We start from the raw sequence: 70,787 nt of genomic DNA on the forward strand, positions 1-70,787 counted from the left end.
CTTTTATAACTCCCTACTCTTAGCTACACAGAGAGAAAATATTAAGTAGGTGATTTGGAACAGACTTCTGATGCTAAAGTAGTTTCCTTTGGCCACATGGTTTGAAGGTGTCCAAAGGATCATTCTTCGGTCCAAACCCAGGTCTCTCGACAGGCGCATGGGCTGCTGCGGCAGAGAGTCCTGGATGGCTTTCTCCACCAGGATCTGATTTCTGTGGCTGCAAACTGCTCCACAAACTGAAACTATGCATGGCAAGTGAGGGTGATGAGGAGGCTGCCTTCAAAACTGCACTGCTCTGAGCTAAAATGCTAATGTGCATTCAGCCTTTCTAGGCATGCTTATCTTAGCACTAAAGATGATAGTTTCCTTGTACCCTGCCCCAAATACACGCTCTAAGAGACAAAATCTTTATTCCTGCCTGTTGTCGGCATGTTCTCCAAGTTCAGGATCCTTTTTCCATGAGTGTTTTGTTTCATACTTGCTTTAAAGATTTAAGGATGGGGTCATGATGATCAAATTCACCCCAAATGACAGACAGATTTTCCTGATTAAGCATCTTTAAGGGCTGAGATCCAGTCAGTAGGACACCTACACACAAGGATATGGAAATTAGGTAATTAGAACTTGGTCTTCACAGTCTAAACAAACTCTTACAGAAATACCACGTGTGCAAAAATATACCACAACATCATTAGAAATGAATGAATGACCTCTGTATTTCTGTTGCTACAATTTACATTTCTTTTTAAGCCTTCTGCATTTTAATAGTACTGATTCACAAAATTATGACCTCCAATTATCTGCATCTGAGGATAACGTTTGCAAAACCAGAGGCAGAGGCAGAAATGTTTGTGAGGTGCCACGTGAAGCTCTGGGGATAAGAGTCGGGGGGACTACAAGGGAAAGGAAGATGGTGGGGTCCATTCTTGTTTCACACTCAGATCATTTTGAGTGTATCAGAGTGAGTGCGCATTTCTTCAGCCAAGTGCTTGAGGAATGGCCATGCTTTGTGTGAACTTTTTTATGGCAGTACATTTCAGTGGTCATAATGAGCACAGATATAGTCATTAGCACTCTGAGCAAAAGATGTGAAAAATAGTGTTACTTAAACGTGTGTTTAAAGTTTGGCATGAGCTGAAAGGCTTTGCTGATTCAGCACCTTCTTCTCTAATTAAAGCCTGTCCTCTAGCTCATGATGTGCACGGGCTGCACTGTGAGCTTGGAAACGAGGAAAGAGTTTATCACTCTTAGAAATTAACCAGACAGCTTTAATAATAGCCATTCTCCTTTCATATTCTATGTTTGTTAAAATACATGTCCAGGTGATGTTTCTGTACATCTCTTTAAACAAATACTCATTGACCTGCAGAATTTTGCTCCAGAATGTACCTGTAGCAGTTTGGTCTCCCCCCGAGATCACTGTAACCTCTTCTTACTTCCTCAAATAAAGTGTATTTCTTTTGCACTAAAAGCTTGGTATGTTCACGATAATCCTGTTTGCAGTAGTATGAAGTGATAAATACACTGTTCAGCTGCTTGGAAATATATAATAGCCTAAGCTAATTTACACCATGATCTAAAGAAAAGAGTGCATACAGTTATTATATAAATTACTTTATAGTCTTGGGTGAAAATCAAAAGCAGTGCTTTGAAAGGTTGTGGCAGTCAGGTGAAGTGCCTGGTGGCTGGAAGCAGGGAAACATTGCGCCCATTTTTAAAAAGAGTAGGAAGAAGGACCCTGGGAACTACCGACATGTCAGCCTCACCTCTATGCCTGGAAAGATCATCGAGCAAATCCTCCTAGAAGCTATGCTAAGGCACATGGAGGACAGGCAGGTGATTCGAGACAGCCAGCATGGCTTCACCAAGCACAAGTCCTGCCTGAACAACCCAGTGACTTTCTATGATGGTGTGACTAGATCAGTGGACAAGGGAAGAGGTATGGATGTGATCTATCTAGATTTCTGTAAAGCCTTCGACACAGTTCCTCACAAAATCCTTCTCTCTAAATTGGAGAAATATGTATTTGATGTGTCGACTGTTTGGTGGCAAAGGAATTGGTTGGAAGGTCGCAGCCAGAGGGTAGTGGTCAATGGCTCGATGTTCAAATGGACGCCAGTGACAAGTTGTGTCCCTCAGAGTTCCAGAGTAGGACTGGTGCTGTTTAACATTTTCATTGATGACTTAGTGAGATCATTCGCATCCTCAGCAAGGTTGCAGATGAAACCAATCTGAGTGGTGCAGTTGGCACACCAGAAGGACGCGATGGCATCCGGAGAGACCTGGACAAGCTCAAGAAGTGGGCATGTGTGAACCTCATGAGGTTCAACGAGGCCAAGTGCAAGGTCCTGCACATGGGTCGGGGCAACCCCCACTATCAATACAGGCTGAGGGATGAGCGGATTAGGAGCAGCCCTGCCAAGAAGTACTTGGGGGTACTGGTGGATGAAAAGCTGGACATGAGCCACCAATGTGCACTCGGAGCCCTGAAGGCCAACCATATCCTTGGCTGCACCAAATGCAGCATGGCCAGCAGGTCAAGGGAGAGCATTCTGCCCCTCTACTCTGCTCTGGTGACACCCCACCTGGAGTCCTGCATCCAGCTCTAGAGCCCTCAGCATAGGAAAGACATGGAGCTGTTGGAGTGGGTCCAGAGGAGGGCCACAAAGATGATCTGAGGGCTGGAGCACCTCTGCTGTGAGGAAAGGCTGAGAGAGTTGGGGTTGTTCAACCTGGAGAAGAGAAGGCTGCCGGGACACCTTCTAGCAGCCTTTCAGTACCTGAAGGGGCCTACAGGAAAGATGGAAAAAATGTTTTCAGCACGGCTTGCTGCGATAGGACGAGGAGCAATGGCTTTACACTAAGCGAGGGTAGATTTAGACTGGATATAAAGAAGACATTATTTACGATAAGGGCAGTGAAACACTGGAACATATTGCCCAGAGGGGCAGTGAAGGCCCCATCCCTGGAAACATTCAAGGCCAGGATGGACAGGGCTCTGAGCAACCTGGTCTAGTTGAAGATGTCCCTGCTCACTGCAAGGGGATTGGGCTAGATGCCCTCTAATGGTCCCTTCCAACCCAAAGCATTCTGTGATTCTGTGATTCTATAAAAGTAATAATAGTTTGAAACATAGCTAGAGGTAGGTATGCATATATATTTATGTTAAATATATATGCACACATTTGAAAAATGTATTCCAATGCTTTTTGTAAATTGTACGTTTTCTGTCTGTATTACCAAGTTCTTCTGTTTAATAATGACATATACCATACATCTGTAACCTTTTTTTTTTGAAAACACCTTCATTTTTAAATATTAATGTTTCACCTTAACCAGTGAAACCTTCTCAGTCTAGAGTAAAACACCTTTTATCAATTCCCATAAGAGTGGCTGACAGTTTAAGTGGACTCTATCCTTCAGGACATAGTTTCTAGTACTGTGTCATCGTTTTTCTGCATGTTTTCTCTTTGATGATTTTGAATCACCAGCAATATGGTAAAGACACCTCTAAGTTTATTTAATTTAAGTTATGCTATTAATAGATTTGACAAAGCATTTATAATTTTCAAATCTAAGTGCTCCCCCTTGCATATATTTCTCTCTTTAAAATACTTTAATGCAAACTATTGTTTTGAAAATTGTGAGCTGAGTAACCACACAATCAAAATGAAGCATCTGAGTTGGGAGCTAACCGGAGCAGATGCTGGGGCAGCTGTGACCCCTGGGTGACAGCTGTGTCCCTCCGCTCCCAGCCTGGGGACCCCAATGCGCAGGGTGGTGGGGAGCTCCGGCTGGTCTCTGCAGGCTGTAACTGTGGGATGCGCACGCTGCGCTCTGCAATGTAAGGCACATAATTCCATCCTCACGCAAGAATCAGCATTTTCTCTGACGGCCTGTGCTAATCTGCTGTTTCCTCAGCAACTGCTCCAAAAGTAAACACTGCCCTCATCAGTCCGAGGTCAGATATACACCCCACAGCCACGTAAGGTATCAAAAGCCTGAGTTACACACCCTGTACCTCGTCTCTAAGAGCTCATGTTGGCTTTTTATCTTATGGTTTAAAACCCTGTGTTGCTCAGTTATGTGGAGGCTCTATTGCCCTCCATCCTACAAGGAGCGTTAGTTTGTCAGATGCGCAAAAGGTGTGCCCATGCAGGTGGTGAGATCCCCTACTCCTTTAGCCCCCGCAGGCCTGCAGAGCCCCGCGGAGGCTGCACAGACCCACGTGCCCCCGTGGGCAAGGCTCTTTCATGGGAGCACACAAGCACGCGTACACACACATCTGTGTCTATCCACTTGCTGAAAGGCAGCAAGACACGGTGCTTACACATCATAAAAACACACGAAGTGTGGTGCATGAGGAAAAACCCCAACAGACAACCCTGCTCCCCCCAAAGCTGATCTAATTAATGGATGCAGGCTGATCACAAAAAACTCTGATCCACCGCCAGAAGCACAGAACCCACATCTCAAACCTCTAGGTCCTGTCTGCTAAATATGCGTACAGGGCGCACTCGGTAATGTAACTGATGTGTCTGTCATTCCGCGTGTTCACCCTGCAAGGGTCTCTGCCTGTGCTTGTAGCCCTCAGAGAAGCACTCTCCTCTGTTTTAGCCAGGCCCATTGCCACCTGATCTGTCTTTCTTGCCGGCGTCCTGTCTCGGTACCTGCAGTAGCTGTACTGAGTTTCAGTACTCTGCCCTGGGAACTTTTCTGGCATACCTCAAGGTTCACCGTTCAAAAAGGGTCAATCTTTGTAAGCTGTTCAAAGAGTCTGTTGCTGTCAATGCTTAAACACCAGCCTTGCAGCTTCCTTTTCTGTTATCAGGATTTGGGCAATTAGCAGCAAGAGGCATGAAGTTATGATCGAGTGCAGGGAAGAGCGGTTGTATGCATCCACGTAATGACAAGTTCTTTCTCCATACACAAGCTCTGATGTTTCTTTTTTTCTCTTATTTTAAGGTTCCAAATCCTTAGAATGATTCAGTATAAGTTTTCTCAAGGCTTTTGGGGTACCTCTCTGTCACCCAAGAGCACAGGTTGCTCACCTGAAAGGGTAAGGGGAAGAGGCGGGTTTGAAGCCCTGCTCTAGCAAGTGTCTGACTACACAGCTCCTGTCCCTCTCTGGTAGCTAAAGAACTCCCATGCCAGTGCTGGGAGACCGGGTTGTTGCAGGCAGAGAAGTAAGCAGGACTTTTCAGGACAACATACAAGGGGTGCTGTACTTTGTGTGTCTTAGCAACACATTACATTAGCATGCATAATTTCCTCATTTCCTAATCCAGTCCAATCATCACGATCTTATGATCCATTTGGAAAACAGGTGATAAAAAACATTAATGGGCCAAGAAAAAATGACCATTTTTTCCTTTGTGATACGAAACAACTGGAAAGAAGAGTGTGGATTATCTTTCTACTAGTTTTTATACGTCTTTTCTGCCTTGCTTTGCCTGTCCTTCCAAACTCCTCTGATCCACAGTAGGGGGAACATGACATTACTAAACCAAATGTAAAAGTACAGTGGAAAACAAGAGGGATGTTTACAAAAGCTAAAAATTATTTTAGCTTGACCACGTGGGATCTTGTTTTCTGTGTACCTGTTTGTATGTCCATCATTTGGTCTCACAGTAACCGTTGAAGGTACTGGTCAACTTCAGCCAAGTTGAACCAAGACACTGTAGTTCCTACAGATTTTGTGGAAAACAGCAACTGGCTAGAGGAGTAAAAACCCTGTTAGTGGGAAGATGGTTAATTCATCCATTAGCTGGGCTATGGGGCCAGAAGCTGGTCAGCCCACAGATAACCATGGAGAAGCATTACCCAGCTCGTAACCTAAACGCAGGATCGGGATACACATTAAGAGGAGCTATAGGTAGCATAACAGCGTGCTGGTTAGGCAGTATTGGGAGGTCTCTAGGGCTGTGGGAGAGCGAGAGGGTAGGGTGAAGTGCAAGACATAATCCCATGTTAGCCAGGCTTCTGGCAGAGACGGACAGGAAAGGACCACCACTAAGCACTCATCACTTACTGGATTTCTGCTGTGACACTCTTACTCTGGTTCCTATTCCTCCAAAGAAATGGCAAGTGAAGAGGGAAAACTGAGTGACCAAGCTGTTATCACTAATCAAAAGTCAAGTCTTTCCATGCTGGGAGTGACTTCAGGCCTTCTTTGCAAATACGGGAAAAGCAGGACTCCTTGCTTCATTTATTTTTGCAGGTGACCTGTGAGCACACACCCTACACTGATTTAGTAGACTGCCAAAGCTGCTAGTCAGAAAACTCTATTAACCACATCTCGCTGTTAAAGATTAACTTTTCTCAAGACAAGGGATTTATATAAGCAGTGAAACAATGTTTCACCTGAGAAAAGAAGGAGCACAGAGTAGCTATGATGTTTGTTTACGTGTTACAAAGAACTGAATAATCTCCTTGATGACTCCTTGATGATTAAATGTTTTTTTGCAGCTAAAATTACAATTGTATTAATACTGAGCAGAGTGTGTGTGAAAGAGTAATCTTGCCTCTGACTATAAACACTTGGGTGTAACTTGGCAGTTTCTGTGATTGTGCTGTAAACTGTGCTTTCTACACAGCCGCCAGTTAAATTGAATACTGGAGAGGAGTTTCAGGAGGCTGGAAATGCAGAAATAGGTAAGGAGCTGTCTCCATCCCATGTGCCTCCAGTGTATTCTGCTCTTGTCTTGTGGAATATCATGGTCACTCCACAGGCAGTGTCAGTCCAAACAGATGCCTTCAGACAACTTTATCATTGGCTTGTGGTGATACAAAAAGCTGCTGGTGTATCTTGCCAAAAAGTGCACATCAGAGAGGATAAAAGCAGGATGTCCTTCTATTTTGGATCGCACAAAAACTGAATGATACCCAACAAAGACACTATAAATTTCACCAAAGTTAATCTGTCTGGAAGTTAGCTACTCTAAGCTAGGTGGCTAGACTTACTCCGCAGAGATGTTTTCTCCAGGAGCTGAAGATACTGGTTGGCCCTGGCACAGTCTTTGGATGAGATGAGACAAATAATGTTGAGAACTCCCTCTTCTTTCAGTACTGGGATCTTTCCTAACTCATGTAGGGTAGATAAGTAGATAGAAAGCTAAAGTTAAGTCAGATAAGTGTCACCCAAAAGTCTGCCATTTCACTCCACTTGAAGTTTAAATTTTGTTAGGGACGTAGAGTGTGATGGTATTCACCACAATTGATTTTGTAGATCATAAAACAGGGTATTTGAGCCCTTATTTTGAATTCCTGGTGGGAACGAAGCCAGTGGGGTTCTCATAGCAACAGCAGCAACATAACAGTACTCTTGCTGTTTCCACCAAGTTAGGCAGGTCAGGTTCAGGTTGGGATCATTGCATTGATGTATCTGGTACAGTAAAAATACATAGCAAAAAGAAACTTTTTAGTCAAACATGCAACAGGTGTGTAAAACAGCCAGATATGTAAGGACTAGGGAGCAGGAGGACAAGTCAATACTAATGAGACTGTATTCTCAGATATACCCAGCCATACATGTAGCACAGACAGTCATTTGGCAGTGTGTTCTGGGCCTGTTTCCAGAGTTAAGTACAAAGGAAATACTTGGTGAGGATATGGCTGTGACTTTGTAGGTTTTGTCTGATTTTGTGAGGAGTTTGCTCCATGTGCGATGGCAGCATGTAATAAATCTCAGATATACGTGCACTTGAAGCACATGCTTTGTGCTAGCGGAGCAAAGTGGTGCTCCACAGTGTGGTAACTGAATCCATTTCTTGACTAGGACAGGGCTGATTTTTGAAGGATGTCATTCATAGAGTCACAAAAAATGGCCTTGATTAAATGCTAGTTGTTACACTATAAAGACAGATTGGGGTGAGATGATGTACTTAGATATGGGTTGGAGGGTGATTTTGGTGTCAAAATACTGATATGATGTGAAAGGGACAAGGCTGCAATAGTCAAAGAAGAGCAGTAGAAGATGCAGGAGAGAGCAGGAGGAAACACAGAAGAGCAGGAGGAGATGCAGAAGATTTGGTGCAGAAGAACCTGATGAAGTTCAACAAGGGCAAGCGCAGGGTCCTGCACCTGGGAAGGAACAACCCCATGCACCAGTACATGCTCAGGGCAGACCTGCTGGAGAGCAGCTCTGCGGAGAAGGACCTGGGTGTAGTGGTGGATGACAAGTTGACCATGAGCCAGCAGTGTGCCCTGGCTGCCAAGAAGGCCAATGGGATCCTGGGGTGCATTAGGAAGAGTGTGGCCAGCAGGTCAAAGGAGGTTCTCCTTCCCCTCTCCTCTGCCCTAGTGAGGCCCCATCTGGAGTACTGTGTCCAGTTCTGGGCTCCCCAGTTCAAGAGAGATGAGGAGCTACTGGAGAGAGTCCAGCGGAGGGCTAAGAGGATGATGAGGGGACTGGAACACCTCTCCTATGAGGAAAAGCTGAGGCAGCTGGGTTTGTTTAGCCTGAAGAAGAGAAGGCTGCGAGGGGACCTAATAAATGCTTATAAATATCTGAAGGGTGGGTGTCAGGAGGATGGGGCCAAGCTCTTTTCAGTGGTGCCCAGTGACAGGACAAGGGGCAATGGGCACAAACTGAAGCATAGGAAGCTCCGTCTGAACATGAGGAAGAACTTCTTCCCTCTGAGGGTGACGGAGCACTGGAACAGGCTGCCCAGGGAGGTTGTGGAGTCTCCTTCTCTGGAGATATTCAAGACCCGCCTGGACGAGGTCCTGTGCAGCCTGCTGTAGGTGACCCTGCTTTGGCAGGGGGGTTGGACTAGAAGACCCCCAGAGGTCCCTTCCAAACCCTAACAGTCTGTGATTCTGTGATTCTGTGAGAGAGGACAGAAAAAGAAATGATTCATGAAAAGCCTGGCTCTTGAAGATATTTGGAGAGAAAAGAAGCAAAATACAAACATCATATCTTGGAAAGATATTAGCATATTAACCTGAAGTCTTTCACACCTCGAAAATATAGCATGTCTTCAACAGATGAAGCAGAAAAAAGTTGACATCATTTAAAACCATTTGTTGCCAAAATATTTGAAAGCCCATCTGAAGTATAAAATAATAAATTATGTTGGAGATTTTGCACTTATTCAGGGTAAAAAAATGAAGTTTGGTTCTAGCCTTTGGGTATACAATTAGAGCTGACATGATTTGTTAAAACAGTAGACATATATGAAAACTAGTCCTGTTCCCTCTTCTATATAGTAGTGAATATACGAATAACCCTTGAGAAATCTGGAAAGTTTTTATCTTCATTTGCTTTGTGTAAGAATGTTTAATGACATTAACAGTTAAACCAGCTGTTACTCTTCATTTCGCGGATAACTTTTTTAGCAGTAGGGTCAAACTCCCGTTGCTTCGATCCATGGAAGAAGTAGAATAATCCTGGAAAAAAAGAAGTAAAACATTACATTAGGAATACATGAAATAGCTTCATTCTGACAAAGCCGGGAACATTATCTTTGTGCACACAGGAGAGCATCTCTTCATTTCTATCTTTTGCAGGATACAGCAATAATGACATTCATTATAACTCCAGAAGTTATGTTATTTAGAAGTAAACCAGTTTTACTTAAAAGGTCATTTCATTTACCTTTCTGTTGGAAAACAGCATCAACCTTCTGACTGATTCCTGGAAAGTCATCGGATGTCTGCCTAGGATAACCCTTCTCCATGGACTGGCTGTTTTCATCGTATCTAAATCATATGAAGGGAGACAGGTAAGGTTACAGAGTTTAGACATCAGTTCTGCAAAGAGTTAAGCAGCTGCTGAAAGGTGTCCACCATCCGTAGTTTGACTGATCTCACTGGGCTTACAGAGAATAAAGTTATCTATTCACAAAAAAGTCTGCAGGATGCTGGCCATTGCGTTTTCCATGAGATGGTGTGCTGGGGAAGGTGGGCACATCTCCAAAGCAGCATCTGGAGTGAGACAAATTTAGGGAAGACCCACATTTTTGGCAGCAGGGATGAGATTTACCTCCTCTAACAATAGCAGTGTGACAGGCAATGCATGGAAACTGGCCGGGCTGACTCCTGCTATAGTGACGACACGTATTTATTGCATGAATTTTAAACTCCTCTTAGACTTTAGTATAATACTGTGCATAGTCCTCTGCCACCTGACAGTTTTAAATGGAGGAAAGAAACCTGACTTACTTTTAATGCAATCAAGTTGTTCTTAAATGACCCAGGCCAATTTTTGTAAGATGCGGTTGAATTTGGGGGCTGAAAGGAAGACCTAAAAGGTTTTTGAAGATTTAAGAAACTCTCTCAGGAGAAAAGCAAACAAGTAAACATGCCTTTGTTTTACTTCTCCTTGGATACAAGAAATACTTTTCACAGGAACATGAGGCTGGGAGAACGAGTTACTAGCAAGAAATCTGTGCTGTGGTTTTCTTACATGCCTTTATCTTGTGACCAAGGCAGTAAAATAGCATTGCACGTTATTGTAAATACTCTTTCCAAAACTATCAAAAACAAAGGACAGGAAATGACATGCAGCTGAGAATCCAGCTGACACTGTATGTCTCACTGAGGAACCCCACAATTAGTCACGATAAAATCTGTTTGACCCACGCGTGCTCCTGGTTGCCTGCAGAAGGCCTTTGCCGCAGTTGTCCTCGCACGTAGGAGGAATCTATCAGCTCCCCAAATCTGACTTTTTGCTTCTGTTTGCCTGGTGTTTGGGTATCTGAAATCACTCACGCCAGCTTGGGAACAGGATTTAAAAGAAGTACGTTGCAAATCCAGTGCTAACCATCCAAAGAAAGGAAAATGAACTATCACTTCTATCTCTCTGAAAGAGAGAAAATAATCCAGCACTTCTCAGAATTCAGAGCAATCCTGCACAAGCCATCCCAGCCAGCCTGCTGTTGAAGGAGGTTAGCTTTCAGACCTTTATTTTCTAGAGATACTTCTGTCTACTGTATTTGTAAAAATTCTTTATGTGCTGGAATTTTTTCACCTTCCAGGCATAATGTATCAAAATGGGTCCATATCTTGAATGTCTGTTTCAGGATACCCGTAAGTTCTCAAAAGTCAAAGCTATATTCTTCTCCCTGTACAGGAGTCAAAGAAACATTTCTTTGAAAAGTAGGATTACTACAGTTACCTAGTTACACACAGTTACCTAAAGGCCTACTTTCTCTTTTATCACATGGACAATTTTAATTGTATACAGATAATACTGGAGTCAATCATAAGGAAACATTTGTCAATTTTTCTTACCTCCAGTACTTGTCACCTATGAAAAAGTCTGTCTTCCCTGTATTTTTATTACAAACAGCTGCATCAATTTTCTTGACACCTTTACGGAAGCCCAGTGTGTTGATATTCTTTGGGTAACCAAGGAGCACCCGATATCCGCTGATAACCCAGAACTTATTGCCTGTTAAAAAAACAATTTTCAGTTTCACAGGTGATTTTGAGAACAGTAAAAGAAAAAGTGTACTCCCCTTGTGTAGGCTGTATGAAAACTAGATGAAATGTACTAAGGTTTTTTTAAAAATCTATTTTAAAAGCTAATTTTACTCCCACGTAACTGCCCTTCCTTCCTCCCATCTTCCTACAAAATTAAATGTAAGAAAAATTTAAAGAAAGTCTCATACTTCACCTTTGAAAAATAGGATCTGATCTTTCGTGTTCTCATACACAGCTTCAATACCGGATGGCAGCATTGGCCAGAACGTAGAAATTAATTCAAGTTCAACTCCTGAGTTATCTGGATAGACTCGCCATAAGTGCCTGATTCAAATATGAAACAGCTTTTGTAGTAAATAATAAACCACAGACATTTCTATATGTGCGCAAGACTGTGAACAACATTGTGGCTTACAAGCTCTTTCTTGTCAGTGGAGCTACCTGGGTTGATGTGTCAGAAAGGAAAACACTCCCCTCGGTGGGAACTGAGGCTTTTTTAAATTCTGGTTTCTTTCTGGAATTACTCTTCTCGTTGGTACTGGTTGATTAAAGGTATCAGTCACAAGTAGCTGAAAATTTCTGGTTGTTCCTGTACCATATAACAAAAGAGTTATAGAGTCCCAGACAAGCTGGACTGTAAGCTATTCCCTGTATATCTGGATGACTATGGGCTTGCATAGGTGACTGGAGGAAAAATTGGTCCAACTATACGGTAGAAAATGCTAATTTCTTTGGAAAAGCTTGCAGCATTTATTCATGTCACTGCTTGGTATGACCATCTGTACATTTTGGAATAACACTTTATTTGGACTAAAATATTTTCTGGAAAAAAATGAAGCATGTTTTTTTCAGGGGATCCTGAAATATATTATTAGAACTCATATCTGCTAATAGTTTTGTTTCCATGAACTGAAATCTACCCATTTGCCTCATTCTAAATCACATAATCATAACAACGCAAACCTCCAAAGTATTCAGGCTTTGTAGAAATCACTAAAAAATAAGCCTTTCAGAGACAAATGTCATATCAGTATTTACCTGCCCTTTAGAAAAATGACTTCTCGTCGGAGAGTAGTTATAGCATCAAAAGACATCTGGGAACCACAGGTTTTAGGTGGGGTAGGGGTGGCTGGCTTTTTATCTGGGGCATTTGGTCGAGATCCTAAGGGGGACATTTTAGAAAGGATACAACAAATTTATAGAAACATTAAGGTTTTCACATATAAATGCTTTTTTTATATAATGAAAAGGCTATTATTTTTATGGTGAGACTTTGCGAAAGAGATTATTTCTCTCCTGCTTAATTCTTTTTTTCAGCCATGGATTTTACTCACCATAAATGGACTGAATGCCACTTATATCATCTGGAGAGAGGGGAAATTCACTGGGGCTGACATAGGCATAATTGGGGAACATCAAGGCCCTCTGGTCATTAGAATGGGAAAGGCCCAGGGCATGGCCAAACTCATGAGCAGCGACGAGGAACAAGTTGAACCCTTAAAAAATGGAAAGAGAAAAGAGATTAGTCTAATTTTGGTCTGCAAAGGGCAGATAAACTGTAAACACAGTAGGGTTATTGCTCAGTGGTGGTTTTCATACAACACATTGGAATTCACTAGGGCATGCATATAAACATGTAGCAAACATATATTTTATATAGGATAAAATTGTATTCTTCCCCCACTAGAAGGGGGTGACTTTTGGCCCTCTTTCCAGCTGTTCGTTCTGTTAGCTATTGAAAGCATGTGTGTGGCATGAGTAGATGTCTGGGGGTGAGTGTGGGTGCAGCTCTGAGGAATGTGCTGGCAGGGTTTGCTGGCTGAGCTAGAACAGATTAGATGGTGAGTCAGACCAAACAAACGGCTCTCCAGGGCAAGGACAAGACGATGCACCCTGTGCTCACTCAAGGTACCAGTGTCGCTCTGTGTCACCCTCCCTCCTACAAACCTGAGAAAGAAAGATGAGATCATGAACAGACAAGGAAAATTAAAATTTTAGAATGATTTAACTTTTTATCATTCGGACTATCAAGTGTATGGGTTCTTTACAGTCTCCTCAGATAAAATATTGGTTTAAAATATTATGCTTATCCGTGCTTATTCCCAGTGAAATATGTTAACACAGTAAATACATAAGAATGGGATTTCCTTCAACATGCATGCCTCCAAGTAACACACCTTTCTGAAGTAGGGAAGAATGATCATGTGCCCTGCAAATGAAAAGCCAGCAATATCAATCAACACACTTAATGAAGATCACAAGTCTGTGGCAGAGCAGAGGACTGGTCATTGATTACCAAGAAAAGCTGGCTGAAGCCAAGATTTCCATTTCTCAAAAAAACAAACAAAGCCTCATTTTTTCCACTTGTATTTCCAGTCCTCCCTTCACACAAGTCCTCCGAGCTCTCCAATCAGTTCTGCAATGCCTGGCTGCTTGAGCCATGCTGTTGAGGAGTTGAGGAACAGCCACAAAACTGGGGTTGATGCATTGAGTCCCAGTGTCGGGGAAGCATAACATTTTACCAGTATGACACATCGATCCCTCAACCGTCGTTTTTTTTCCACCACAGTAAACCCACATCTGTCCTCCTTGTGCAGTGCTTACAGCACCTTTCTGTTTGTTAGCTCCATGCTTTTCCCATAGCGTGACCTCAATTCTCCTACTGCAGTTAGCCTCTGCAATTTTCCATCCCCAAAATTGGATTAGAAAAGGCTCTAAAGTAGAACAAGATAATGTGCCCCGTACTGACAGATCAGTCAAGCGCAGTATAGGCTATATGGCCATCCTGGGGGTTGAAAGGAACAGATGGGTACCAGCTAAATGGCTGAGCACTCAATGTTCTTTTTTCTTTTGGCCTGGTGGCACACATCTGTAGTCAACTCTACATGCTGAATCTCAGCCTGTGGGTGGCCTCGATAGCACGTTCAGACTCCTGGCTGCTGGCAGGCAGCTGAAATTGCTTGAACACTTCATATGTAAGACCATCCTAGCTGCAATGCAAAGTAAAGCTGTAACAGCCTATAGCTGGACCTATTTGGTACTGTTAGTGAAGACTCTATCTCTGGTGGCTGTAATGTTCTTTACGTGGTGGAAATCTTCTCTGAGAGCTGCTGCGAGGCGTGCTTGGCTTCTTCTGCAGCGCGTGGTAGTGCCAGGCTCAGTAATGGTGTATGCAACAGGAGGGGAAAAGGCCAGAGAGCTTTTACCGTGGGCTGTGAAACTCTGGTGGGCATGGGCCCTACCAACCCCCAGGTAAGAGTGGCCTGTGTCGGTAGCATTTGTATCTGAAAGGGGTAATCCCACTGATACCTTTACCAGTGTTAAATCAGAACTAGAGTAGGTCAGGCTGATTTTGCATCAGTGTCATAGTAAGTATCCCAGTTGGAGGATGGACTGTAATATCCTTAAGCTGCTCGTATGGTTAATACTGCGTCTCATCTCAGTCTATTCCTTCACCTAAATAAAATCAGAAATTAATTTACCCATCTGCATACACTTCAGAAACCTTTTGTTACCTACCAGCTGAGCCTGTGGTCCAATCTTCATCCTCGTCAAAGTGTACATCACCACCAAAACAATTACCAGGTGAAAAGGCATGAGCAAGGACACCAAGGGGGCCATCAAAATAACGAGGGCAATGTCCATGAGCTAAATAATATGAAGTTGAAACAACATTGAATTGGTGTCATGACTACTGGAAAATCTTTAAATTAATCTTACCATTGGTATGCAGTCAGCGTATTACCTTTGGTCCCAAAAGCAATCATTATATCTGCTATTCCCTCATGAATACGAGTGAAAATCAGTGGGGTGACAGTGCTCCAAACTTTAAATGCCTTCTGGATTGCTTTATCCACATCCTCTTTCCTCATATCTGGTGTGTGGTTCACAATTCTACAGTTATGAGGGTTCAAGGAGTAATACTTAGTGTTTGCAAAAAAAATTTCTCTAATGTTGTTAAGATGATGAACAGAGATGTATAAGAAACAACTTAACTTGCAATGCAATAGCTCCCAAGATTCATCTCAGACCTAGTGAGTTTGAGGAATATTAGAACAGTCCAACATGTCCTTTTCATATAATAATTGTGTACATGCTATCAGATTTTCTCCAAATGGCCCTTAGCCAGGAGGTCATCTCTTACGCATGAGGAAAATCATCTCCTTAGGTTTCCATGACTACTAAACTGCTGGTCTTAGCAAATATTGAAGTGGGCTTGTACATGAAATTGATATTTCTGTTTGCCCTACAGAATATTTGTCAGGAGTGATACATGACAGGCAACATACTATAGTTGACTCAGAAAATGTAAACCCGGCTTTGACTCTCAGAAATTCCTCTCAGGAATATGCATAGATAACAGCTGGGGAAAGCGAAATATTTTTGTATTCCCAAGTGGAAACAATTGCTATAGATATTACATTTAAATATAACAAGTGTGGATATCCACAAAACCAAAATTTAAACTCAAAAAGTAACTATCAAAATGCTACCTGTATGTTAGCTTTTTTTTTTCCCATCCTGGCAGAGTAACACCGTAGAGACCCACATCGGGAACTCCACACCTGGGTTTCTTCATCATTTCCAATGTCTCAGAATCTGGTTTTCCAGTCACTTTCAAACCAAAAAATTTTTGCATTTTCTCAAGTTTTCCTGCTGTGGATTCAGCATTTATTTTCCACCCAAGTTGATTTGGATCTGGCTCATCAGCATAGAATTTATTTAAATAGTCCTAGCAAAAAAATAAAGCAAACACATTTCACATTTTGTTCTGTTTCTTACATGAATACCTTAGGACTGATATTGTTTGTGTACTTTGCTTGCAAAATCATCTGCTCGTGATTTTGGAGCACAACAGCTGTTTTGCTGAGGATCATAGCAAAACAGAAACAGACCACATTGTCCCCGACACTTACTTACTTGACATTTCCAGTCTGTAAAGGTTTATGCTACTTTAGTGAAGTCTGGGCAACAGAGTTCCATCTAATAGCATTGTTGCAGAAAGACAGCAAACTGCTGTTTAGCTGGAATACACAGATTATATCTAAAAAGAGAGGATTTAATAGAAATCAGATATGGACAACGTAGTTACCTGTACAAGCTTTGCATCTTCTTCTTTGTTGCCTTTCTCTGGGTGGAGGGGAAGAGCGTTAGAAACAGCTGCACACATTAAAAGCAAAAGGGAAAGATCCTTCATCCTTATTCTTGTCTCTATTCTGGTAGGAGAGCAGTCTGCTTTTTGCTCCAACTGCATCCTTTCTGGCATCGCAGTTCGTGATGTTATGAGGTGCTTTGTAGAGTCAGCTGTAGACTGACTCAGAGTTTATCATGCTCTGATTACCTCCACACGTCCTATAACACCGTGCTGGCTGACACAATAAAACTTAACTAAAGCCATGCGATTTCACAGACATCTGAAATCAGTTAGTATTTGAACAATCCTGAGCTGCTTGGCAACCATTTCAAAACCAGCACTCAGTTTTAGTTATTTTACACAGAATTTTAGTGAACTTGAGCAATTTCACACCGGGCTAAGGTAAAAACTTTCAAGTTGTCCCGACCCAGCTATATGAAATGGGGGCACTAAATGTACAGGGACTCTTAACCATTCTCACCCTGGAAAATGGGAGTCCTGCACAAGATATGAAACCCATCCAAGAAAAGTTAAAACTTTGGGAGAAATTACTGAAGCAGAAAGTTTTGGTTTTAAACTGATCCGTAAAGTTAGACTGGGTGTTTTGGAAAATGGATTACAACGCTAGATCACTCCCTACCTCTTCCCTGCTACTCTTTGAAAACATCTGTTTCCTTTAAATTATACTGGTAGAATCCAAGATATTCATAAATGAAAAAGATTTTACCCTATAAATCCAGCCTATAAGATGTGAATAATCTTATATCTCTGTATTTATCTTTTCTTTCTATCTGTCTAATTGTCTATCTATCTATCTATCTATCTATCTATCTGTCTGTCTATCTGTCTATCTTCTATGCATCTGCCATTTCATCGTGAAATGTTTCATCAGTTTAACCACATTAGCCACAGGGGATATGATTATTTCCTCTCTTAAGTAATTCTGAAAAAAGGAAGTTTCAAGAGTCACACAAACTGTGACATATTATGGGATTTCACCCCGTGCTGGCCAAGCACCTTCCCCTTCCACTGGCAGCAATGGGAGCTGAAGGTGTTCGGCATTTCAGAGGAGCTCTGACAGCATGTACTAAACATTTACAAAACAGTTGTAAGAAATATGCTCAAGTTGGACTGTGGCTTTCTCAGGAAATCTTTGTTTCCGGGTTTTCGGCTTTTTTGCTGTCACTTGCAGCCAACTTTTCTCCAGCTGGAGGCGTTAATGACGACTTTTCTATCCCAGATTTCACAATGTGGCCTTGTTAGTTAAGCTTGTTTGTTAATAGCATTTCTTACCCACCATAAAAAACCCCAAACAAACTCTTCCCTTAATTTGAATTTGTTTTTATTGTCCTTGCATTGTAAGGTGAGACCCATGAGGCCTGGATCCCTTTCAGTTCTGTGACTGAGGAACAAACTGTGACAACAAATTTTCTGAGATGGAGAGCTCAGCTGAACTGATACTGGAAATGACGTGTGTGTTTAAAGTACAGAATGTCTTTTTTGAGGTCTGTCTTGTGTTTTTAAATGGATGTACTAATTCGTCTCTAAGGTTTTAAAGCTAGAAGGAATGACCATGGTGCTATCATCTGACTATGTACATGGCATAGGTCACAAAAGAGAAACCCCTGTTCAGTGGCTTTTGCACCAACCATGTTTTGCAATGGCACTAGAACACCTTTTTGGAAAACATGTTTTGGCTGAAATGAATTTCATTTTGTAAAAAATCAAGGCGGTATTGTGAACAGATTTGAACTGAACTGGGAGAAGTGGTTATCTTTTTTTCCCACTGTGGTTGGCCATCAGATCCCCACAGCTGTCTGCTGTGTAGCAGTGGAAGGACAGAGCCAATGAGAGCAGCTAGGTTAAGATAATTCGCACCTAAATTTATACATTTATTAGTTAAGCATTCTTCTATAGAAAATGGAGAAATACATGCCACTGGAGAGTGATTCAACCAGCTATCTTAGAATAGGATGAACTGGTCTCTGTGGGTGTTCTCTCTGTCTTTATTGAACACAGAGAAGCTTAAACAACTAATTCAGACTATGTTTCTAGTTTCAAGTAACAGCTCAAGATACATTAGTGTTTGCTTAGAAGTCATTTGACTGACACGATGGAGGCCTATGTTACTCAAAGCACTTCTAGAGTTTTGCAACTTGACCGCCTACACAACATAGCAGCCAGTTCCCACAGCTCATGGGAGAGAGGCCTGAACATGTCTTTTCACGAGTGATGTTTCACAAATATGCCTGTAGCTGGTCTTGAGGTCTGGGAAAAGAAGAAGCTGTATAAGCAGCTGCTGGTTATGGTTTCCTAATGCTTACCTTTGACATTGGTTAGAGTTGGTGGATGCTGGTCTACCTCATGACTTCTTTTCTCATCCTAGATTTGGTTTTATCCAGACTGCGGTAATGTGACCTATGTTTTAAGCCGGAAAGGTCTCTGCTTATCCTCACCACACTGGTAGTACCAAGTGACTCTGCACAGAGCATCACAGGGATCAGCAATACTGCTGCATCGTGGTGACCTTAACACAATACCAGGTCACTCTGCTTTCCTAAGTGTTCACGATGTGGGTGTCTGCACGTCAGTAAACTGTCTAAGCTTGCATTATATCAACAGAAATCTAATCAATATGGTCAGATGGCGCCTAGAAAGCATTTCATCTGACCACATGTAGGAGGTAAATTTATGATGATTCGTACAGCTCTCAGGAGCTCACCAAATATTTTGATGAACACCATTGACTAAGATGAAAGCCGAAGCCTGAGATCACTTGAAAACACCTAGACTGCAATTAAGCTGCCTAAACTAAAAAGTGATTTGTTCTGCTTTTGAGGCAGTTTAGTGAACCTGAGACATTGACAGAGGCCTGGTGGCTCTGACCCAAGACCTGGAGGTGACAAGTGGCTTCTAGACTGGTAGCTGGAGGCCAACTGGAAACCTGCAGGAACCTTAATGGCTCTAGATAGCTGTTCAGGCAGCTGAACCTGAGCCGCTACTTTGCAGGCTCAATCCTACCATAGAGTCAACAAAGCTGAATCATTACTCAGCTTGAGTGAAAAACATGGGACAATGGCAAATGGTTCAAATAATGTATTTAACCCTTGGCAGACCTTTAGCAAAGACTGCAACCTGTGAGGGCAGGATTCAGCCACCCAAACATTGGTCTCTAGAGACAGTGTAGGCCCTGTGGGTCTTTGGGGAGCGCTGGTCTCCCAGAAGTCCTGTTTCATATCTGCATGGGTGATTTGGATATCTTACAGCATCTCAGATGCACTGGACAAGTGTTTAGGGAACTGGATTCCTGCCTGAGCAAATCTGTGCCAGTTAATCATGATATGGGTTACAACTACACACAAAACCAGTAACCAGACATGAGGGAGTGGTACGGTACTCTATCACAGTACAATAATTAGCAAATATGACCATAAACTTATTGTGTGGACTGAGCTGGAAAAAACATCCAGAGTCCATATTACTGAAGCAGTGCTTGTACTCACAGACAGGCGAGAGCTGCTGGCACCAGACATGTCCTCCTGCTAATGGTGTGGCTGGAAAGGAACAATTGCCACACTCACACAGGCAGAGGAAAAAATTACTCACATAAGCACAGGGGATATTTCTCACAAAGAAATAACTTAATTTCGAGCTCTCGGTCTTCCTGCTCGAGGGAAATCCACAAACCAGATCTGATTTATTGTAATTTAATTTCATTATTAATATAATTTTATAATCATTTTTAAGGTTTTATAAAGAATTTGATATATTCAATTTTACTTTCAATTATAAAATTTTTATCTTTGAATAGTATTGACTTTTTGCTCCTGAATTTAAGAAGCATAAGAACTACCAAGTCTGTTCTTTATTTATGAAGTATACAGTATAATAGACTTCTAAAACAGAAAACTAAGTGATGAAAAAAATTGAAGAGATACTTTTTCATAAGGTTACATGTTCTTTTCTCAAAATGTAACTACTTCTATTACAGTAACCTGAAATCTTCCTCTGAAGTATGTCAAATAATACAGATGTTTTATGAGGTAATACATTTTGTTATGGTCATACGGCTTCTAATGTTATCAGCCGAGATACAAAGACTAAAAACAAAGTGGATAACCCTTCAAAAGCCATTGTCATTGAGGATATTTGAAAAAATTGCAGTTAAGCTGGAAGCCAAGCTGTCTTTTTCATGAACTTTTTGTATCTGAAGTATTTTTGGGTAAGAATTTTCATTTTTTAAGCAAATTTCTTCATCCTTCAACCCACTGAAATTAAGAGGGATTTACTAACTACTGGGGTCGTAAGCACTTGAAAGAGCCTTGAGCAAAGAAATTTGTTTATTTCTTATATGATGTGGCTACCTGTGATAGCAGGGGACTGGTTTCAGTGATCTTGGAGGTCCTTTCTTTCTGATCTGCATTTCCAGGTTAAACCCAGTTCCTAAACCTGAAAATATGAGAAGCTGCACCCCCCCCCCCCCCCCAACACTTGCAAAGACATAACCCCGGGAGGGAAGTCTAGGAGTGGAAGATGGGGAGAGAGGAACAGAAACTGGAAGAGTGATTTGTAGACTGGTGTCTAATTACTGTCCAACTGGCCTAATTACGCACAGGATTTTCACCAGGGATTGCATGGGGTGATAGAGTTCTGAGACAGCTGGCTGCTCCTTTCTCTGGCTTTAGGAAACAGATCTGATCATGTCAGAATACATTTTTTTAGTATGTGGAAGCTAGACTTGGCTCTTGAGTATTAGTGCAAGTAAAATACCAAGGACAAGACTGGACAAGATGGAGAGGTGGGCCTGTGTGAACCTCACGAGGTTCAACAAGGCCAAGTGCAAGGTCCTACACCTGGGTCGGGGTAATTCCCGCTATCAATACGGGCTGGGGGATGAAAGGATCGAGAGCAGCCCTGCTGAGAGGGACTTGGGGGTGCTGATAGACGAAAGGCTGGACATGAGCCGGCAATGTGCGCTGGCAGCCCAGAGGGGCAACCGTGTCCTGGGCTGCATCAAGAGAAGCGTGGCCAGCAGGTCAAAAGAGGTGATTCTGCCCCTCTACTCTGCTCTGGTGAGACCCCACCTGGAGTCCTGTGTCCAGCTCTGGAGCCCTCAGCACAAGAAGGACACGGAACTGTTGGAGCAGGTCCAAAGGAGGGCCACAAAGATGATCCGAGGGCTGGAGCACCTCTCCTATGAGGACAGGCTGAGAGAGTTGGGCTTGTTCAGCCTGGAGAAGAGAAGGCTGTGGGGAGACCTGATTGCAGCCTTTCAGTACTTAAAGGGAGCCTGTAGGAAAGATGGGGACAATCTTTTTAGTAGAGACAACAGTGACAGGACGAGGGGTAATGTTTTTAAACTAAAACAGGGTAGGTTTAGGCTGGATATAAGGAAGAAATTCTTTACAATGAGGGTGGTGAAACACTGGAACGGGTTGCCCAGAGAGGCAGTGGAGGCCCCATCCCTGGAAACATTCAAGACCAGGTTGGACAGGGCTCTGAGCAACCTGATCTAGTTAGTGGTGTCCCTGCTCTCTGCGGGGGGGTTGGACTAGATGACCTCTAGGGGTCCCTTCCAACCCAAAACTTTCTATGATTCTATGATTCTATGACACGATGATATGACAAATATAATTTATTAGGAAAATTTCATGTAACAAGTGAAATTGTGATAAATTATATAAACATATTTGGATTACAATAAATAATTATTAAGACTATAGTCTCATAGAATATGGGAAGAAATTCAGTTTGACCTGTTAGTCACGAAATGCTGAAAAATTCAGCACATAAGAACATACAGTGTGCATATGGATAAACATTGCAATTAACAATTAAACCAGCTGATGCTCTTCATTTGCCTGACAATCCGTTTGGCACGAGGATCAAACTGGAACTGAGTTGTTCCGTGGAAGAAGTAGACATAGCCTAGAAATGAAATTTAATCCAGTTATATTTTATAGATGATGTCTTTTCAGTATTTTTGAAAAAAGCCCCCAGTGTAAACAGTCTGTATATACTTGTTATTTTTCATGTCTATCTCATTAAAGTTAATAACAGGCTTTTGAAAACAAATGCTTCTACCTACAGAAGCCAAAATACTCAAGTAAACCCAGATTAAAGGCATGTTCTGCTTACCGTCTTTCTGGAAAGCAGCATCAACTCTGCCAATTTTTCCAAAGTCGGAGACTATTTTCCTAGGATAACCATGATCCATGGATTTTTTGTTTTCATCATATCTTAACACAAGAAACATCATTACAATTTGTGAGACAATATTTTGAAAGTTCAAAGCAAATTCATACACATACAAAACTCTACTGTTACTAAGAATTAGTGTCACTAAAGATTAGATAAAGTTGCTTTTGTAGCGTGTACGAAGGTTCTCACACTATGAGTGTCTTCAGATTCTAAAATCCTGTGGTAACCTTCGTAACAAGGCTCTCAAGGACCTCGGGAATGCAGCCCAATATATTAATGCGTTCCTGGTCTGTCCACAGTGTTTGCCATTATTTGCATGTAAAATGAGTAGCTATTTTGAGGCACTGGATATCCAGCTCAGTATAAAATCGAAACAAAAATCTTAGAAGTAGAAGACCGTAGCACAATCCTGAAACACGCTTGCATTAGTGTCAACAACGTACATTTATAACAAAAATTATCTCTGAAATCTGTCATGAGCTACACTTAAATTATAAATATGGCCAGCTGTACAGTTGGAGAATATTTATAGTTTATTCATAGAGAAATTCAATTGCAGCACTTTTTATTAGCCGTTCATTTTGTTTGAGATGTGAATGAAAAGCAGACATTGATAAGCAGCACTGTTGTGGAGAAAAAGTGAGTAATTTACTAGAAAATCACTCTTTTACTGGGAAAATGGTTCATTCAGTTGCAAGTAACTACATTCCTGCTACAGGAATCTAACGAATGGCAAACAATCCTGTAGAAAAAAATGACATTTCCTAGCAAATGCTTAAAATTTTTAAACTTCCAGAGAATCCAGTTCAGATTTCTAGGATATACTTTATTTAAACATCATTGCACTTGAATATTATAGTAGTATATCAGTCCTCCAGGACAAGTGAAAATATACCTTCTGGTAAATCAATATTAAATCTTACCTCCAGTATCTGTCAGCTATGAAGAAGTACGTTTTTCCTGTGGTTTCATCATTGTAAGCAGCATTAACTCTTTTAACAGTCTTCGGGAACCCCAAACGATAGATTGGTTTAGGATAGCCGGGTGCAATGTCATATCCCCTGAGAACCCAATATTTATCCTCTGAAAGATAGAAGCATATTTCATTTGTTTTTGCTATTTATACACGATGTTTAATTGTGTTTTAGATGGGTAGCAAACAATGTGTCTTAGATATCAATATTACTCCTGTCAGTTTATCACTTTAGAAAATGGTTTCAACACTTACACTGGAACTACAGCATGAAAACAGTGGAAATGTCTTCTGTTTTTGTGAGTAAAACATTAGAATCATAAAGTGTATAGACAGGACTTTTCCCAGTTTTTTTTTCAAATTAATGTAAAGTATTTGTCTCGGTAACAGCTCAGGGAGGGCTGGAGGCTGATGAGTTAATCCACTGACATTGGATTGGGATATTGAGTTTATTAAATTCCTGTAATACGCTATTTGATTACAGTGCCATATATTATTTTTAAAACTAGACAATGTGAATTAAATTAAACTATTAAGAAGGGCATATGCCTAATCAAAATGCTTTTGTAATTTTAGATGTAATTAACATATTTGTATATGGTAATGTGTCAAGTACCATAACGTGCATAATGAAGTTATTTAAAACATTTAGAGCATATTTGAGACCTTTAAAGAAAAGGACTGATTGTTTTTTCAGTGAATAATTTTCCTCTCACAGTATGCTTTTCCCCCAACATTTGTTCAGGTTCTTTTTTTTTTCCCCAAAATATCACAAACTACTAATAAGCATGTCAGTAACAGTAGTATACAAATGCCTGTATTTGCCAACTGAATTCAGCAAAGATCCTTCTGCATAAAGCAAAATGCTGTTATCTGAAGAGAACTAGACCTGTAGAAGGGAAGCTATTTTCATGTCTCGTTTTTCAGAGCACCAACTGTAACAGAGGGGCAAGTTTTCAGGATTACAACCTCTGGGGAGCCCTTACAGCACTATAACTCTATGATGCTCTGGTTTTATTGTCTGCAGGTTTGTAAGAATTTCTGCTTCACTGATCTTCCTTAAAAAAAGGGGACTTCTGTAATCGCATTGTTTGCAAAGGAGCAGGGAGTAACCGGTCAGAAAAAGTAGAGAATTTCAGATTCTATTACCTTTAAAAAGTAAAACTTCATCCTTCTCAACGTTTTCATAAGCAGCTTGAATTCCTGATGGTAACTTTGGCCAGAACAGTGAGATAAAATTGAGCTCCGCCTGTGACCTTGAAGGATGTTTGCGCAGCATATATCTGGTTTGAACAAAATTTATATATTAAAACAGTTCCACTCCTATCATAGGTGCCAAACAATTATTATAACTCCTGGAGATAACAGGAGGGAGAAGGGTGTGAATATGTTCCTCCATTGAATGTAAAGGAAATGTAGAAAGGCCGCACTCTTAACTTTAGCATATTGGTTACGTGCCAAAAACCAGGCAACTGGATACATGTACATGTAGATAAAAAAATAAGTCCTTCTCTTTCTCTGCAGGACAGGCAGGCTGCGACTTGGCTTCAGTAACCACCTAACAGACATCTTTCTACGCATTGGTGATTTCAGTTCTACCCTTGCTCTTGTATTGAGGAGTAGCAGCAAGGTTATGGTGTGGGACCTGTGGGCACATTGCTTATGGTTATATGGATGCTCTTGCTTTGCTATAAGATGAATCGAGTTCCAAGACATATCTGTCTCAGCAGTGGCAACAGGAGCAAAACAGTTAGAAAACAACCTACATCCTCTCATTTCCTTCATTGCTTTTGTCAACTAGGCCTCTAGGTTAAACTAGGTTTAACGTTTTTAGAACTCTTTCTTGTGTAAATACTCAGCGGTTTTCTAGTGTTTGACTTTGTACTGCATTCCAAAACGACAGTTTTCCCTCCTGGATTACATATTTTTTTTAAACTACCGAATATTTTAATGAGACAATACATGTTTATTGTTGTTACCTGCCCTTGAAGAATATTTTTTCTCCACGTAGGGTAGTAATAGCATCGAATGTCAAATTTGGGTCACAAGCTTGTGGAGTTATAGGTCCTGTTGGCTGCACAGCAGCATTAGACTGTCCTATAGGAAGAATATTTTATCTTTCAGTACAGAGAAATATAAAGACAGTGTTCAGAGGTTCTCTGAGGACACCAAGAACCTTCGTTACAGAGAATGAGAAGGCATATGGTTTTAAACTAACGGTCTGTCACTCAAAGCAGGCTTTTAATATTCATAAACATAATTGTGTTCATCTTCTCCAAAATGGGTTTTTGTGAAACTGGACTTCAGCTGAAGTTCACTTCCAGAAATTTTCTCTCTTTTGTTATTCATTTTTCAGTAACAGTTAAACTTCTCATTTTGGTGGGATAAGCGTATTCTAAATATATTCTTATTATTATTTACCAGCCTCCCAAGGAGAAATAATAAATAAAAATATTTTTTCTTACCATAGATGGCTTGAATGCCATCAATGTCATCCTGAGGAAGACGGAATTCCTTGGGGTCTATGTAGGAGTAAGTGGGATACATCAGTGCTCCAGGATCAGTTGAATGAGACAGACCCAGCGAATGGCCAAGCTCATGGGCAATAACAATGAACAAATTGTAGCCTGTAGGATAAAAGTCATATAAAAAAAAGTAAAATCTGTTTTAGTATTCAGAATAGTTGATGAAATGGGAAAAGCTTATGCATCCTCCCAAAATATATTACAGCTACAAGAGAGGCTGTAAGTAATGTTATCAGCATTACAACTCAAAAATATTGTATAGCAGAGCTATATGAGTACTTGAAGAATGTCGGGCTTTAATTACGGTCTCATTGCCCTTTCTTTAGTGTCCTTGTGTCTTAAACACAAACCCTATTTCTCCTGCTATCACATAAACTGCTCAGATCAAGGAACATGCAAACAACGTGTGGAGGCTCAGTCATCCACCAGAAAAAACCTTCAAAACAAACTCCAAGATGACAGTTTTGGTGATACTCGAATACCCTAGTTGGAACCAAACTTTGAAGTGCCAGGCTAAGAAAGATAAAGGATTTGGGTTGAGAAGTTTATCACCAAATCTTCCAGTATCCAAGTTTTAGGCTTCATCTGAACAAAAACAATATTTTTAACTTCTGGCTTAGACATCATTATAAACCACAACGACCTAAAAATCTCTTTTCTGTCAATTGATCCCTACAAATGGCAAAAAAGGGAGCAAAACAATATAAAATGACAAGATCTGTCACTTTTGCTCACTTTTTGCCTGCAATCAGGCTCATGAACTAAGCATCACATAAGCTAACATTGTATGAGGTAAAACTGTACAAACAGATATATATATACAGTTATATATGTAGGTCCAGTCACAAAGTCCTTACCTCTTCCATCTTTTGTCCAGGCTTCCTCCTCATCAAGATGCACATCTCCACCAATACCTTCACCAGGCTGAAAAGCATGAGCCAGCTGCCCATTGGGGCCGTCAAAAGGAGAGTTGTCGCGATGGTCTAAAATGAACAGTGAAAAAATCAGTTAGAATCCTAAATGATTTCTGCAATTGAAGACGGCTATTTACTACATAAAGATATGAATGTTACCTCTATAAGCAAAGGAGATCATTATATCTGCTTCTTTGTTGTCAACCTTTTGGAATGTCAATGGTGTCACATTGCTCCAGACACTGAGAGCTTTTCGAATTGCTTCATCTACATCAGTTTGTCTCATCTTTGGGGTGTAATTCAAAATCCTTCAAAGCAAACCCAATACATTGTATATGGTTAAGAATACAGCATTTTAGCTGAAAAAATAATAGCTTGTGTAAAAGTCAGAAATCTTAGACTTATCTTTCAAATGTGAAAATTAATAATGGCTTTATTTTAGATGGTGCCTTCAAGCATGCCTTTTTCCAGAAATCATTTAATTATTCTGGATGTCTATATATAGCATAATTTACTTACTACAGACCCCCCAAAAGTTGGGGTGCTAGGTTTATAACTTTTTGAACCAGATTAAGAAAGGTTACCTGTATGTCAGATTTTTTCTTTTCCATTTGGGATTCCCTGCTGTGAATACGTACTGCTCTACATCAGGTATACCACATCTGGGTTTTTGCATCATCTCCAAAGTGTCAAGATCAGGTTTCCCAGTCACCTGTAGTCCAAAGAATGCCTGCATTTCCTTGAGCTTCGCAGCAAGGGGATTTTCACCCTTGTTTCTTAAATGAGGTTGGTGATCCCTTTGAAGATTGTAGAAATTCTGTAGATAACTCTGAACCAGAATTGAAAAAAAGAAGAGCATTGTGGCATATCAGTACTGTCCTCAGTAACACATTTTCTAAGCTACCTTGAACTATTCCTATATCACCATGTCCATGGTTTACCAGAAGCCAGAACAGACTGTTTTCTGCAGGGATAGGTATGAAGAGTCAGGTAGGACTTACTGTTTTTGTATAGTTTTCTGAATTTCTTGTTTCACTGATGGAATACATGAAGAAATAGCTTTGAAATATAGTATTTACTATTAATAATTAATTCCATATGTATTTATTATGTCCCGGTACAATAACAGCAAAACTTCTGAGGAACCTTAGAACTTCACTGGTCTGATTCAAGGAAACAGAGATTGACAGGGAGACTCTACACAGCCAGGACTCCCAACAAAGCAGGTAACTACTACTAGAGAGTCAGCACTTGGCAAATCATGCAATTTATTTTTAGCTGTGAAATAAGATATTAGGAACCCAGGTCTTCCTAGTAAATTGCAACAATTTTGTCTCCAATAAATAGTGTTTTTGTCTATGTAAGTGTTGTATTTCTCATAGATTTTCCTTTTTTCCAAACTATTACATGAAAGACCCATTCAGCAAAAGGTTGAAATACATGCCTGATTCAAGCAAGTTTCCCTTATGTTGCTGACAAGTTTCAAAGCACATTCTGAAATGTAAATTGTTGCTGAGTTTAACTATTTCTGCACAGCCACATAGCCTTGCTGCTACAACTCATGCCTTGGTAGTTTTGTTATTACTTTAGTGACAACATCATAAGTGAAGTTATGTAATATTCAGATGACTTTTGGGTAAAGAAGTTCCACATAATTTTCTTACATTATGTAGATTGATAGGAAAAGCTTTTGCCTGAAGCCTCTGCAAAATAATGCATCTTTAATTTCAAGTCATATTCTGTGAAAATAATTTCAGTTATAGTTACCTCTCAGACTACCTTATGTTTCACTTAGAAATGCATTCAGAGATATTTACCTCTACAAGCTGTAGGGTTTTTCCTTCATCTTCTACTTCTGGAGCCACAGGAAAAGCAGAGGAGATGGCCACATACAGCAACAGGAGAAGCAAAAACATCTTCATCCTTGTCTAAGGTTCTCTGCCTCAGTTTCACTCTTGAGCTATTGAACATGCTTCTGAGCTCTGTTTATATAGCTAATTTGTAAATCAGTGACAGTCTGACTCATGCTGTATAATATCCTCCGATTAGTAATATGATGCATAACTGTTTCATCATCAGGTAGTGACGCAATGTGTTTAAGAAACGTTATTGTCCTTATTTTGCCTGAGCCTTCTGTTTTGGGCAGTTTTGTCATGTGTTTAATAAATAAGGAAATGATTTTCAGGTAAAACAAATTACATTTCATAATATTTTTTTAATCGTGAATTTAGTCTATTTATAGCACAAGATCTTGACAAACTGGAGAAACAGGAAATAACTTCTAACAGTAATGTAACATATTGTACTATAATGAATAACATCACTCTATGTATATGATATATAAATTTCAATATTTAACAAAACAGAGAATATTATGTCATAATATGTAACAATAAAATGTAAAAGTGCAAGGAACTAATCTTATATAGGAATAAACAGCACCGTAACTCCAGGAGGGCAGTCTTCAAATAACTAAAAGTTCTGTCTGAAGCAATCTTTTGATGCCAGCAAAACTGAGTGCTAAAACAATTCAACATTTTTTGATTGATATTAACAAAAATCAATCATGTTACTGGAATGCATAAACTGGGTTCCCATATGTACAGTGAGTAAAATAATGTTTATACTCTTGCCAGCACAGACAAGATCTTAGCCTCAATAGCATGTTTGGATCCAGGCAGAGAGACGACCTCTGATCAGAAATGCTCCATGAAGCCCAATGGAAATTTCTGTGACTCTGGAAAAGGAAGACTGAAGTAACCCTTTTGTGACTCTGTGTTCACTGTTTCATGGAGGGAAGACCAAGGGGAGCCATGATAAATGCTGTTAAATACATGAAAGGTTTTTCCTAGAAGGGAAGCAGTAACTGTTCTCCAAGACTCTTGAATGGTCAAGATGAGACTGGACACTTTTTGAAATGGTTTCGGTGTTGCTATCCTTGTTGGAGAACCTCTTTGGAAACCTCTAGAGATGTTTTTTTTGTGATTCAATGTCTTAAAACAGAAACAGTAAATGTTAGTGAAAGAGGGAGAAATGCAAGTATTTACCATTGTAATTTTTTTCTGATATGAACAAGATTTTCTCTGAAGGAGCTCAATGTAGGATGGAAATTTTAATTGTTCTGGGAAGTACTTCCCTTAGTTTCCCAAATATCAGAGAAAAGTAATGTACTTAGTATATGATCCTACACTCACTGTAGTGTAGCACCCCCCAATTATATCTAGGGTCAGCAGAGCAGACAGCATTCCTGGGAAAAGCAAGTTACTTTCCAATGAGAGTCACATTGCTTGTCTGAAGTGATTGACTAAAGCTAATACACAACAATTCAAAAGCACAAGCAACGGTCTAGTGCTGGTATTTGAAATGACTAGGACAACAATTCTTCGAAGGTTCAGCTTTTGTAGATGTAAAGAGATACAGCCTCATGGTTTGTTGCCCAAGGAAAGTTCATTGTTGATTATTCTTAATCCATCTTGATTTTCAGACACGAACAAAACAAAGTGTGTGTTGGATACTTCTCCAAAGTAATTTCTGCACCTCACATGATCCTGATATTTGTGAAATGCTGATTAACTTCTCTAACTCTGTTTCTATACTAGCGGTTTTTTCCTGTAAATATTTCTTCTTTGTGTGTTTCTACAGGCTGGTTTATATAGTTCTTATTTCAATACCTCTGTTTCTTTCATAGATTCGTAGAATCATAGAATAGTTTGGGCTGGAAGGGACTTTTAAAGGTCATCTAGTCCACCCCCATACAATGAGCAGGGACATCTTCAACTAGATCAGGTTGCTCACACCCCTGTCCAGCCTGACCTTTAACACTTCCAGGGATGGGGTGTCTACCGCCTCTCTGGGAAACCTGTTCCAGTGTTTCACCACCCTCATCCTAAAAAATTTCTTCCTTATATCCAGTCTAAATCTACCCTCTTTTATTTTAAAACCATTTCCCTTTGTCGTGTCGCAACAGGCCCTGCTAAAAGCCTGTCCCCATCTTTCTTATAAGCCCCCTTTAAGTACTGGAAGGCTGCTATAAGATTCCCCTGGAACCTTCTCTTCTCCGGGGTGAACAACCCCAACTCTCTCAGCTTTTGCTCATAGGTCCTCCAGGCCTCGAAGAAGTTTTGTGGTCTCCTCTGGACCCACTCCAACAGGTCCATGTCTTTCCTATGCTGAGGGCTCCAGAGCTGGACGCAGGACGCCAGGTGGGGTCTCACCAGAGCGGAGTAGAGAGGCAGAATCACCTCCCTTGACCTGTTGGCCACACATCTCATCAGGTCCCACAGAATTCTGTATGTTCACGTTCCTTAAGTGGTCGTGAATCTGATCTCAGTGAGAGGGACTTTGCTCCCCCAAACCTAGTCTTGTGGTCCCTCCACTCGAGACGTGTGGGTAGAGAGGTTGCCAGTGAAGACTGAGACAAAAATGCTGTTAAGTACTCAGCCTTCTCCTTGTCCATTGTTATGAATTTGCCAGTGTTGCTCATTGAGGGTGGTACACTTTCTTTGATCTTCCTTTTCTGGCTAACACACCTGTAGAAGCACTTCTTGTTATTCTTTGCATCCCTTGCCAAGCTCAGCTCCAGCTGTGCCTTGGCGTTCCTGACCCCATTGCTACACAACCGGGCAGTGTCCCTATACCCTTCCCAGGATACCTGTCCCTGCTTCCACTGCCTGTGCACTGCCTTCCCGCCCTTTAGTTTGACTAGCAGGTCTCGACTTAGCCGTGCCATTCTCTTGCCTTACTTCCCTGATTTCTTACATCTGAGGACCGAGAGCTGTTGAGCTCTATAGAAAATGTCCTTAAAGATCTGCCAGCTTTGTTCTGCTCCCTTGTTCCTGAGGGCAGTTTCTCAGGCAGTCTTTCTTGTTATTTTTTTTCCTAAGCAGTACTTCAGTCCTTATTTCTTCTATCCTTTTTTATTTTATTTTCTGAAGGCATGATAGGCATGTTTAAACACATACAGGCAAAGAAGAGATGCAGATTAATCAGATGTGTCTGGTAGCTGAGATGGGAACGTTAGGAAATCATGTGTCGCTGCTTGCACGGGGAGGTTCTGCTGCCTTGCACATTTCTGCAAAGGGTCTATGGCCAAATTCTAATGTGACCAAAAAATACTGAATCAGGCAGAGGGCGGGGGGGGACATTTGGTTGTTTTCCAGGAAACTTTTAAAGTTTACTTTCCAATGCAGCCAGTGGCAGGACTCGAAAGTCTTGGACTCCAATACAAGCTGTGGGAGCTCTTTATGTATCTGAAGAGTCACGAAGTGAAAAACCTTAAACAGCATCAGGAAGAGGAAGCAGAAGCAGCAGCTTCCCTCTGTCTTGGGAATTTCCACAGTGTTGGACTACAAAGTCACATCCCGTTTCACTGTCTGCATTGGCTTCCCACTGCGTGCCTTTCAGCACATCTCCCTTGAATGAAGGAAGGAGAGGTTTTAGTCATCTGCTCTTCCCATGCTGTAGCAGCCAGCACATTGCCACCCTCTCCTTTTCAATCACTTGCCTTAAGACAAAAAACTCATAACACAACAGGAGACATCAATATGCCAAAATGAAATGCAGACCCCTTGAGCTTTATGAGAATTTTTGCTGAGTGCCAAGAGGTCTCTATAGAGTCCCTCACTCCGCTTGTAGGACGATTGTGTTGCACCTGCACCTGACCAGGACAGTATGTCCCAACCTCTCACCAAACCCCATTTCTAGGTATTTTCCTGGCCAGGGGCTCTGTCCTGTGTGCAGGGGTGTGTGGAGGGGTCTCAGTGACAGCCCCTTGGGTGGAACCAGTGCCTGGAGGCCCCTGTGTCTGGAGAGACCACGGTGCAGGTGTGTCAGTTAGATAGGTGTGTGTGTAAGTACAAATGAAGATCCAGCTGGGTGAGCCAGTGAGTAGCGTAAGAGGTTGGGAGTTGGGTGTCAAAGTGGCCATAAGCCAAGGCTGGGTACTGGAGAGACCAGAGTTCTGTTGGTTGGCTACTGGAGGGACCGGGGGCCCAAGTCAGCAACTTGGGAGGCTGTGGGATCTGGGATCAACTGTGAGATCTGTTTGTGTGTGTGTGCATGAGGTAACAGGGGACACCGGCACATGCCGGGGCGGCTTCTGGTTGGACAGGGTGTCTGAGCCCAGCTGCTGGAGGATCCATAGTGTCTTTGTGTGTGTGTACTTCTGTGTGTGTGTGTGTGTACGTGGGTGTATGTGTCTACTGGGAATACACGCTCAGCCTCACTGCTTGCTGGACCTGGGGGCACGGAGCTGCAGCAGTTTCACCCCTATCAGGGTACCAGATTTAGACAACTCCTAACACATTGGTCCTGCCCAAATTTTGCCAAAGATCTCCATGTAACCAATAGAGAGAGGTAAACTTTTCCTTTACCTATGCCCAGTTTTTCTTCAGAGGCAGCTCTTGCCTGGACCACAGGCATCAGTACCTCACTCAGGTGGCCCCGAATCACCCTGACGGGTCTGGGACACATCTGCTACGTCACTGCTGAACCCAAACTGAGTGCCTGAGTAAGAAGGGGTTGACACTGTTGTTAAGAAAGGGCCAGTGTTTTCAAGCGTTTTCCATTGTACACCCAGGCAGTATAGGGTTGTGTCTCCCTGTATTAGCAATAGTCCTGCTTTATTTGCACACTTGTTCCTCAGTAAAAACTGCACCCTTGTTTGTATTGAAGCAAGCTGCCTCAAAGTGCCCTTTTTCTGGGTACTCTACTCACTGTTCCTTGTTCATGAAGCCTGCATAGGAATGTAAGCACTGCCAGCCATGTATCCAACATGTTTCCTTTTTCCAGCATTGACTGAAAAGGACATTTAGACAGAAGCAGAAACACATTTCTCCAGAAGGGTTTCCCAGCCTTAAACAACTTTCTGTCTCAGTGATTTCCATTTGCTTTGTGCCTCACTTACCCAGGGCTTGCATTTGAGTCTTTAGGCTATTTCCCTTCTTCTCCAGCTATATCTGACAGTATTTTTTAAATGTTCTAATGGCTTTTGTCCTGCTCCCTCTAAGGTGAAACTTCCACCCACACCCCTGACTAAATAATGAAAAAATAAATTCACAGTGTGAATCATAGTGGGGTTCCCCTAAACTAAAGTTTCTCACTACAGAATTTCTGTAGAAAATGGAACTTTTATTGGTAGTTCTGTAATTTTAATATTACAAAGAGGAAAAATTGCACTTGGTAATTCGAAGAAAAGTTTACTGTTATAATTTGTCACAGTGATGTTTGCAATTGCTTTCTGAGTAGCAGGTGGCACTACAAAGTACAGTCATCATTCTCGCAGGAAGTACTTTTATGTCCATTCTGTGCTCTTACACATATCTTAATCTCTTCATGTGTTTCCAATCTATTTTGAAGCAACAAAATAAAAATATTTCCGCAAACCTGGCATGCTATCCTGAAACCAGATTTTTTCCTTGGAGAATGTTGCTTTTCTTGCAAAGACCGAAGTGTCAAAGATGTAAATCACGTCACTGTGCAGCAATATTTGGCTGGTTGCCAGATACTTGCATGAAGTTAGAGAATTCATTAGGGATTTTCACTTAACGAGTCAAGTACATTTTAATGCTGAGATGAAAAAGCCAAAGACAACCCTCCAAGTCGAATGTCTTAAAGTTTGCACAAGCTCATGGCTGAACGTCACCCAGTGTTAAATATTTCCTTAGTAGAAATGCTGTTGATTCTGCTTGAAGAGAATGATCAGTCACTCCATTTATGAACCAGGGTGCTGTGCTGGGCAGTGCTAGGAGCACAGTGCTATAGATCAAACCACATTGAATTCCAAAGGTCACCGTGATAGGGCTCAGAGTGTCAGGTGCTGAGTCAGTCCTAATTAGTCTATTGTTGAAGAGCAATTCAACGTGACAAGTCACAGACTGGGGCAGTGCCCGAGTTACACCTCAGTGACTTGCACAGTCTCAGACATGGCATCATCAGTGAAGGAAAGGGAAGGAGTGCCACTTTCCATGCCAAGAACCTGTTTCCTGAACAGACAGGAAAATCATATCAAATTCTTCATCCCTGCAGCTGAGCTGTTGCCTGGGCTGAGAACCCACTCTGTTGCATCCCAGGCAGGACTTCGCTGAAGGCCCTCGGGTTCCTTGAAGAACCAGCCTTACCAGCTTGAAGTCCTTTGCCTCTACACCTGGAGTGGTCACAGAAGTTGTACTGATGTAAAACTTGTCCTGAAAAAGGCAGCATGAAGAGATCAATATCTCTGCACTGATCTGCAAAATAAATTTGCATACGCCCCAGGGCTCTGGGCTTTTTAGGAGATACTCACAGACCTGCAGTTGGATGCATGGCACCAGTGCCAAAACATCCCGTGAGACAGCTACTGCTTGTGAACCTGCAAGGGCAGTTGTCTTGCTGGCAGGGAGCAAACACGAGCAGGCTGGTTGGAGACCAGCCAGATGGCAGTTCAGAGGCTGCCAGCGAATCATGTGGAAACAATGTCTGCACCTTGGTAGCTTTAAACTATTTTCTCTAGAATACCAATGGCAGCTGAGAGATGCATCTTTGCAGTTTTGAGTTGCCTTCAGCACTTCAGAACCTACATATCTGCTGCTTCTGTCACCAAGGGCTTTTTTTTCTCACATTTCCTTAAACCTAGGCCAACTTTTTACTAGGAACAACTTCCTGCTAATAGTAGTTAAATGGATGCATTTTAATTTTGTTCTTTTCTAGCAGCATGTGTTGGTTACCTTTGTCTGTTTTTCTTATGTGGTAAACTCTCTGGGGTCTTTTAGTTCTGGGTGTCCAAATCATTACACAATAGCTGTTTAGTTCACTACCACAGCCTTACCTCCTTTGATAATACATGCGTAACCATGCCAAGAACAATGTCCAGGGACATTTGTCCATTCCAGGCAGGGTGAGTGTGTGAAACAAAGAAAACCAAGAAATGGTAAGATAAAGAATATCCAAACAAAATTGTTTTTTCCTGGTGTAGACACTGTTGGGCCTTCCATGCTGGACCTCATGGATTGTGTCTGATGGACACACTGCAGAGTCTTTGGCAAAGAAAAGGCAAATGGATGCATTCAGACATAGGCAATAAGTCCTCCAAGACAGGATGGTGAGAACCAAAACAAATGAGACCATTATAGATAAAACAGTGAAGAAAACAAAGTAATTTTTGTGATCTGAAATCTAGAGGAATAGGAGTCACATGATAAGTCTGTTCTTTGTGAAAAGACTTTGCACCTAATTGTCCATGCAAACAGGCTAGAAATTTGCTATAGCATGCAATAATCTGTTGTGTTTAGAAGACTGAGAAAAGCATAACTGAATTGCTTGGACTTAGTGTACCATAGACAATGAATGTATCAACTCAGAGTCCGGGTCTTAAACTGTATCTCAGAAAAGCACAGGATATAGCACATATGTCAGCCACCTTCAGGTAAAAATCTTGCTTTCACTCAGATGATGAGGCTGACTTGTCAGTTGTACCAGAGATTTTCAAAATAAGAATTATGAAGCAAAAAAGACACCAACATCCAACACTGAACCAGTTAAATTATATTACAACAGACAGTACTAGAGTCAGTTAAGCTCTACTTCTGCTACAGATCCAAGACTTCATATTCAACAATTAGTGTTATCATCTGTGTGCATACTTAGTGAAATAAGGAAGGAAAGAGTCCCAACTAATACAAAATCATCAAAAACAAGGAACAACTAGTCAGATAAGTATTTAGGAGCCAGAAGATTACAAAACAATCATGAAAAGTCTAGGACAAACCAACTTTGCTCTGCAAACCAGAATCTCATCTGGAAAAAATATTCAAAAAAAGAAATTAGAAAAATCAGAGCTGGAAGAGATTATCCTATTTAAAATCATATGGTCTAGTGCAGTTAACCCAATGCAGAGCTATGGTGGGCATAGGTAATGTAGAGAAAGATCAGCAGAAGGGACAACTGAAGAAAACCACCCAAACTCAGAGGTGGTTAGAAACTTCCTTAAGGAACTATAACTCTATAAATCATGAGCCAAACTGTTTGTGCATCTTTTTGGCTTTTACTGTTATAGGTGAGACCATGGACTGATTAAGTCTTGCAGTTGGGAGACCACTCAAAAAGCCATACCAGAAGTGTGAAAGAAAACCACAATTAGAAAACAAGAACAGCATGATGTGAATAAGAAGGAACAAATAAACAGAACTGAAATATTTCCTATTACAATCAATAAAAACATTCAAGTTTTTTAGCTCGAATTTTCATCCCTGACCTTGGCAATATCAGATACCAATCAGAGCCACTCATTTCCTTTTCTGGAAGTGCTGTAATTAAAACTAATCATTTTGACTCTAGGTCTTCCTGGTCAGCAAAGTCTTGTTTGCCACGTCCACAGCAGGGTGTGGCAGCAGTGTTTGTCTTGCAAGATGAAGAGTGCCATAATATGTTTTGGACCTTGATAGAGTTCAGATAGAATTTACTCAGAGTCTAGATCCACACTGGAGTATCCCACTAGAGTAGTTCTTCTACTAGGGGTTTTAAAAATGCATCAGAAAAGAAGTTCCATAAAGAGTGCTAAAATATCTTATTGTATTCATAGAATACAATACAGTACAATTGTATTCATAGAATTCAGTTATTTATAGTATTCATAGAATGCATGTATTCATGTATTCATGCATTCATAGAATACAATTGTATGTGTAAATACAGTACAGTTGTCTTGTTCTGATAGAACCAGAGGCAATGGCCACACAAACTGAAACACAGTAGGTTCCCTCTGAAAATCAAGAAACACTTTACTCGGAGGGTGACCAAGTACTGACACAGGTTGCCCAGGGACGTGGTGGAGTCTTCCTCTTTGGGTATGTGCAAAAGATCTCCAAAGGCCACCCAAAGCATGGATAACCCACTCTAGGTGGCCTTCCTTGAGCAGGGGGGTTGGACAAGATGTCCTCCAGAGGTCCAACCAACCTCAATAATTTTGTGATTCTGTGCTTCATGGAAAAGAGGAATCAAATAGAAGAACTATCTTTTCTCATTTTTTTTTCTTTTTTTGGGGAAGTTGTCTAATGAGGAGGCAATAGTGTGTACCAGGAGAGATTGTTTACATGCAGAAAAGATACCTTCTCTAAGCCCTTTAGATCCTGGTAGCCGTCTATCTGCATACTTATGGGCCCATGTGGAGCATTATCAAGTGATGCCTGACTTCAGCATTAGGGAGATTATTGTCAGCAGTGCTGAAGAGGCAGCTGCTGCGTGTCTGTCCCCCAGGTCCAGAGAATTGTGAGGCTGAACAGAGGGATCATCACAGACAGAAAACACGCAGCTCTCAGACAAATATAAAAAGGTCTGGTGGCCCCATCCGTTCCTCTCCTCTGGCTCGTGTATACTTCCATCCACTGGTGAAACATTGACGTGGAAATACAGCAGTGCGGATGCCTTTAGCAGCTGGGTTCACACATGCAGGCCTCCTAGTAGTTTCTCCCACACCTCCTGTACCCCCAGTTGTGTAAAAGTCCCCACAGGTTTCAGGCATGCTCCAGCTGCTGGTGCTCATATGTCTTCACCCAGTTGCCAGCCAGTTCATCTTGAAGTTCACCCAAATGTATGTAGAAAGAGCTGATCCACACATGTGCAGGGCATGGCCAAAGAAGCACACTGACCTGCAGCCTGTTTGCACGCAATCAGCCCCCTTCATCCTCTTAGCTCTCTGTTTTCCCAAACCTGTTCCTCCCCAACTACCTTGATCCTTCCATTTCCCTGCCTTTGGTCTTTCCCCTAATCATCACATAATAAATTTTGCACATTCCCACAGTCTCCTTCAAACATGACATAATAAGTTTTATAAAATCTCGAAATGCTCTCCCCCTGGATACTGATCCCTGTCCCCTGGCAGTGACCCCTCAGACTGTGAGGTGATGGGGACGCTGTCCCCCAGCCCATGGGGGCTCCCCTGGGAACATGGAGAGGAGCGGAGCCAAGTTGGAGATGACTGGGGGTCCCCTACGTGCCAATCTGCCCCTCTGCTCCTATGTTAGAGATGACTCTTTAATCAGATATATATGAATAAATATCTTAGGATAGGATTCACCACACTTAAGCTCAGCCTTCTGTAATCAGGTATCTTAATGGAAACTGCTCAAACAGGCTGCCTCTCCAGTCAGTAATGAAAAGGAGCACTTCCATCCCTGGGCACCCACCTCAGACATGGAGGGACTGCTCTCTGGAGCTCCTGTCTGTCTCTGCATAGTTATGAGTGGCAGCTTTGATCAGTCTGCTTCCTTAGCTTTGAAATAATCTAAAACTGGCTGAAAGTGTTCCTGGCTCTAGGAACTGTTCTTCCTCATGGACTCCTGGCTGGCAGGGGTCTGTGTAGGGTGACGTACAGCATGAAGAGTGAAAAGAAGATGGTGGCAAAAGTAAAACAAGACACAGCTTTGTATCAAAATTAAAAACTGCATTGTTCTTTGGTAAGCTAATAATCCTGATCTTAATTATGTATATATATACACATCAGTGTGTTAAATACTGTTCTTCTGTTATTTACAGGAACACAGGTATGCAGGGGCTGAGATTTGATGACTGGTGCTGAATTAAGTATACCTTCCATATATTTTTAAAAGAAGAATTGTTTCTAGTGCAACAACACTACCTTCTTTCCAGCATGATTACAGATTTCATTATCTTAACACAGAAACCAAAAGTCTGTCTTTAGGAGGCGTGTCACTCTCTTTTTATTGGGGTCAAACTCAAATTGCTTTCTTCCGCAAAAGAAATAAAGGAAGTCTAGGGAAAAACAAAAACAACAGATGAATTATGATATTACACACAGAATCATACACAGAATGTTCGGGGTTGGAAGGGACCTCTGTGGGTCATCTAGTCCAACCCTCATGCCAAAGCAGTGTCTCCTACAGCAGGCTGCACGGGACCTTGTCCAGGCGGGTCTTGAATATCTCCAGAGAGGAAGACTCCACAACCTCCCTGGGCAGCCAGTTCCAGTGTTCATGTAAAGATTAGTATGCTTTAACAACATCTGGAAAGAGCTCAAAAAACCTTGGACACATGCTGCCAACATCATCTGCTCCCAGGTGTAACCTCTGTGAAATGGTGCACAGCGGCATGGAGACAGCTTCTATACGAAACCAGTTATGCACACACTGCATAATACAATTAATGAATCCCATGAGGTGACTCTACAAGAAATTCATCCTGTGTATTTCTGCAGTTTAAAATACTTGCTCTTATGCAATGGCAGTGTTGAAATCCTTGAGAAGGGTGTATTTCTAGCCACCTGTGTGTAGGTATTGCAGGGCCTGGAGTGTGCACAGAGCATGGCAAGGTGTGAGTGGATACAAGCTTGCTGGAGTGCCACCAGATACTGTGCAAGGAAGTAGACATCCAGCCTCGGACAGCTCCTTTCACTCTGCCCTCCAGGAGCGAGGGCTGCAGTTAAGAATCCCCAGCAGCATGTGTAAGACTCATTTTGGAGGAGTCTGATGACAGATTTGGTGGGAAGCAATTAACTTGCATGGGTCTTGATGATCAGAAGACAAGGAGCCAGGAAACAACTGGGAAGATGTGCCATTTGGCAGTATGGATGTACCCTTGAGCTTGTTCCAGCTTGTTCCAGTTTACTGGAACATCTCCCCTAGGAGGAGAGGCTGAGGGAGCTGGGCCTGTTCAGCCTGAAGAAGAGAAGGCTGCGAGGGGACCTAATAAATGCTTATAAATATCTGAAGGGTGGGTGTCAGGAGGATGGGGCCAAGCTCTTTTCAGTGGTGCCCAGTGACAGGACAAGGGGCAATGGGCACAAACTGAGACACAGGAAGTTCCGTCTGAACATGAGGAAGAACTTCTTCCCTCTGAGGGTGACGGAGCACTGGAACAGGCTGCCCAGGGAGGTTGTGGAGTCTCGTTCTCTGGAGATATTCAAGACCCGCCTGGACAAGGTCCTGTGCAGCCTGCTGTAGGTGACCCTGCTTCGGCAGGAGAGTTGGACTAGATGACCCACAGAGGTCCCTTCCAACCCCTACTATTCTGTGATTCTGTGATTCTGTGATTCTGTGATTCTGTGATTCTGTGATCTCCCTGTCTAAGTAACATTGTCCCTTATGCAGGAGAAGCTAGTGCCAATTATGATTCCCAAAGCAGTGCCCTTTTATGTAAGAGGGCCAGGCTGCGATAGCCTTGCTCACAGCAGGTAGACCTTACGTTGCTGAGATGATGTCACTGTCTGGACTGGTGCTCCTCATGGTGTGAGGTGAGCATCAGCATGAATATAGATACATCAGTCTGTCCCTTAGAGCTGGTCTTTCCATCTGGGAAGTGATTTTCAGACTGTCACTAAAGGTGTATCATCCCTATTTTTTTAAGGGCATTAAGTGAAGCATGGGAGTGTTACATGACTATTTCAGGGTGACACAGAATCATAGAATCATAGCAGAATAGTTCTGGGTGGACGGGACCTTTAGAGGTCATCTCGTCCAACCCCCTTGCAATGAGCAGGGACATCTTCAGCTACAACAGGTTTCTGAGAGCCCCATCCAACCTGGCCTTGAATGTTTCCAGGGTTGCGGCATCTATCACCTCTCTGGGCAACCTGTTCCAGTGCTTCACCACCCTCATGGTAAAGAATTTCTTTCTTATACCCAGTCTAAATCTACCCTCCCGTAGTTTCAAACCATTACCCCTTGTCCTACCCCAACAGGCCCTGCTAAGAAGTTTGTCCCTGTCTTTCTTAGAAGCTCCCTTTAAGTTCTGAAAGGCTGCTAGAAGGTCTCCCTGAAGCCTTCTCTTCTCCAGGCTGAACAGCCCCAACTCTCTGAGCCTTTCTTCATAGGAGGGGTGTTCCAGCCCTCTGATCTTGTCTCGTGGGTCATCCTGAAGGCTATAAGCAACATTTAGAAGTGCCTCTCTCTGTCCAAGCACTCTCAGCCCTATGACCCTGAACATTTCATACAGATTTTGTTAACAGCAGTTACTCACCTTCATGTTGAAAAACAGCATCGATCTTCCCATTAATTCCTGGAAATGCATCTCTTATTGGTGTGGGCTTTCTTCCCACAGAATCACTTCTTTTATCATGACTGAGAAAAATTATTAACAACTTGGCATCAGTGAAAGTTGCAAACAACGCATGATTAGTTCAGCTCTCCTCATTACCTTCTACCTACAAACAGGTAACTGTTCAAGGTCATTGAAGATTTTCAGTATCACTCAGGTAGTGTTGAGACAGACAAGATGTGCCATAAATAATTATTACTCTGTTAGCTGCACTGGAAGAATTGTTTCTGTTTACGTCAGCTCAAGACACATCTAAGAATACCTAATATTAAAACCAGCATCATAAATCTGCTAAACAGTGTTTCTAAGAGACTGTACCTCCAGGAGAGGTAGATAATCTTATCTTAAACAGAAGTTAGATTTGTGAGATTATAGAAAGATTGGTTTCATGTTCCCTCTCTGTAGGAAATGTTTATCAGGAAAAATCTGGTTTTTTTCTTCAGTTATAAGTTATTTTAAGTAATTTTATTTAAGTTACTTATAGCAGGCTAATACATTTTTAGTGAAGTGCATTTTGTCTACCAGTGCTGGAATAAGACGGTTTCTGAAAGCATTTTCCTTCTGATACGTTTACTCAATAAGAGATTCAATGACCAGACACACTGCTCAGCTGAAGCCCTTCAAGCTGTGAGAGTCTGAACTAAAATGTGGAAGTCTGATCTTCTGCTTAAAGTACAGATATGTGGCTGACTGGTAACTGCAGGATGATCTGTGTATGTACAACAAGTTGGGCATTGTGGTATCAGGAAAGACAGAATTGTGTCATTCATCTGCAGAAGTTCAGATTACCTACTGCTTCTGTTATGGAGCACCTTCTTCAGTTGTTAGAAGTACATGTCCTGTAACACAAACCTGAGCAGCAGGGATTAGACTGAAAAGCGGAAATAACCATGCACAGCAGATAATGCTTTGAAGTACATGGCATTTATCAGCAATTTTATGAAACTATCTGCCAGTAACTGAAAAATAGTGGGATACTCCTGCTTAGCCCACAGAAACATCTTTGATAGAAACAGTGAAGTTCTGACTGATTTCCTGAGCTGACCTGTGGAGCTGTAGGATGGCTTTTTTCCCCAAGACAGTTAAATGAAAATAAATAAATAAATGGATAAACTGTTAAATAATTAAATCAATTAAAAGGAAATCTAAAAGCGCTGCTTCATCTCCCTTTCAAATATTTCTCCATAGCCACTTGTGACACTGAAAGACATTACCCAAAGTGTGTGACTAACGCATCCTAAATCATGACAGGATATTGATCATGTGATTATGTTTGCTCTTCTTTAGGAAAATAGGACAGGAAATATTACCTCCAAAATTTGTCCGCTATGAAGTAATATGTTTTCCCTTCATTTCCATTATAAAAAGCAGCGTCAATTTTGGTAACATCCTTTGAAAATCCTAGGGTGTAGATTTTTTGTGGGTGTCCAGGAAGGATGGTATCTCCTCTCACTATCCAGAATTCATTCCCTATCAAGAAAAGTCGATAAAAACATGTTAACAGAATCTTCTTCTGGGAATGACACAATCCTTCACACGAAAGCTAATTGTTAATGGAAAAATGTAGAGACACAATAGTGGTTACTTGAAAACATTCTACATACTGGTTCTAGAGTCCAAAAATAATGTGAGATTGGTTCTTCATATCACATTTTATGAAATCTGAAATGTCAGTTCACACTTATGTTAGTTTTCCACAAGCTAGGAAGAAGCATGTATTGTCATTTTTTAGCTCAGTAGACAATTTTCCAGGAAAAAATGAAAATAATGACTTTTATTTTGGCAGAGAAACTTTTCTGTATTGACATTAAAAAATAAGATACCTCTTCCTTATCTTGGATAATATTTTTGTTATCTCTGTCACTGAAATACTTATTGGACTAAATTAAAGCTCAATAGAATCTTACAGAAGGAGCTTAAGTGGCCAGACACAAAACTCTCAAGGCTACTTGGAAAGACAACGTAGGAAAAAAGCAAGACAACATTTTACCTTTAAAAATGACAGTTTCATCTTCTTCAGGAATTTCATATGCAGCATCAACACCAGGTGGCAGCCGTGGCCAGAACGAAGATATTAAATTAAAATCAGCTGTTCTGATCGCAGGATGCTTGCGCCAAAAATGTCTTACATAGATACAGAACAGGTTTTAAATAAAAGCAGATGTTCACACCCGTTAATGCATGAAGCAACATCATGGCAACTAGGGCAGGATTTATCTGATTTAACCCAGCCATGTACCCTGAGTTAGTCACCCTAAGCTCCCTGTAATGTCAATGGAAAGAAAATTTATTTCCATGGTGGGATTCCTCTCATCTTGATGGAAAGAAAATTTATTTCCATGGTGGGATTCCTCTCATCTTGATGCAGACATCTAAAACAGGTCAAATGAACTGTTTTGTCAAAACAGTTATTATTTCCGCTTACGCAGAAAGGGAGCCTAGAGAGACCTGGCTCACAAGGCTGGCAAGGGGTAAGATTTTGGGAATGAAACCCCACCCTGAGGTTACAAACACCAGCTTAGAGAAACGTTCTGTGTGTGCAAGGATCTTCTGCAAAATAACACTTTGCTGGCTTTGTGGATTCAAAACTCCGAGGTCAAACCTCACTTTTACACTGATGTTGGGTAGGCTCTGAAGCAGAGGGAGCACAGCCTTACCGCATGAAGAAGAGGGGAATCAGCTCTGTTACCCCTTCTCCTCTAGTCTTTGGGCTATCACACCCTGGAGAGGGACAATTTGTCCGAGTTTAGCACTGAATGTATTATCCTTTCCTTTTTTTTTGTTATACTAAATCACCTCTGCAGGGGCTCTTCGGGCAGGTATTGTGTCAGGACTGGTAAACCCTCAGCTCTCTCAAGGCAAGGATAGCAATGAAGGTGCCAAATGTCCCAGGGCCGGTGGTGCCTTTTGTCAAACCTGAACTCTCCCAAATCCCAAATACTTGGGACTTGTTTACAGCCTGTGCAAACAGACCATGTTTTCAGAGGAGCCATCTTTCCCCATCCTATTCATAGCGTGACCTGTTTCAAAGGTGGTCTTTCTCCTTAAAAGTCTCTTTCCTCATTTCTCCACCACCACCTTTGTTTTTGCTTCCCACCTCTTATCCTGATTCCCTGTTTCACCTTCCTGTCTGGAATGGTTGATGTTCTGTGTAAAGTTATTTTTCCATGCTGTGGGGCTTAATTTAAAAATGATACTCAGCCATTTTACTTTCAGAAAGCTGACCTACTTGTCTTTGAAGAACATTATTTCTCCACGGAAAGTGGTGACAGCATCAAAAGTTAGATCAGGGCCACAGGTGTTTGGCAGTGCAGGATCTTTTGACTCAGTTGGGTCTCTTATCTCAGTAGATTCCCCTTGGTCATTGTGGGTATTAGAAGATGGTCCTAAAAGAAGCAGTTCATGGAAGCAATTAAAGTGAGAACTCATTCAGGTATATCCAGTACACAAAAAATCACTGAAAGTTATTGTCTTTGAAGTTATAAGCACTGGTTGATTAATAATTGTGAATTACCATAGAGGTACTGAATGCCATTAACATCATCCTGATGAAGAGGGAATGCTGAAGGGTCAAATTTCCTATAAACTGGGTACATCAGAGCGTTGGGGTCTTTGGAATGTACAAGTCCCAGTGAATGACCAAACTCATGGGCAGCAACATAAAACAAGTTCGTACCTGAAAACAACAAATGAAACACAGAATAGGAGAGCTATGACTTTTCATTTGTTCTGAAAACAGGAAGTACATATGGTAGGTCAGAAGCTTTCAGAACTGCTGGCCTAAGCAAGTGAAGCTGTTATGGGAAATTCAGTGGAAGATGACATTCTGGTCAGAAAGAAAAACAGTGAATTCATTACAGTAGAGTACAATGAAATAGATCCTCCAGAAGTAAGTGTGGGAGAAGGACCCTGTACCAGTGCAGGTGATGTAACAGTGCGGGGAGAGACAAGCAGGTTGGAGGAATGGGGAGAAGGGGGTTGCCAGGTCCCTCAGCTCCCTCACAAATAGATCTCCACCCAGTTCATAGCAGAAGTTCATCTGGGGCCTTAACTTTTTTAAACCAGAGGTCTCAAAGGGTTTTTATAGCTATGGAAACCAGCTGCCCAATGCTCCTTCAAATGAGCCCCATTTTTAAGTACTAATTAAGGAAGAGAGGAGACAGACAGTGCACGCTTCATTTCATGCATGGTCTGCTTCAGGAAGAGCTTGAAGAAATTAATTTCCTACCTTCTATGCTTTTGGTCCAGGTTTCATCCTCATCGAAGTGAGCATCTCCACCAAAGTCCTTGCCAGGTGCATAGGCATGAGCAATGGACCCTCCTGGGCCATCAAAGGGGATGAAGTCATTGTGACCTGAGGAGCAAGTTCCACACACAGCTGACTGGTAGTTACGGAGGTAACAGATCTCAGCCATGCACAGAGCGCTCTGTTCTGCTGATTTTGTAAACTTTAAAGCTCCCCTTCCACACAAATTTTCCAAAAGCTCTATTTTTCACAGGGAAAACTCAGGAAAATTTGAACTCATGCATCAGGAGTGAAATCTTGGTTTCCTCAAGAAATGGATGGACATTTACATACTGCTGCCACAAGGGAAGAGGAGGACGTGGTTCCAGTAGAAATATATTTCCTGTTTTGTTCATTAGGTAACATTTTCATAAACCCTGTGTCAGCAGCCGTCAGGCGGTTGCCTGAACCTGACTGGTAATTTAAGTGTTGATGGCAGAAGCACTATTGTAGGAAGACTGCAAGCCCTTGAATGTCACCTCCAGAAAAGGATTTAAGGACATAGAAGTTACGTGCAGTGCCTGCATGCTCTGCATAGTCCAGATGAGTGGATATGTTTGGGTGGAAACAGAGGAGACAACTAGAAGGGTGCATGTGTCCATGACTGTTAGCGGAAGAGGGAAGGCTGCTGGTAAGTCTACCCTGAGGGCAACGCCAAAAATATAAGCCTTGAGTCTGTCTAGAACTTATTTAGCTCACACAAAGCATATGACTAATGCCAGGAGTGTAACTAAAGCTACCCACTCCCTAATGCTCTGAGCCTGAGCCTATCCCACAAGCCCTGAGCTTCTTGTGGTTCGTGCAGACGTTGCACATCATATACTAGGTGCAGATCCAGTGAACTGCAGGCAGCTTGTTACATTTATTTGCTCCCTTCTTCTCTTCATTTGCCTCTATAAACTCCCCAAAAATCTTCAAGAATTATAGCCATAGCACCATGAGTGGGAACTGTGTCTTTCTGTCTGCTTGTGCAACCTGACACTGAACTTTGCACATGCTATCTATGAGAAAAAATCATCAACATTTCAGATCACCTGCTCCATATAGGCAGCAACTTGGCAATAACTCGTAATGGTTACACAGAGATTTACCTCTGACTGCAAAGGAGATCATTATGTCTGCATCTCCTCTGTCCTTCTTGATGAATTTCAGTGGGGTTACACTGCTCCAAACACTTAATGCTTTCTTGATCGCTGCATTGACATCTGCTGGATGCAGGTCTGGTGTGTAGTTTAATATCCTTTAAAATATAAGGTAGAAAAACAGCTGTGTTCTTACAACTTATGCTGTGTAACACACTGTCTTTACGTTAAGAATTCCGCTATAACTACCTGTATGTCAGAACTTGTTTTGCCCATTTTGGCTCTCCTGCAAAAGTGGAGAACCCGGCTACGTCAGGGAATCCACACCGACGTTTCTGTACCAGGTCCAAAGTGTCAGAATCCAGCTTCCCCGTCACCTCCAGCCCAAAGAATTCTTGCATTTCTTTTATTTTTTGCGTCATTGGACTGTTACTTTTCCATATGAAAGATTCTCCACCTTTCTTAAAGCCATAGTAATTTTCCAGGTACTTCTAATGAAAAAATTATGAAAAAAGTGTTTTAGGACAGTCAATGGTGATTGATTTTGAAGCTCATAAAAAATTTTATTCACTCCACTTCAGACATGTACCTTTACTACTTTACTTTCTGTTCCATGGAAGCATGGTTAATAGAGCTTGTTAAAGCCTGTATGAATATTTTTCTCTTAATAATAGATTTTTGCATTATATTATCACTATAAATGTTTTGCACTTTACTCAGAATACATTCAAAATTAGAATTTGTCTAATAAATTTGTTGTTTTCTGGTACGGTATCCTCCACTTAGGCTACGCTCTGGGATTACACAGAGTCCTTTAGAACAGGCAGTGCAAAAGCAGTTTGAAATAGATAACTGAATACAAAATTTCAGCAGTAATATTCAATTTTCCCATGTTTTCTGATAGTAAAAAATCAGACAAAATAATATCTGTATTTTACAAGGAGTTATGTCTCATAATACCAGAAGTCACACAAATAACTACATTTCCACAAGAACTACAAATCAGACATAGACTGACTCAGGTGTTTAATTATTTGTAGAATCAAAACATAAGTGAATGCATCATCAGTTTTGATTGTTCTCTACAAAAAAAAATAAAACAAGAATGAGTCAGGGTTAAAGAAGACTTTGTCATCATGGATCAAAATGCAGTCCCCTCTGTTTTGAGAAATACTCAATCATATTATTCATTCTACTGGAATTTGCAGAACTAGCTCCTTGCCTCCTATATACTAGTTGCAGAGACTGCAATGGATGCTCAACAGCTGCGAAAGATCTTCCCCCCAGAAGTCTGCCTTGCTCACCTGGATAAGCTGCATGCTTTCTTCTTTCTTCTGCCTTGTGTCTGCAGGAAAAGCACAAGAAAGTGCTGCACATAACAGGAGAAATGGGACTTTCTCCATTCTCATTTTCACTCGCATTTAGAAATGTCTTCTTAGTAGTTTGCCACACTTTTGTTTCACCTTTATATAGTACATGTTTGCTTTATAAAGCTTTCCCATCCCTGACTCATGACTCACAATTTCTAGGTAGCAACAGAACACACACGAAACAATGGTTTTATCATAAAAAAGATTTGTGCTGTCTTTCATCTGGTTCCACCCTTGTGCAGGTGTTGCAATATAGAAATATGATTAATGAGGAGATAATAGACCTGTAGTTCTTTTTGATAAGCTCATTAACCTTTTAGTTACTAAAATGTAGGTTTCCTTTCAAAAAAACTTAAGACATATCTCTAATGTTTTCTATTCAAAGTTCCTTTTGCTTTCAGATGGGTTGTTGAAGTAACTAAAGAGAAAAGCATTCACTGAAGGTTGCAGAACTGTAGACTAAAAGTAGAAAAAAAGTTTCTTTTTTTTTGTAGTTGTATAGGAGCATATACTTTTGGAGATTATCATAGAATCATCATCTCTCCCTTTGGCAGAGTCCTTCAAAATTAGAAGCTTCATGCTGAAACTCCCTGTGTGTTGAAGCAGTGCTTTGTTTATGCTGTTTTTCTTTGACAGTTCTTTCATCTGGAATACACTTCCTTTTGTCTGCAGGAAAACGTGGAGGTCCTGTAAGAAAAAGGAAACATTTCTCTCAGCATAGCTAAACTCATAAAAATTGAGCCAAGGTGTTTGCGTGCTTCTTTTATTCAGCAGTTTCCACTGTTCTCAGAGAATTGCCCAATTACTTTGTATTTCACAGTCTCCTTCTGTTATACTTCTCATAAGTTTTAAAAAGCACTGATGTTTTCCAGATCAAAGTCTTTGATGGTTTCACTTTAGAGGAGAGGGTCCTCTGTTCTCCATGTCAGTTACTGACTGTAAGAACTTCTGAGACTCAATATCAGGTTTATTTTAGCATTGGGTCTACTTTTGCTCCACTCCCCGTCACGCCCTCCACACATTGCCACAAATGAGGACAAAGTGGAGGTGATGGTCAAGGTCCTGAGAATCCCGCAGAGAGATGTCTACAGCCATTGGAGACAGACATCTGTATCTGAGACTTCTTTGTGGGGCTGGCACAGGATTTAGGGTACACCTGCAGCACTGCAGGGCAGGTGGGACGCTGCATGTGCAGAGAAATAAATCCGTTTCCACAGAGATGGCAGGATAATAGAACTGTGAAAGGAAAGATCAAAAATATGTTCCATGCTTGACATATTTGCTGAAACTGTTTCCTACTGAAGAGCACTGTGTGCGTACTAGAAAGATCCCCAGAGCACAGCATGCCTTGTGACCATCCACAGTGGGAACTGGAGGGCTGCTGGTTCTGGGCAGTTGAAATGGGGCCAGACCCTGGCAAGGCTGATGGGACTCTGTAGGGGTTGTCTAGTCACTGAGGGCTGAAGTCCTACCCTGAGAGCAGGCACCTACCTGAAGCATTCATGTTAGGTCAGAGGCCCCCCTCCCTAATCCTGGAAGGAGATGGACAGGCTCTGGGAACGACCCAGAACTGGGGCAGCTGAGCCAAGGGGAACCAATCCCGTGAGGGACCTTTTGATAATGACTCTACTCACATAGTTATGTTAGGTGCCCCTAACTGAGTAAGTGAGATGAATCTAAAAACTGAGCGCAGAGTTCCCCTGTGAAGCTTACACACGAACAATGCCACTCTGCAGAAATATCTTCTGGTACTTACAGCCTCACTATAACTTTCCAACTTGTTTCTCTTTCCACACAGTGTCTCTACGCGTTCAGTGTCTCCATGGTTCTGGAGCAAAGAAGTAACTTTCCAGCCTGTAGGACTTGATAAATTTTCCTCACTTATCTTTCTCTCCAACAAAAGGCCATCAGAGGCCATCAAAGCCATCTAGGAAACTACTGATGAAATTTACAGTTTTCTGAATAGCAGCCTTCTCAAAAACATCTTTTTGCTACTCTGTCAACCCCTTTCTCACTTTTCTTGATACTAGTCACCTTTGCCCTCAAGAGATCAATCACCACCTCAATCGTTTTTAAATCACTTAGAATATGCTTTATGAAGAAAATCCCATAAACACAGAGTTCTCTGATGTCATCCTTTGAGGTGATTTCAGAAATAGTACAACAGCCCCTGCTAGCTACACCAGAGAAAGACAGAATCATAGAATCATAGAATGATCTGGGTCGGAAGGGACCTTAAAGATCATCTGGTTCCAACCCCCCTGCCATGAGCAGGGACATCTTCCACTAGACCAGGTTGCTCAGAGCTCCATCTAACCTGGCCTTGAACACTTCCAGGGAGGGGGCAGCCACAGCTTCTCTGGGCAACCTGTGCCAGTGTTTCATCACCCTCATGGTGAAGAATTTCTTCCCAATATCTAATCTAAATCTGCCCTCTTTTAGTTTACAGCCATTCCCCCTTGTCCTATCACTACACACCCTTGTGAAAAGTCCCTCTCCCTCCTTCCTGTAGGCCCCCTTCAGGTACTGGAAGGCTGCTAGGTCATTCTCTTCTCCGGCTGAACAGCCCCAACTCCCTCAGCCTGTCCTTGTAGGAGAGGTGCTCCAGCCCTCTGGTCATCTTCGTGGCCCTCCTCTGGACCCGCTCAAACACATCCATGTCCTTCTTATGTTGGGGGCTGCAGAGCTGGACACAGGACTCCATGTGGGGTCTCACGAGAGCGGAGTAAAGGGGCAGAATCACCTCCCTAGACCTGCTGGCCACGCAGCCGAGAGAGAGAGAGAGAGAGAGAGAGAGAGGAGACCCCAGGCCCCCCCCCCCTCAGCGGGAAAGCGGGAGGTGCCAACGAGCAGCAGCTCTGACTCAGCGGGGGCGGAGTCGAGTGTGACAGCGGCCAAACCCCCTCAGGGATAAGAGCAGCCCCCAGGGAGCGCGGGCGAACAGAGCCGGCAAACAGAGGCGGCGCAGCAGCCCGGGAGCGGCGCAGCAGTTTGCGCGGCAGTTCGAGCGGGCAGGGCGAGCGGGGAAGGCGACTGGCAGGGTACAGCCGTCCCTCCTGGCAACTCAAGTAGTGGGCATCGCTCTTCCAGGAGATATTCTAGCCATGGTTACCACCCGTGGTAAAGCTGTTGCTCGAAGGAGTGTGGGGACCCAGACGGAGGCCCCACGCAAGAACGCGGGTGTCCAGCTCTCTGGCTGCAGGGAGTGCCTGAGCCTGGCGCTCGTACCGGAGGACAGCAGAGACAACGGCTGTGTTCGGTGCGAGCAGGTGAATGACCTGCTCAGCCTGGTGGCAGAGCTGAAGGAGGAAGTGGAGAGGCTGAGGAGCATCCGGGAGTGTGAGAGGGAGATCGACTGGTGGAGCCGCACCCTGCCCTCCCTGAGGCAGCGGCAGCAGGAGGCGGCTCCACAGAAAGCAGAGAACCCCCAACCCTCTTGCCACGGAGCAGAAAGAGGGGACCTAAGAGATGGGGGGGAATGGAAACGGGTCCCTGCTCGGGGGGGCAAGCGAATCTCCCCCCGGCCTCCCTCACCTGCCCAGTTGCCCTTAAGCAACAGGTATGGGGCTCTGGAATGTGAGGGACTGGCCACAGAGGATGTGGGTGAAGGTGAGGCTCCATCCAGGGGGTTGCCTAGAACGAGTCAGACAGCCCCAAGAATTACGACTGCCTCAACTAAGAAAAAAAGGAGGGTCATTGTCATAGGTGATTCCCTTCTGAGGGGAACAGAGGGCCCGATTTGCCGACCGGACCCATCCCACAGGGAAGTCTGCTGCCTCCCTGGGGCCCGGGTTAGGGATGTTGCGAAGAAACTCCCTGGTCTGGTGCGGCCTTCTGATTACTACCCCCTCTTGGTAATGCAGGTTGGCGGGGACGAGGTAGCAGAAAGAAGTCCCAAGGCCATCAAAAGGGACTTCAGGGCACTGGGGCGACTGGTTGAGGGATCAGGGGCACAGGTGGTGTTTTCCTCCATCCCATCAGTGGCAGGGGACAGCACTGAAAGGGGCAGGAAAACTCACCTGGTTAACAGGTGGCTCAGGGACTGGTGCCATCGGTCAAATTTTGGCTTCTTTGATCATGGGGAGGTGTACACAGCACCAGGCCTGCTGGCAACAAGTGGAACTCAGCTATCACAAAGGGGAAAAAGAATTCTTGGCCACGAGCTGGTGGGGCTCATTGAGAGGGCTTTAAACTAGGTTCGAAGGGGGAAGGGGATATTGCCCAGCTCACTAGGGATAAGCCTAGGCTTGGAGTGCCAAGGCCAGGGGTGAGATTGACAGCCCAGCTCAAGTGTGTTTACACCAATGCACGTAGCATGGGCAATAAACAGGAGGAGCTGGAAGCCATTATACAGCAGGACGGCTACGACTTGCTCGCCATCACAGAAACATGGTGGGACAACTCGCATGACTGGCATGCTGCAATAGATGGCTAGAGACTCTTTAGGAAAGACAGACCAACAAGGAGAGGTGGTGGAGTTGCTCTATATGTGAGGGAGCAACTGGAATGCATTGAGCTTGGCCCGGGGGCAAATGAGGAATGAGTTGAAAGCTTGTGGGTTAGAATTAAGGGACAGGCTCACACGGGTGACATTACGGTGGGTGTATACTACAGGCCACCTGACCAGGAGGAGGAGGTTGATGAGGCCTTCTACAGGCAGCTGCAAGCAGCCTCACAGTCACAGGCCCTGGTTCTCATGGGGGACTTCAACCACCTTGACATCAGCTGGGAAGACCATACAGCTAGGCAGGCGCAATCCAGGAGGTTCCTACAGAGCATCGATGATAACTTTCTGATGCAAGTGGTGGAGGAACCAACAAGGAAAGGCGCGCTGCTGGACCTCGTGTTAACAAACAAGGAGGGACTGGTGGAGGATGTGAAGGTCGGAGGTAGACTCGGCTGCAGTGACCATGAAATGGTCGAGTTCAGGATCCTGCGTGGAGGAAGCAGGGCGATAAGCAGGATCAAAACCCTGGACCTCAGGAGGGCTGACTTTGCCCTCTTCAAGGAGCTACTGGGAGGAATCCCGTGGGCCAGGGCTCTCGAAGGCAGGGGGGTCCATGAGTGCTGGTCGCTTTTTAAACAACACTTCTTCCATGCACAGGAGCAATGCATCCCCCTGAGAAAGAAATTTAGCAAAGGAGGCAGGAGACCTGCATGGTTAAACAAGGAGCTTCTAGCGGAGATCAGGCAGAAGAGAAAGGTCCATGGAATGTGGAAAGAGGGACAGGCCACTTGGGAAGAGTACAGAAACGTGGTGAGAGCATGCAGGGATGCGACGAGGAAGGCCAAGGCTCACCGGGAATTGAAGCTGGCAAGCGATGTCAAAAACAACAAGAAGGGCTTCTTCAACTACATCAGCAGCAAAAGGAAGGTTAGGGACAACGTGGGGCCGCTGCTGAATGAGGCGGGTGTCCTGGTGACGGAGGATGCGGAGAAGGCAGAGCTACTGAATGCCTTCTTTGCTTCAGTCTTCAGTGCTAAGACTGGCCCTCAGAAATCCCAGGCCCCGGAGGTAAGAGAAGAAGCCTACAAAGAGGACGACTTTCCCTTGGTCGAGGAGGACTGTGTGAGGGATTGCTTAAGTGATCTGGATGCCCACAAATCCATGGGCCCCGATGGAATGCACCCACGAGTGCTGAGGGAGCTGGCGGATGTCATTGCTGAGCCACTCTCCATCATCTTTGAGAGGTCCTGGAGGACAGGAGAGGTGCCCGAGGACTGGAGAAAGGCCAGTGTCACTCCAACCTTCAAAAAGGGCAAGAAGGAGGACCCAGGGAACTACAGGCCGGTCAGCCTCACCTCCATCCCGGGTAAGGTGATGGAGCAGCTTATCCTGGAGGCCATCATGAAGCAAGTGGAAGAAAAGAAGGTTATCAGGAGTAGTCAGCATGGATTCACCAAGGGGAAATCATGCCTGACCAATCTGATAGCTTTCTACGATGACATGACTGGCTGGGTAGACGAAGGGAGAGCCGTGGATGTTGTCTACCTTGACTTCAGGAAGGCTTTCGACACAGTCTCCCATGATATCCTCCTAGGGAAGCTGAGGAAGTGTGGGCTGGATGAGTGGTCGGTGAAGTGGATAGAGAAGTGGCTGAAAGGCAGAACTCAGAGGGTTGTCATCAGCGGCGCTGAGTCTAGTTGGAGGCTGGTGACAAGTGGTGTCCCCCAGGGGTCAGTACTGGGCCCAGTCTTGTTTAACTTCTTCATCAACGACCTGGATGAAGAGTTAGAATGTACCCTCAGCAAGTTTGCTGACGACACCAAACTGGGAGGTGTGGTAGGTACACCAGAAGGCTGTGCTGCCATTCAGCGTGACCTGGATAGGCTGGAAAGCTGGGCAGAGAGGAACCTGATGAGGTTCAACAAGGGCAAGTGCAGGGTCCTGCACCTGGGGAGGAACAACCTCATGCACCAGTACAGGCTTGGGGTGGACCTGCTGGAGAGCAGCTCTGCGGAGAGGGACCTGGGTGTCCTGGTGGACGACAGGTTAACCATGAGCCAGCAGTGTGCCCTGGCTGCCAAGAAAGCCAATGGGATCCTGGGGTGCATCAAGAAGAGTGTGGCCAGCAGGACGAGGGAGGTTCTCCTTCCCCTCTACACTGCCCTGGTGAGGCCTCATCTGGAGTACTGTGTCCAGTTCTGGGCTCCCCAGTTCAAGAAAGATGAAGAGCTACTGGAGAGAGTCCAGCGGAGGGCTACAAGGATGGTGAGGGGACTGGGGCATCTCCCCTACGAGGAGAGGCTGAGGGAGCTGGGCTTGTTCAGCCTGAAGAAGAGAAGGCTGCGAGGGGACCTTATAAATGCCTACAAATATCTGAAGGGTGGGTGTCAGGAGGATGGGGCCAAGCTCTTTTCAGTGGTGCCCAGTGACAGGACAAGGGGCAATGGGCACAAACTGAGACACAGGAAGTTCCGTCTGAACATGAGGAAGAACTTCTTCCCTCTGAGGGTGACGGAGCACTGGAACAGGCTGCCCAGGGAGGTTGTGGAGTCTCCTTCTCTGGAGATATTCAAGACCCGCCTGGACGAGGTCCTGTGCAGCCTGCTGTAGGTGACCCTGCTTCAGCAGGGGGGTTGGACTAGATGACCCACAGAGGTCCCTTCCAACCCCTACTATTCTGTGATTCTGTGATTCTGTGATTCTGTAACACTGACTGGAAGCGTTAAAATTTGCTCCTTTTTTTGAAAGGTTATTGCTAATGGACAGTTTATATATTCAAAAACTAATGCATACTGTAGTATAGAGAAAAGGAATGTGAAAGAACATCTCGTAGAGCCTCATTGGGATGTAATTCAGTTGTTTGTTCCTCAAAGGGCAAAGGCTTCGTTATGTGGAGCTTGAAACTGCCCCACTGCTGCCTTACGCACCCTCAGTTCCCTGGCCAGGCTGGACTCTGGCAGCAGTGTAAGACCCCTGGCCAAAACCTGGGGGAGCAGGTCCATGCAGGGGAAGCTTCTGAGCCGCAAAACTGCAGCTTCAGCCTGTGCCGCTGGTGAGCGGTGCTCAGCTCGGCGCCTCTGGCACCTCCTTCCTGGCTGTGCTGCAAACCCTCAGACCCGGCTCCACAAACCTCGCCTCAGAAATATTATATTGCTGGTGAAGATGAGTGTGTGATCTATTTCTGGCTTTTCTATAACCACCATCCGTCTCCAGCAAGGTAATGCTGATTCATTGACAGGGCTCCTCTTGTCCCAGTGAGCTTGCACGCAGGTCACTCTTGCTCTCCAGTGCTGAGTGTTCAGGGGGAGCCTCCTGGCAGCTTAATTCTTCATTTTCTCCTGGCTTGTGGCAGTGCTGTCTGTCCCTGTGAGTGGAGTCTTGCTTTGTATGCAAAACCTGCCCAGGAAGGTCTTAAATCCCAGGCACTGAAATCAGCATTAGACATACATTTCCGAATTTCCTCCACAACCACAGCAATCATCTTGAAACTCAGGTCAGGAGGAGGAATTGCAAAGGATCCTTGTCACAACATCTCCAAAGACTTCTGTGTAACCCACTTGTTCTCCTTCCCAAAAAGCAACGTACGACAGCTGCTGCTAATGGGACTAAACCAGTCTTCCCGCTGCAGGGTGAGTGCTTGTGACTGAACTGTCAGATGTCCAGGTCTGGAGCCTGTTGCTTTGCTGAAGCATTTAGAAGCGCCCAGTATACGTGACTGAAGTGCCAGGAGAGCAGGCGCTCCTCAGAATATTTCTGTTTCTTGTGCTCCTGACATTTTTGTGTTAGTATGTACCGTTACAAGCTCGCACAGCTAATATTCCGCAAGGGACCTATTAAACTGTCAGTGAAGTCATTAAGATATTTTAGCCTGAGATTTCCTGTGCTAGAGGTTGGTTCTGGGACTACAGTTGTGCGGTCTAGAATTTCAGACATAACCGGGCATTTTTGGTGTGTCTGTATTTTTGCATGCCTAGTCTCAAACTCCAGGGAAAGTTAATACTCATAGAGGACGAGTACTTGAAATTACGCTTATGGACAAAATTCCCCTGCTGGTATCCAAGAGGCCTTTAATTCCAGCAATCATTTATGAGATGTAACAAAATTATGGTTACAAGAAATCTTCTCTTGCCCAAGTGTAGACAGGCAGCTCCAACACTCCTGTTTCCAAACCCATCTGAATTGCAAACCATCATACCATTTGTCAGGAAAGTCATTGTTTTTCCCAAACCAAAAGTAATGTTCAGTCATTTCTAAAGTTGAAGATATTAACAAAGCAGAAATACAGATGGAAAATCCGTGGTTAACATATCTCACCGGTCCCCTTGTCCAGGTTAAATCCATACCATGTTGTCTTCCATTTATGGTCCAGGTTGGACCAAAACACAGGACGTTTTCTAGATTATCCTTCACAGCCAAGACAATATCGTTCATTTTTCAGATACTAGTAGTTTAAGCTAATTAATACTTGGAGGTGGGTGGGAATATTTTAATTTAGCTGTTTCCTTGAGGTCATAACTAAAAAACAGTCCGAGCCTTATATAAGAGAAATAAATTACTATAATGGCCAAGGTGAGTCATTGTAAACATCGTCAATGCTGTGCTGCACTGTGGGTGAAATGTTCTTTTTGGCTTCTCCTTAAACACTTTCAAGTGTCAGCCAACAACCAGAGCCTAAAGGCTTGTTTTCTGAAGGCAGCCTTCACGAATAAGCAGGTACCTAGTTAGGGTATCAAAGTGTGTAGGCACTTTTAAAATCAAAGGAAATTAAATCCAGTATTTACGTACAAGCAGTACTCACCAGTACCTTGCCTGACACTAGAGGCATCTAAAGTCCTTGAGCTGGAGTTTCCTCTGGACAGGCTGTGTACAGAGTACAAGCTATTGAGAAAGATATTGGGAGATGTTGGGGCAACACCAGTTTTCCTGTGTCTGCCCTACCTGGACTGCTGCCAGGTGAGCTCACCCACTTGTCTGTCCATGACTTCACCATCGTGCAGCACTGCCCTTGTGGCAATGCTGAGCCGCTCAGTCTCTACATGACTTTTAAGCCCTGCTGAGATTCATGGCTTAATTTCTCACCTAGGCTGGTTTTAGGCCTTACTTTAGTGGTGCTCAGTGTGTATCTAGCATAGCACAAAGCATGCATGAGGAGCAGAACATGGCAGAGAAGAGGTTTGCCAAGATGAGACATGGCAGCATCTTGGCTGCCTGCCCCCAGTCTTCTCTGTTAGCACAGTGGGACAACGGGTCTGTGGCTACATTGGGAGACACATGGCTTCTTCTGGCCATGATGGATGGCGTGACAGATGTTAGTACGTGTTTTGACCATATGTCTGAAGGATCTGCCCTGTGCAGAAGATCAGGAGCAAGTCTACCTCTGCCTTACAGGGTCTGAGCTGTGGTAACTCTAAGACAGTCCTCATCAGCCATTCCCATCCCCTCTTGCTGCCTTTGCCAATTCTGCCAGAGAAAGAGGAATAGTGAGAAGGAGTCAAATTCCTTGTACAATCACATTGTCAGAGCAGTGCTGTGAGAGATGAGACCAAATCCCTGGAAGGAGATGACAAACTTCAGCCAAGCTTTCTTACAGCCCAAGGAATGTTTTAGTCACTGAGCTATTCCCCTGTGAGGGGGACTCAAACAGGGCAGGCGGAGGAAGTGCATGTGCTTTTGTCTGTGTCTCACCACTTTTCGTCTGGAGATTACATGAAAATCCTGGGGTTATTTCTTATCACTTTGGCTTATTTTCTCTGGGAAGTAATTATTGTCTGGTTTCTTGTCCAGCCTTGTGAGCTGGGCCGTCAGCCCTGAATCCATTACCATGGCTTATGGTCATGGCTCAGCAGGGTCCTTGACTCCCTGGGACCCCATGACCATATCTCCATCACTTCCCACCCTGCTTATGTGCTGCCTCAGTTCCCAGACTAGACACCTGTCCTTCTCTCCAGTTGCTCATGTCCTGCTGTACTAATGATTTTCCACCAAAACCACCCACAGCAGCACTGGAGCACAGATCTTCTCAGCCCATTGCCGTGCTCCCAGTTTACCAGCAGGCACCTGTCCCCATCCCTGCCCTGACTCCTCTGTCCCCATCCTGTGGGGTCACGGCAGCCGAGGCCTCAGCCACCAGTCTCTCCACAGCCTTTCCCACAACTTCACATAGGATCTCCTCCTACCTCTTCTGCCTCACCTGCATTGTTTGTCAGTGTCTTCCTCTCCCACCTCTGTCCCCCAGTGTCATTTCTTATGGACTGTTAAAACTGCCCATCTACTTCTGCTTCTCTTTATCTTCCCCCCTACAGACATTTAGCCCTGCTAAAAATGGCGATGGGGTCCTGGCACCAGTCAGGTTTGTGTGTGGTTATATCGGATGCCTCGTCTCCAGTGGACTGAACCAGAACACACGAACACTGCTATACTGGAGCAAAATACTTTATTACTCAAAAACAACCTGATCAATAAATAGTTGGAAAACATAATAAATTAAAACTGTACATTGTTTTACACTTCTAAGGTTTTAAATTAGAATTATCAAACATCATCATTTCAGACTCAGATGCGCAGTAACAGCTGAATGATATTGTTTATAATCAAGGAACATGAAAACGTATTTTTGGTACAAATACAGCTCTGCATCATCACTTTATATTTCTAGCAATGAAACCAGCTGTTGCTTTTCATTATATGGATGAGTTTCTTGCTCTTGATGTCAACCTCATACTGGTTTGATCCATGGAAAAAGTAGAAACGTCCTAGAATTGGAAGGAAAAAATATTGGCAAATTAATGTTTCCTTTTTGCAAACATATTGATATACACTTGCTATTTTCTTGGGTGATTTAAAAAAAATATCAGAACAAGCATATCATATCTATATATGTCTTTCAAACAAATACTTTTTTGGTTTTGGTTGACGGTCTTTTATTTTGTTTGTAATTACATTTTAATTTATTTACCATTTTTCTGAAGGGCAGCATCAACTGTGTGGCCAATTCCTGGGAAGTCAGCTGCTATTTTTCTTGGATATCCCCTTTCCATTGACTGGGTATTTTCATTGAAACTAAATAAAGAAATTGTATGAAAACAAGAAACACACATGTGATGTTCAATGTTGAAACCAGGTGAAATTTTTACTAAATAAGCCTACTGTCAGCTGAAAATCCAGCAACTGTGACCATGTGTGATCTCAAAGAACTGCCTAAATTGAGGCTGAGTGAATATTCACATCTTTAGTGGCCTATACAAGGCTGTTTTCAGAACAACAGACTAAATATTTCACTTTCATTCTGCGAGACTGATAATAAGGCTGGATGGGGCTTATAATCAGCAATAAATTTAAATAATTATTCAGACTGAATATTTTAATTTTAATGCATCCGGTTATGAAGTGACCCTATGAGTGGAATGTAAATTTCTGGTGTAATAATACTCTTTCAGGACAATATTAAAGATTAATTATTAGGGTTAACATTACTGTTTAGCTGAACTGTTTTTTAAAAAGTAAATATCTTAATCTCCTTTCATAGCTTTTTTGATAGATTTATCACTTATAAATTTCAGAGAGCACTTCTGCCCCTTAATAGCTACTGAATGAATACATGACATGATGACAAAGTCTACTCACATTATCTTTTTATACTAATTTCATGTAATACTGCTTCCTAGCTGGTAAACAAAGCTCCTTTGCTTGTGTCTGTTAATCACAGACTGGTAATAGTAAATGGATGTTGTCTTCATCTCAGGTGTTACAGACTTTGTTCTATGAGAAGACATGAGTCTTCTGAATGAAACCTCTGAATTTCAGCTTTATACTGTCTAAGAAGGCTGACAATAAGAGGCCATGAAGTGACTGTACAAACTCTAATATAACTTGATATTTTAAAAACTATTTTGATTATCTGCTGTGCAAACAAGGAATGAGCCTTACCTCCAGTATTTGTTGCCTGCAAAGAAGTAGGTTTTCTTGGTATTTTGATCATGAACAGCTGCATCAATTTTCCTGACACTTGTGGGGAAGCCCAGGTTCTGAATAGGCTTGGGGAAGCCTGACTCTATACTGTAGCCGCTGACAGCCCAATACTGGTCATCTGCAGGAAAACCAGAAAAAGTTAGTAGAGAATTCTGGGGAGGCTGAGCTCCTTCTCATCAAAGCCCCAGAGCTTTTTGTGTAGTAAATGCCACCAAATAGTACGTATGTCCAGCCAAGAACATGACCCTCCAAGGCACACCTAAGTTTGAATATTTCAGAGCTGTTGGATTTTCCACTTTTTATACTCATTAGAGTATTATATACTCAGTAGTTAAAACTCAAAACATTTTCTAGGTGTGTTTGGCACATTTGAAAATGTATTTGAATAACTTCATGTAGGCAATCAATTTTGTCTCAGCTATGATGTTCTTTGTCACTGACGAAAGAAGAGTAATACCATATTGTACAGGGCTGTTGCTAAGAAGCATTAGTTAATGACAGCAACAACATTTTGAAAATGGAAATGGATTTAAATATTAAGAATATCTATTATTATTATTATTGTGTTATTTCCAGTATTATTACTCAACATACAGGAGTACACACAAGCTTATGGTAGTACTGCTATAAGTCTATTCATTCATAAAAAGGACTCATGAATATGTAAGAGAAATACCTTTAAAAAATATCACTCGATCCTTCTTGTCAATCTCATAAGCAGCATCAAAGCCAGCTGCTAGTGATGGCCAGAACGAGGAGATGGTGTCGTGTTCAATGCCTGAGAAATACGGACTTTTGCGCCAGACGTAGCTGATGATAGAAATGAAAACAGCAGTGTTTCATTGTTCATATTTCACTAGGAGATCAGTAGCACAGAAATGTACTTTAAAACCTACTGTCTGGGTGACAATCCTACCTATGAGACAGAGATATCACTCTGTCTTTCTGGGATGCAGTGCTTTACTTTGCCCTGCCCTTTCATAGACAGTTGCCCATTACTGCTGGTTGCTCTGAGGTCACAGAACAGTTAAGGTTGGAATGGACCTCTGGAGGTCATCTTATCCAGCCTCCCAGCTCAAGCAGGTGCACCTTGAGCTGGTGGCCCTGTAGGCCTCTCTGCTGACAGCCTGATGGCTTGCCCAGGACAACATGTGATGTCCGTGGTACTGCTGACAACCGAAGCTTTATCTTCCCCATGTCCCATGCAGGTAGGCTCAGCTGTATTCTTAATTCAGTTTGGTCACAAGTCTTCATTAAACATTCTTTAGAAACATTTTTAAACCCAGCTGAAGGAGGAAGTGCTCTTTCCTCCCCTTCCCTGAAAATTACTGTGTTTTTAAGCTACGATTCTTCATCGTGTTTTAGAAGGCAAATCAAAGCCACTTCATCAAAGGAAACTTGATCAATCAAAACAGTTACCAACCCAAGTAGTGGGTGAAACCCTGGGTCTGACAAGCTGTTCTCCCTCACCAAGGTGGATGTGCCCAGCCAACAACCCACTACAGTGCCCAGCGTCAGGGTGTGCCCCAAAAGTGGACACCTATAGCAGCAGGGTCTCCCTACAGACAGTACTGGGCAGTGGTCCAGTGTGGAATTCTAGCTCAGAGAGCCACCAAAAGTCATCAGTGACTTTTTTCGCAGGTCCCTGACCCACACGTGGGATGATGTGATGAGGATGGTGCTGCGTGTCAAGCAGCTGCAGGCTGCGGAGTGACACTGAGATTATTCAGCCTGGCACGATTTTAGCAGACATGGGTGATGATGTACGGCAGCTTAAAGCATTTTACTCACCTGTCAGTAAACCACATTACTCACCCAATCCTTCTGGGCTATTAAATTTTTGCAAAGTTGCATTAATACTTTCAGAAAGAAACAGCTTCCTTTTTAAACATGGGAAGACAAATTCCTTGAACTGAACTTTATGCTTTGCCTTTGTGAGTCTCACAAAAAGGTTTTGCTAGAAATGAAAGCATTTACCTGCCTTTGAAGAACAGTATTTCCCCACGGAGAGTGGTGACAGCATCAAAAGTCAAATGAGGGTCACAGTCCCTTGGTCTTGTGGGGTTTTTGGAGGGTGTAATTTCTGTTGGTTCTTCCCGGGGTGACATTTCAGTTGGTGCTTCTGCAGGTGTCATTTCAGTTGGTCCTTGTGGGGGAAAAGCTTTTGTTGGAAGTGCAGGAGATTCCCTGGGGGGTCCTTTGGGAAACAGATAAGTGTAGAATTGGAAGGTGAATTAGAGTGTTTCATGTTGCAAAGCTTTGGGATGCTCCATATGGAGCCAAATGCATATGTTTCTTAGGGTTAAAACTCAACTAGTAAATTAACGCCAGGGAAAGTTTAGAGGCATTTGAACTTGGCTGTCTGTGCTGCTGACTGTTAAAATGGTCTCTGGCATTGTTTTGCCTTGACAATCCATTGGTCTCTCAAACTGTGCTCAGGAGTTAATGTAGAGCAAACACCATTTCCAAAAGGCAGTTGTACATGTGACCACCCTTTCGTGGAAGGTATGACAGTTTAACTCTACAGACATGGGCTGTTCCTCTGGTATCACTGGAGAAAGGCTCTCAGACCTATTGACTTACTGGCATAACCCACAGTTTCCATTTTGCAGATGTGGACTCTTAGCCATGAAGAAACCAAGAAATTTGCCCAAAAACAATATCTGGAAATTAAACACCAGTATCCTTCTTGCAGTAGAAAGTTCAGTACATTTTAGCTGTTGGGTAGAATTAACTACAAATGCTTATCCACCATCCACTAAAAATGATGCTTCTTGCTTACCATAGAGGGCCTGAATGCCATCAATATCATCCTGAGGAAGCCTGTAGTCCCTCGTATCCCTCGCCATATATATAGGATACATTAAAGCACCAAAGACGTTGGAGTGACCAAGACCTAGTGAGTGGCCCAACTCATGAGCAGCAACGAGAAACAAGTTGTATCCTAAAAAAAATCCAGCACAAAGAAAAAACACTAAATAAATTATCTTGCATGACAGTGGGATACAGGTGGCATCCTCTCATGCATGATACGTCGTTCGTGCTCTTAATAAAACAGCAAAAGCTAACTATGTCACAAGTGAGAAGTTCTCTGGTATCCCAGAGAAGAAATGAGTTTTGAATTATAAACATGTATTTCTTGCAGGGAAACCAATCTGGGGACAGTTTTTACCTGTGTTGCAGACATTTTCCTGCCGACAAATAATCAAAGTTTCTTTCATATTAGTAACGACTGAAAACTAGGTGAGAACACTTTAGTCATCTAGTTAGATTTTGGGAATCATAAACGACATGGAATTTACCTGGTAACTACTTCACATAGACTAGTAACATGTAACATCATCCCTAGACATTGCTGGAAACTAGAATATTTCACTGTTATATTTGATTATATTTACCAACAAACTCAAGATTTTTTTTTCCATTGCAGAAGTTAAAGACTTGCATCACTTTAAATCAGAAAAAAAAAAGTGAGAGCTCAATATTACAACTTTTGAGATCGTTACCTGAGGGTGAAAATCCCCTGCCTTATATCATGATTGCCCAATATTGCTGTTTCATGCTAATCTCATTTCCTTCACTGGAGCTGCAACTGCAGTCTGTGAGTTAGGTTCAGGATACTGTCATGACTGCAGCCCAGGTCAAAATATGCAGAGCCATTTTACTAAATTACACTGACAATTTACATCTCAGTAAACACTGGAACTACTGCCATGAGAACTGTGACTTCACAGTGTCTTCAAGACAACACAGTCTAATAAAAAAAAAAAAAAAAAGCAATGCAATATTTAAGGTTACCTACCACTATAGGTAGTAAATTTGGTCCAGTTTTCATCTTCGTCAAAGTGGGCATCTCCTCCTATCCCACTGCTGGGTGGGTAGGCATGAGCCAGAGTTCCTCCTGGACCATCAAAGGAATAGAAGTCACCGTGAACTAAAAAAAAGGGGAAAAAAGTGATGCTTTTCATCATCTCTGTAAGAAAAAGTGGCAAATACTTATCATTCCCAGGCAAGGGAGTCCACATACATCCAGCTGCGAAGGAGATCATTATATCTGCTTGACCACTGTAGAGCCTGGTGAATCTCAAAGGGGTGACACTGCTCCAGAGCTGGAAGGCTTTTGCAATTGCTTCCTCTACATCAGCTTGTAGCATGTCTGGAGTGTAGTTCAAAATCCTGTGAAATAAGGAGAACGGAATTAAAAGCAACAAGATCGTATGTGGCTGGGGCACAGAGTATCAAGGTCAAATATTTTAATCACTGGCAATTATTAATTTATGTGTCTCAAGTTGTTTGTTTTCAAGTTATTTGCTTACATAACTGAGGAAGTTTTCACAGTTTTCTTTCATGTCTTCCAGAAATCCTAACATATGTACTCTCGGTTGTATCCCTTCTATCCCTGAGTATATTATAGAGTACGCTGTTAACTAGCTAATGTAAACTGCTGTTTTGGTCTTTTTTATCACTGTTCAGAAGCCTAAAGCAAAGGATATGAATAGTCCTCACATTCTTGGCCCTTTTGTCCTGAATGGGGGTTTTATATGGAGAAATACAGGAATAAACAGTAAAAAACCCATTGGTGTTGCTTCTGCCTAGTATCCAGAAAATTTTCCACTGGAGTAGAGAGAAACATGCTTTACTATATGTTACCGATATGTCACTTCCTCCTTCTTCCACCTAGGGCTCTGTGGGAAGGTGCTGTATGAACGGACGTCTGGTATTCCACATCTGGGCTGCTTCATCATGTCCAGTGTCTTACGATTCAGCTCCCCAGTCACCTCTAGCCCAAAGAACGACTGCATTTCTCGGATTTTGTCAGCCATGTGATTGAGGTTCTTTGATTTAAAGAGAGAATTTTTCTCTTCTTTAAAATCATAAAAATTTTCCAAATATTTCTGATGGGGAAGAAAAAGCAATGGTTCAGAACATAAATGTTTCTTTCCAAATGTGAGAGTTGTTAATAAAATATTCTACATCACTAATACATCGTTACATTAATTTTCTTAGTAAATTATTTCTTAAGTTCTGTCCGTAGTCCTTACCTTAGCAAGTTGCATATCTTCTTTTTCCTTTCCTGGAGCCACTGGGAAAGCACGAGAACATGCAACGTATAGTAACGCGAAGAAAGGAAGGATCTTTGTCTTCATCTTTCCCTCACTGTCCTATCAGCCCTTGCTAGAAGACCTCTCAATCTCTTCTTCTGTCCAAGGCTCACCAGTGTTTCTCTATTTATATCAGTTGTGTGCTTGCTAAAGTCAATAACTGCATGAGTCAGTTTATAACATCCTCTGATTTCCCACAGAAACAGAAAAAACAAATTTAGTTTTAGAAGCAAGTTAGCACATGACAGTTTACCTTGCCCAAAACCCCCTGATTTCGCAATCGTATTACTGGACAGTATTTTTTTTTCCTGCATTCCTAAACTGGACCAGTACTTTAAACTTATAAGTATATAAATCTGTAATTGGTCACCTGGGTAAGAATCACCTCATTTTTCAGAGGTGCTAAAGGGACCTGGCTCTTTTTGAGGAACAAGAACCTGTAATTACTTGTAGCACATGATAAGAGATCTCCAGAAACTGCCCCTCAGTTTTCTCAGTGTGGCACCCATGCAGGCCCTCAGCACGTCAGGGATGAACCGCTTCCCTTTGCCCATCTTGTCCCTGACAATTTTAGTGACACAGCTGATTATACAAATGACTCATTTATCTCTTCTGTTGAACCTGATATCCCAGCATGGCTACAGAACCATCACCTGTGCTGCTACCTGGCCCATGTAATCACAGATTTATGGCTGCATCCCCTTGTTCTCTGATACTTGCCCCAGGCAACCCACACACCACAATGTAAAGGTCTCAGTAGAGCACCCCAGATCGTACATCCTGGTCTGCATAGCCTACCAGCCGAGGGCATTTTCACAGCTAAAGAAGATATTGCAGAAACTGCCCTGGAGAACTACAGGCACCTTGGGGGTGTGGGGGTCTTCAGAGGAACTTTTAATATGTCTCCAAAGTCAGATGGAAGATGATGAGGATTTGAGCTGTAGCATCCAAGTTCCCAATTTGCCACAAGTCCTATTTTATGTTCCTGTGTCCTTTTCTGAACCTGGTCTGTTGCACTTTATACAGAGGTTGCAGAACCACTGTCACTCAGTTCTCACTTTCTTGCCTGTCATTTCTGAGATATCCTTCTTTTGAAGCAGAATTCTCCTGCCTTGACTCAGTGCCCAAATGCAACTTCAAAAGGATGAATATGAGCTAAATATTATCTACTTCTTTTTGAACATAAGAAAAAGAAGCAAAAGAAACCACTTTTCCAGTGAGGGCAAACATCTTGGAAACTTGAAAAAAGCAACCCCAGCACCACAGCAGCTGAGCTCTGCAATCTGTGAGGAGGCCAGGGGAAAAGGCATGGCCTCCTTCCAAAGGAAACTGGAGTTGAACTGCCCGGCCAGAGCAGGGTGACTGCATTCATGACCCAGGTCAGAGCCCAGGTCCCTGAGCACTGAGTCAAGTGGCACAGATGTTTACGTCTAAGGCTGCAGTGGGATGAGGGCAGCTTTGCCAATAGCTCACTGCTGCTGTAAAGGGGTGCTCCTGCTCCTCCCATCCTGGCCAGCACTCCTGCTGTTTCCCTGCGCCCTTCTGATACCAAGTATGCTCTCACCGAACTGATTCAGAGGGCAGAAGTTACGGGAAAGCAGCTCAGAAGAAAAATATTAATGCCACGAATGATAGTTTTCTGCTTGGGTTAGCAACAGCACTGGGTCACTAAGGGGTGAGCAGAGCACCTGAGCCAGCACGGAGGAGGGGTGGGATGGCACAGATGGGAACAGGGATGCAGGGAGGCAGCCAGACACGCGGCTGAGACACTGGGGATGCTGCTTTTGGCAGTAGCAAGGTAAAAGCTTGTCTCAGCTGGTCGTGGGACAGCACCCCAAACTGCATTCACAGAGTACAATGTCTGCATTTCTGTAAAGAAATCCAGAAACAAAGCAGGGCCATTTGAAATACCATATTTATATCTCTGCACCTAGCAGCACCAGTTAGCATACGGAACTTATCCTCTTTGCTTTCAGCTAAATGTTTTGTAAACTGCCTGCTCGCTGTGTCCAGGGGATCTGGGCTGAAGCAGTCAGAGTGGCAAGATGCAGCACAACCAGTGGGCAAACATTTTAGTAAGTCCTTTTTAATCTTTAGGAAGCTACTGTTTCTCACTGGCTTTTGCATGGCTGCCGACAGGATCCCGTGTAGCTACTGGCCTCCCCTTCCAGAGTCCATTGCCTGCATGCTCGAGCTGACATTTCTGGAGTAGCTGGCAAGTGCTGGGGGGAAACCTGGGTCTTGCCTTGCGAATGCGTTTGGCAGCACGAGTGGGGAAAATTCACAGCTGAGGCAGTCTGCACGGCTCTGAGATGTGTGAGCAAGCACACTTTTTCCTTGCATGCGGGTCCAACAGGGGACTTGCCTTCTTGTGCTGACCCCAATGACATCAGCAGCTTTTAGTGTTTAAACTAATATGGATGCTCAGTTCTGGGTTTAGGCATTACAGGGTGCCAACAGGAACTGTGTTGCAGCTTTAATCAGAGCTTTTAAGTGCTTGAAAATCACCTTGTCAGTGGACATGGTGAAGATTAATTGGCAAAGACACAGCTCTGATTTAAATGGGGTGAGCTGAACTGAAGAGATGACCTCACATGGCACTTTTGCCTTACCTATAGGTCTACTGGCTCATGAGTTAGGCCTCAGAGGTTCCCAGAAACACTTAATTCTTGACAAGGCTGAGCACGGTGGGTGCCTGTTTCATGCCTTGGCCCCGTAGGTTACCCCAACGAGATGTTGATCTTCCCATCTACCCTGGGAGGTTGCACTCCTCTGTTCCTCAAAGTTGCTGTTGCCCTCCAGCTGGGTTGGAGACAGCACCGATCACAGCGGTGACTCTTGCCAGCTTACACAGCAGCAAGGATTCAAGAATACTGCTCACTCCTTCCCTCCGTTCATCAGCACTTGGACTCATATGTCCCATATCATTGGTGAGTGCCTTAATCGCTGCCCTCAGGGACAAGCGTGGGTGCTTTCCCAGGAAGACCCCTGCAGTAGAACAGAGCAGTTCACTGAAATCCAGCCATAATCCAGGCTAATGCTTCTCCACCACAGAACTGTTTGTCCTCTGACAGTGTAATTCATATTATCCTGTGAGGTCTAGACCAAGTGCCAGGCTTTTTAGCAGATTTGTCAAAATTCTGCCTGGGAATTTTGCCATTTTTTATTTTTATATGGTTGAAAATCCATCCAGAAATGGCACGCCAGTTCTGTTTGGCAGTTTCAACTTATGGAAAGAAGTGGAAGGATACTTAACATAGTCATATAAACAATTATCATTAACTCTATAAACAACTACAAATTAGGTCAAAGGAAGCTTGAACTGACTAAACATACACACACTATGATTTCACCTCCAAAATTTATAGATCTGTAGATGTCTCCTTTCCTGCCTCCTCTTTGCTCATACTGTTTCTAAATTCCTCCCCCACCCCCAATCTGCCTGTGCCAAAGAAGCAGGATCAAGTATGAAGGCCTTGGACATACCCAGTCATGGAAGAAGCTGCTAGTTTTTTCCACTTGAATGGGATTGGGAGATAAATTCATACAAGCAGGTTCTGGGACCTGAGGAACAGTGACTGAGCAGAAAAAGACACGAGCCCTTTACAACATTATATGGACCAGTCTTTACTAGATAACAGCCAGATAACAGCGAAGAAGTGGTTAGGGGAGGTAGGCAAGCAGAAAATTTGCCACATGGAAAAAAAGTAGGTCTGCTATTAAAAGACTCTGGGAAACCAGAGAATATTTACTGAAAATGAAACACTTTCAACCTAGCTCTGCAAGACAGTATTTTGAGAGTTTTGAAATTGAGCCTGAAATAAATATTGACTTTAATTCCACAGTTTTGTTTGTACATCGATTTACTTCCATTCATCAGCAAGATCTCTTCATCCTAGTTTTATAATATAGAGCTGTTGCTAATAATTATATTAGTCATTTCTCTACTTCATCTGAGCATTTTGTCCAGGTTCCACTGGGAACTGAGAGATGGCCTCCAGAGATAGCCTCAATGGCTGATTTTAATTAAACAGGAATTCAGATTTTTTTTTGATGTCTGTATCCTCTCCTTGAGTATCATCAAAAATAACAAAGCTGAAATCACTTCCGCACTTGTATTTGGTGTATAAACAAGTTTCGTAAGTTGCATATCATTTCCTCCCAGCAATATCTAACTTAGTAGCTTCTTACAAAGGCATGGTCACAAAGCAGTTGCAGTCAATTGGTGTTACATCATCCGTCACTGAACAAGAGACAGGCCAGAATCCAATGCCCAAGAATTTTGAGGTTTGCAGGAACTGAACTGGAGTACAAAATTTTGAAAATCTGACACCC

At 42.8% G+C, this 70,787-nt stretch overlaps 4 protein-coding genes across 4 annotated transcripts; all 4 read right to left on the minus strand.

Annotated features, from left to right (window-relative positions):
• Positions 1-9,289: 9,289 nt before the first annotated feature.
• On the minus strand, positions 9,290-16,639 carry LOC104333032 (matrix metalloproteinase-27). The gene is made up of 10 exons (XM_009938495.2): positions 16,520-16,639; positions 15,921-16,159; positions 15,173-15,321; positions 14,947-15,075; positions 12,762-12,923; positions 12,466-12,589; positions 11,621-11,751; positions 11,236-11,395; positions 9,599-9,702; positions 9,290-9,390 (listed from the first exon to the last, which is right to left on the minus strand). The coding sequence occupies exons 1-10, from the start codon at positions 16,622-16,624 to the stop codon at positions 9,290-9,292; spliced, it is 1,404 nt and encodes a 467-aa protein (XP_009936797.2). The 5' UTR covers positions 16,625-16,639.
• A 5,749-nt stretch (positions 16,640-22,388) lies between these two features.
• LOC104333033 (interstitial collagenase) lies at positions 22,389-27,925 on the minus strand. The gene is made up of 9 exons (XM_009938496.2): positions 27,759-27,925; positions 27,334-27,482; positions 27,118-27,243; positions 26,201-26,362; positions 25,715-25,832; positions 24,885-25,018; positions 23,686-23,845; positions 22,700-22,800; positions 22,389-22,489 (listed from the first exon to the last, which is right to left on the minus strand). The coding sequence occupies exons 1-9, from the start codon at positions 27,908-27,910 to the stop codon at positions 22,389-22,391; spliced, it is 1,203 nt and encodes a 400-aa protein (XP_009936798.2). The 5' UTR covers positions 27,911-27,925.
• Positions 27,926-39,817: 11,892 nt separating this feature from the next.
• Positions 39,818-48,974, minus strand: LOC104333059 (stromelysin-1). Its single transcript, XM_009938523.1, has 10 exons — positions 48,870-48,974; positions 47,815-48,056; positions 47,575-47,723; positions 46,427-46,552; positions 45,713-45,874; positions 45,428-45,584; positions 44,189-44,322; positions 43,509-43,668; positions 42,121-42,221; positions 39,818-39,918 (listed from the first exon to the last, which is right to left on the minus strand). Exons 1-10 carry the CDS (start codon positions 48,972-48,974, stop codon positions 39,818-39,820), a joined length of 1,437 nt encoding a protein of 478 aa, XP_009936825.1.
• Positions 48,975-60,033: 11,059 nt separating this feature from the next.
• On the minus strand, positions 60,034-66,497 carry LOC104333034 (stromelysin-2). Its single transcript, XM_009938497.2, has 10 exons — positions 66,393-66,497; positions 66,001-66,245; positions 65,378-65,526; positions 65,153-65,284; positions 64,133-64,294; positions 63,328-63,547; positions 62,027-62,160; positions 61,309-61,468; positions 60,338-60,441; positions 60,034-60,134 (listed from the first exon to the last, which is right to left on the minus strand). The coding sequence occupies exons 1-10, from the start codon at positions 66,495-66,497 to the stop codon at positions 60,034-60,036; spliced, it is 1,512 nt and encodes a 503-aa protein (XP_009936799.1).
• Between the last annotated feature and the right edge of the window lie 4,290 nt (positions 66,498-70,787).

The sequence above is a fragment of the Opisthocomus hoazin genome, chromosome 1 (assembly GCF_030867145.1).
Source record: "Opisthocomus hoazin isolate bOpiHoa1 chromosome 1, bOpiHoa1.hap1, whole genome shotgun sequence".
Classification (NCBI taxonomy): domain Eukaryota; kingdom Metazoa; phylum Chordata; class Aves; order Opisthocomiformes; family Opisthocomidae; genus Opisthocomus; species Opisthocomus hoazin.

Bases quoted from the DNA above. Each gene is read 5' to 3' on its own strand.
- LOC104333059 (XM_009938523.1), bottom strand. From the start codon at position 48,974: ATGAGAATGGAGAAAGTCCCATTTCTCCTGTTATGTGCAGCACTTTCT. The intron at 48,057-48,869 runs GTGAGCAAGGCA...TTTTTTCATTAG, and splicing joins AAAGCATGCAGCTTATCCAG to AAGTACCTGGAAAATTACTA. The intron at 43,669-44,188 runs GTAAAATGTTGT...TTTTCTTGATAG, and splicing joins TGAAACTGTCATTTTTAAAG to GGAATGAATTCTGGATAGTG.
- LOC104333033 (XM_009938496.2), bottom strand. From the start codon at position 27,910: ATGCAGGCATTCTTTGGACTACAGGTGACTGGGAAACCTGATCTTGAC. The intron at 27,244-27,333 runs GTAACATTCATA...TGTTCATTTTAG, and splicing joins GATCTCCTTTGCTTATAGAG to ACCATCGCGACAACTCTCCT. The intron at 22,490-22,699 runs GTAAGCAGAACA...TTTCATTTCTAG, and splicing joins TGCTGCTTTCCAGAAAGACG to GCTATGTCTACTTCTTCCAC.
- LOC104333034 (XM_009938497.2), bottom strand. From the start codon at position 66,497: ATGAAGACAAAGATCCTTCCTTTCTTCGCGTTACTATACGTTGCATGT. The intron at 65,527-66,000 runs GTAACATATAGT...CTTATTTCACAG, and splicing joins AAGGAGGAAGTGACATATCG to GATTTTGAACTACACTCCAG. The intron at 65,285-65,377 runs GTATGTGGACTC...CCTTTTTTTTAG, and splicing joins GATCTCCTTCGCAGCTGGAT to TTCACGGTGACTTCTATTCC.
- LOC104333032 (XM_009938495.2), bottom strand. From the start codon at position 16,624: ATGAAGGATCTTTCCCTTTTGCTTTTAATGTGTGCAGCTGTTTCTAAC. The intron at 12,924-14,946 runs GTAGGTAACAAA...CCATTTTTTAAG, and splicing joins TTGGACCACAGGCTCAGCTG to GGTTCAACTTGTTCCTCGTC. The intron at 11,396-11,620 runs GTGAAGTATGAG...TTTTTTTAACAG, and splicing joins TCAGATCCTATTTTTCAAAG to GCAATAAGTTCTGGGTTATC.